The sequence below is a fragment of the Felis catus genome, chromosome F1, assembly GCF_018350175.1.
Source record: "Felis catus isolate Fca126 chromosome F1, F.catus_Fca126_mat1.0, whole genome shotgun sequence".
NCBI lineage: Eukaryota > Metazoa > Chordata > Mammalia > Carnivora > Felidae > Felis > Felis catus.
Window position 1 is genome coordinate 745,992 of NC_058384.1, and position 60,948 is coordinate 806,939.

The 60,948-nt window shown below is 47.2% G+C and overlaps 2 protein-coding genes and 1 long non-coding RNA gene across 5 annotated transcripts; 2 read left to right on the top strand and 1 right to left on the bottom strand.

Annotated features, from left to right (window-relative positions):
- Positions 1 to 8,507: 8,507 nt before the first annotated feature.
- On the top strand, positions 8,508 to 39,275 carry FBXO28 (F-box protein 28). Of its 3 annotated transcripts, none has more exons than XM_023248110.2 (5): positions 8,508 to 8,792; positions 20,592 to 20,701; positions 24,327 to 24,465; positions 32,206 to 32,401; positions 33,182 to 33,686. In XM_023248110.2, the coding sequence occupies exons 1-5, from the start codon at positions 8,526 to 8,528 to the stop codon at positions 33,262 to 33,264; spliced, it is 795 nt and encodes a 264-aa protein (XP_023103878.1). In that variant the 5' UTR covers positions 8,508 to 8,525; the 3' UTR covers positions 33,265 to 33,686. The 3 variants fall into 3 exon arrangements, with proteins under 3 accessions (XP_023103878.1, XP_023103877.1, XP_044904411.1); XM_023248109.2 differs by lacking the exon at positions 33,182 to 33,686 and adding an exon at positions 34,652 to 39,275 and having other exon boundaries at positions 8,511 to 8,792; XM_045048476.1 differs by lacking the exons at positions 8,508 to 8,792; positions 33,182 to 33,686 and adding exons at positions 9,422 to 9,716; positions 34,652 to 39,275.
- Positions 10,717 to 12,734, bottom strand: LOC102899426. Its single transcript, XR_442200.4, has 3 exons — positions 12,392 to 12,734; positions 11,927 to 12,017; positions 10,717 to 11,527 (listed from the first exon to the last, which is right to left on the bottom strand). It is a non-coding gene; the product is annotated as an uncharacterized LOC102899426 (long non-coding RNA).
- Positions 39,276 to 51,678: 12,403 nt separating the features above from the next.
- DEGS1 (delta 4-desaturase, sphingolipid 1) lies at positions 51,679 to 60,651 on the top strand. The gene is made up of 3 exons (XM_023247544.2): positions 51,679 to 51,866; positions 56,615 to 57,357; positions 60,146 to 60,651. Exons 1-3 carry the CDS (start codon positions 51,785 to 51,787, stop codon positions 60,290 to 60,292), a joined length of 972 nt encoding a protein of 323 aa, XP_023103312.1. The 5' UTR covers positions 51,679 to 51,784; the 3' UTR covers positions 60,293 to 60,651.
- Positions 60,652 to 60,948: the final 297 nt, after the last annotated feature.

Genomic DNA, 60,948 nt, shown 5'->3' on the forward strand with positions numbered 1-60,948 from the left:
AGAATGAAAAGGCTGATAAATCCAGCTTGTGAACCTTTATTTATTTTTGAGAGCGAGACAGAGTGCAAGCAGGGGAAGGGCAGAGAGAGAGGGAGACACAGAATCTGAAACAGGCTCCAGGCTCCGAGCTGTCAGCACAGAACCCGATGCGGGACTCGAACCCCCCAACCACGACCTCATGACCTGAGCTGAAGTCGGACGCTTAACCGGCTGAACCACCCAGGCGCCCCTGGAGAAATGGTTTATTAAGGGGACTTAAGTTTTGGGCAGTCACCAGTGAGTAGGTCTCCGTACCCCACCTCCCTCAGGACCTGCTTTTAGAGCTGGAGGCTGGGAGGACACCGGGGGGCCACGGGAAGGGGTCGGGGGAGACGGTCACAGTCAGATCTCCAGGCCTCAAGGGTAGACGTAGGAGTGCGGGTGAACAAAAGGAAAGAGTGGGGGCAGGGGCCGGTGCTCTGGATGGTCGTGGTCACCAGAGGGGATTTGTTCGAGATGGCGTTAGTCGGCTTACACAAACACCACAGCGGCAGATCGGAACAAGAAGAGACTGGCTAGCCAGCAGGAAAGAGAACTCTAAAGAATGCAGGAACACAAATGTCAGGAGCGGGCACAGCCCCTGAGCTAAGACACAGCCTCCGAAGAAGGGGCTCCCTCAGGGCTGCGCCCCAGAGCTTGCTGGAGGGCACAGCTGTGGCTCAGGGGTCGCAGGGCATCGCCGGGGGGCTGTGCTGACAGGTGGACAGGACTTGCTAGAAATCCGCCTCGCTCTCCAGGATGCCAGGGAAGGCTGCTCTTGGGGAGCCCCCCGTCCCCAGCTACTTCCCTACAGACCATTCATGGGAGCAGGGGTGCAGGGGAGGCCGCTGACCGACCGGGCCCTGGAGTTGATATGGCTCCATTGCGCGTTCCAATGGCTCTCCAGAAAGGAAGGATATTTAAAGGGCCGGAATCTGTCTTCACAAAGCAGGCGGAAAAAAAAAAAAAAAAAGTGATTTTGGAGCTCAGAGGCAATACATTGAAAACTGGCACAAGGATTTTAAAAGAATTAAGAACTAAAGCAATCGCCACTGGTCTAGGGAATTAAAGCCCCGAATCCTGGGCACACGTGCAGGTACCTCCCTCATCTTCCAGCCGCTTACACAGTTCATGCCCTCTGCTCCTACTGTCCCTTTCTCTTTGAAATGTCCTCACATCCTCCTTCGCTTTTTCACTGACAAACCCCTGCGAGTTCCCCGACGCCGTCATCCTTCGAGGCCCAGCTCAACCGCTACCGCTTCCGTGAAGCTCTCCCTGATGCTTCGGCTCGGAACTGACGACCGCTACTCACACGTTGTCGTCGGCTTTTGTCTGCACACTTCACTAGTGGCTGGAGGGCGCAGCTAGCTGAATCACTGGGTCTCAAGAACAGAGAACAGTCTGGGAGACTCAACCTATCTTTCCGAACATACAATGTTGGGAAGACGGTGTGTGAGGAGCCCCCCTTCCGGCCTGCCAGGTCAGTGGGGCCTGTTCAGCAGATCCATGGGACGATCACCTCCGCAACCAGGTCACTTCCTCTTGAAGGCGGGAGGGGGGGACACTATCTTGGTGTCTCCCCAGGGCCTTATCCGTTTAGTAACCAATATCCACTTGCTGATTTTAACTCGGGTGGGCTATCTTTCCACAGCAGCAAAGCTTTAAATTAAAAAGAGTGCGTCTAATGACAGAATCCCGAGCATTAGCCACGGCAGGAAACTTCCCACGTCATCACATAGTGGGTCTTAAAAAAGATACTTAAAGAAGAACAAAGTTGGAGGCTTCGCAATTCTTGATTTCAAAATGTATTACAAAACTATACTAACCATGACACTGCAGAGTGTGGTCCTCACGTAAAGACAGACATACAGACCAAAGAAATAGAGACAGCCCAGAAACTAACCCTCACATATATGGTCAAATGATCTCTGCCAAGGGCACCGAGACTCACCACTGGACGGAGGGCAGGGTCTTCAGCAAATGGTTCTGGGAAAACCGGACAAACACAAACACGAGAACGGCGCTGGACCCCCACCTCGCCTTGCTTACAAACATTAACTCAAAACAGATCAAAAACCTAAATGAAAGATCTAAAACTGTAGCTCCTTAGAGGAAATCACGGAGGAAAGCTTCATGACATTGGATGTGGCAATGATCTCTTGCCTACGACACCAAGAGCACAGGCAACAAAAAGAAAACTAGATAAATGGGACAACATCAAACTGTCAAACTTCTGTGCATCTAAGGACAGTCAACAGGGTGACAAGGTAACCCACAGAATGGGAGAAAAGATTCGCAAATCACATACCTGATGAGGGGCTAAGATCCAGAATATATAAAGAAGTCACACAACTCAACAACAACCATGAAATACACAGACCAATTAAAAACTGGACAAAGTTCCAGAGATGATATACAAATGGCCAATAAACATCTGAAAAGACGCTCACCAACACAAACAGTTCAGGAAATGCAAATCAAAACCACAAGGAGGTATTACCTCACGCTGACTGAAATGGCTACTGTCCAGAAAATTACAAGCGTTGGCAAGGATGGAGAGATACTGGAAACTTGTGCACTGCCGGTGGGAAAGTAAAATTAAAATAGTGTATCCGAGGGGTGTCTGGGTGGCTCAGTCGAGCTCTGCGCTGACCGTGCGGAGCCTGCTTGGGATCCTCTCTCTCTGTGCCCCTCCCCCACGCGTGCTCTCCCTGTCTCTCTCAAAATAAATAAATATACTTTAAAAAATTATAAAAAGAGAAATGGTTAAGATGGTAAATTGTGTTATGTGACTTTTTACTATAATTAAAAAGGAGAGGGGCGCCTGGGTGGCTCAGTCCAGTGAGCATCGGGCTTCGGCTCAGGTCATGATCTCGTGGTTGGTGAGTTCGAGCCCCGCGCCGGGTTCTGTGCTGACAGACCGGAGCCTGGGGCCTGCTTCGGGTTCCGTGTCTCCCCATCTCTCTCTTTGCCCCTCCCCCGCTCATGCTCTGTCACTCTCAAAAAATGAATGAACATTAAAAAAACGTTTTTAAAAGGAGAAAAAATAGTTAATTACAATCTACAAACACTCAAACCTCTTTCAAGTTAGTCTATGGGCTCACCCTTCTTTCTCCGCATTATAAACCTGCTCAAACATAGGAAAAACAACATCTGGTTTTAGTTTCCTCTTTTTCACATATAAAGCCCTTCTTCCCGTGGAGGGGCCATCGCTTAGCTCGCCCGTCACCAAGACCCACTGCACCAGACCCAACACACCCTGACCAGGAAGGCGGACGGAAAAGGGAGGCCAAGATAACGCCCGCTGTCTGCGTTACAGTAAATTGACTGGACCGTCTTTAATCTGAGGAATTCGAAACTCCACCCATTTGCTGTATCTGCTCATCCTCATACTTGAGACCACCGGCTTGCAAAGGTCCTCCAGTACTTTGCTGGCATAAAAGCTCATTTAGAACCCCTAACTCCTACAAGTTCAAATATTTGTTGTAGTTACAAGTTATTTGTTTTGATTGGGGAGGATCTTCAAAGCAAGCATTGATTTCAATAATTGAAACAAAAAAAACGTATGTTTTGAAATTTTCTCTATTAAAAAAAATGTGGGTGGCTCAGTCTATCGAGCATCGGACTCTGTTTCCGCTCAGCTCACGATCTCAGGGTTCGTGAGTTTGAGCCCCGAGTCGGACTCCGTGCCGACTGTGTGAAGCCTGCTTGGGATTCTGTCTCTGTCTCTCTCTGCCCCTTCCCCGTTCACGCTCTCTCTCTCTCTCTCTCTAAAAATAAATTAACTTAAAAAAAAATGTATAGGGAATATAAGGCCACCAGATGCAATACACATAAACAGAGGACAGTTTGAATGAGCTTACTGGCAGAAAGTGTTAAATTGTTTGCAAAGTTTTATTCTGTTGTGCTGATCCGTGATCACCTGCCCCAGGTTAACCAGTTGGCCACAGGTGGAAAGGGAATAGCACGCTTTTCGCACACCCCTTTCAAGCAAAACAAAACTGCATGCAACTAGTGAATTTAAAAAACAGACAAATTAAATTAGGAAGTGATAATTCACTTTTTAAAGGATTTTCTATGCGTTTCCTTTATAATGAGAGTTCCCACAATGTATTTAAAGCATAATTCTATTTATAGGGGTCCAATTTCAATCCAATCTATTTTTTTAATGTTTACTTATTTTTTTTCTTTTTTTCTTTAAATTTTTTTTTTAACGTTTATTTATTTTTGAGACAGAGAGAGACAGAGCATGAACGGGGAAGGGTCAGAGAGAGGGAGACACAGAATCCGAAACAGGCTCCAGGCTCTGAGCTGTCAGCACAGAGCCCGATGCGGGGCTCGAACTCACGGACCACGAGATCATGACCTGAACCGCGAGATCATGACCTGAGCCGAAGTCGGCCGCTTAACCAACTGAGCCACCCAGGCACCCCAATGTCTACTTATTTTTGAGAGAGAGAGAGAGAGAGAGAGAGAGAGCACATGCGAGCGAGCAGGGGAGTGGCAGAGAGAGACGGAGACAGAGAATCCCAAGCAGACCCTGGGCTGTCAGTGTAGAGCCCGCCTCGGGGCCAATTCCATGAACTGGGAGATCATGACCTGAGCCAAGTCAGACGCTTAACCAGGTGCCCCCCAAGCCAACATATTAACAAAGTATCAAATTTTACTAAAACAGGGTAGAAAATAAATTTCAGACCAATTTGTAATTGGTTCTATGGAGAGCAATACGCCAGGCAGAAAGTGAAATTATAATCTGTTAGGGGAGATGAAACAAACATCATAAATTTGTAAATGTATCAGAAACATTTTGGCATAAAGCATTCACTGATGCCGCCGTGCCCTGGAGGTGGGGCGGGGTGGGGCAGAAAGAAAGAAAGAACTAGGAAGGATTTCACAATCTGCAACAAGATAGGTGCCCACAATGGGGAAAGTGGGCCGAGTCGGCCAGGCCAACCACCACCCCCTCCCGTTAATCTCCTTGCTTTAGTTGACCCCCTTTTCCAAAGCCTGTTTACTCACTTATCTTTTCCTGCAGTTTCCGCATCTACTACGCAATAGTTAGATTCCAAACCAGAGCTGCAAAACAAAGAACATACTGGAGACTTGTGAGACCCAGAACAAGGATCAGAAAGCTTCAAAAATTAGTCATTTATGCACCCTTATCTTTGTTATAGGATGAGGATACAAAAGTATGGAAATATTAAGTGCTAACCTTAAAAATAGGAGTCAGTTACTTTACCAGTGAAAGTAACTGATTGTTACTACCAGTAAAGTAACTGACTGTTGTTATTTGGGAATAACAGAGAATTGCGGTTGGGGACAGGCCCGCTTTGGCAAAAACCATAGGCAAGTTCAACAAAGAGGAGAGGAACGTTATTTTACGGACAAGAAGGAGGAAGCTGGGAGGGGTTGTTGTTGTTTTTTTTATAATTTTTTTTTAACATTTATTTATTTTTGAGACAGAGAGAGAGCATGAACAGGGGAGGGTCAGAGAAAGAGGGAGCCACAGAATCTGAAACAGTCTCCAGGCTCTGAGCTGTCAGCACAGAGCCCGACGCGGGGCTTGAACCCATGGACCTCGAGATGATGACCTGAGTCGGACGCTTAACTGACTGAGCCACCCAGGCGCCCCTGGCAGGGGTTGTTTTGAACCAGAGTCCACTGGAGAAGCAGCGGGGTTGAGGGTGATGGTGGTTTCTCAGTGGCTGAGCTGTGGGGGGGTTGGGGAGGGGTGTCTCTTCTCGGAGATGCCCGCACATCTTCCCCATGGCGCCTGGAATTCAGGATGCTTTCCTGTTGGGTCTGTAATTGACAGTTCTTCCTGTGATTGACCTTGAGCGGTACAGCTCCCCCTTCCAGCCTCCCCTTCTGCATCCAGAATCCGCTTTAGGGATGTTTCCCTTTATTAATTTCCACACACACACACACAACCTTTAAATTTTTTTTTATTTTGAAATAATTGCAAGATAGTACAAGGAACTCTTGTAAACTCTTCATCCAGATTCGCCACTTAACATTTATGGTATTTGCTTTGTTAATCTCCTCTATCTATTGAACCATTTGAGAGCAAGTTGAGATATGGCCCTCTACCCCTAAAACTTCAATGTGTATTTCCTAAGAAGAACATTTTCTTACGAGATCACAATTATCCAAATCAAAAAATGAAATATGATTACATTATCTAATACATAGCCCATGTTCAAATTTTGCCAACTGTCACAATAATGTTCTTTAGAGCTACTTTTCCTAATCCAGGATCACGCGTTAATTTAGTTATTTTCTCTCCTTAGTCCCTTTTTTTTTTTAATTTTTTTTTCAACGTTTATTTATTTTTGGGACAGAGAGAGATAGAGCATGAATGGGGGAGGGGCAGAGAGAGAGGGAGACACAGAATCAGAAACAGGCTCCAGGCTCTGAGCCATCAGCGCAGAGCCTGACGCGGGGCTCGAACTCACGGACCGCGAGATCGTGACCTGGATGAAGTCGGGCGCTCAACCGACTGCGCCACCCAGGCGCCCCTCTCCTTAGTCCCTTTTAATCTGCCACAAATCCTTAGTCTTTGTCTTTCATGACAATACTGTTTTTACAGAGCACTGATCAATTATCCAGATTTGCCTACCTCAAATAAAGGTTATGCCTTTTTTTCTTTTTTGCAGGAATGTTATGTTGTGTCACATCCTCAGGAGGTACATGATGTCCATTCCTCCCATAACTCCTGATATTAATACTGATGATTTGGATACGGTAGTGGCCACCAAATTTCTCTATTGTAAACTTCTTTTTTATCTTTGCGATGAACATGTAACTTGTGGGCAATTATTTTGAGACTACCTAAATATTAGATTCCACCTCACACCTTTCACTTTCTCAGCTTAGTATTTTTTTGATGATTCCCGCCTAAATCAACTTAAAATGTTTATTTATTTATTTTCAGAGACAGAGAGCAAGAGAATGAGTCCCAAGCAGCCTTCGCCAACCCAGGGCTCCATCCCACCACCCTGAGACCATGACCTGAGTCAGAGGCTTAAGGATTGAGCCACTCAAGCCCCCCTAAATCAAGTTTTTAATTGAGATATAATTCATATATTCTAAAAATCACTTTAACATTTCAGGGTACTCACAAGGTTGTGCTTCCTCTATCTCAGACTCTGAAGCGCCTTCATCCCCGGCCCCACAGGACACATCTTCCTCCCCTCTGCCCCCCAAGTCCGCGCTCCTCCCTCCCCCGCTCCTTCTTCCTCACCCCAGCAGGACCCTGGCCGCAGCAGGAAGCAGCTCCCTCCCCCGCATCCCCCCCAGCCCTGCACACATCTCCCCCAGCCCATTACCCAGCAGGACGGCCCCGCACCCCACCATCACCCAGCAGCACCCCGGCCTTGCACCCCGCCATCACCCAGCAGGACGGCCCCGCACCCCCCATCACCCAGCAGCACCCCGGCCCCGCACCCTTCATCACCCAGCAGTAACCCGGCCCCACACCCCCAATCACCCAACAGGCCGGCCCTGCACCCGTCATCACCTAGCAGCATCCCGGCCCCGCACCCCCCATCACCCAGCAGGACGGCCCCGTACCCGCCATCACCCAGCAGCACCTTGGCCCCGCACCCCCCCATCACCCAGCAGCACCCCGGCCCCGCACCCCGCCATCACCCAACAGCACCCCGGCCCCGCACCCCCCATCACCCAACAGGACGGCCCCGCACCCGCCGTCACCCAGCAGCACCCCGGCCCCGCAACCCCCACATCACCCAGCAGGAGGGCCCCGCACCCGCCGTCACCCAGCAGCACCCCGGCCCCGCAACCCCCACATCACCCAGCAGGAGGGCCCCGCACCCGCCGTCACCCAGCAGCACCCCGGCCCCGCAACCCCCACATCACCCAGCAGGAGGGCCCCGCACCCCCCCACATCACCCAGCAGCACCCCAGCCCCACAGCAGAAGCAGCTCCCTCTCCAGCATCCCCTCCCGCTTCCCCCCTTCCCCGCCCCCTCCGCGCCACGGACTAGGCTGCAGACTTCCAGAAGAGTGTTGTCCCTTGGACCTGGTTTCTGTCATTTAGCTTGATGTCGTCAAGGTTCTTCCACTTGCTGGTTGCAACCAGTACCTCACTCCTGTTACCTGCCTAAACGAATCACTCCTGGGTCCGCGGAAACCACGACTCTGAGCCGCGTCCCACCTGCACTCAGGCGACACTGTGGCCACCGTCCCGCGCGTCAGGGGGCGCGCCAAGAAACGCGCTCCGGCGGACAGCACTTCAACCGGCCGGGCTCCCTCGCGCTCCGGCCCTGGGCGGCTTCGGGTCGCCTTCCCGGGGCGGACACGGCCCGACCCCGCCTCCCCGCCGCGAACACCTGCGACCTCAGCGGCGACCTCCGCGGCTCCCTCCGCGCTTCCCCGCGCAGGCTCCGCCCCTCCGGCGCCCCGCCCCGCCCCGCGCCCAGGCGGAAGTGACGCACAGGAAGCGCCCCTGGGCCCCTTGCAGTGGGGGGAAGGCATCAAACCCCCAAGATGGCGGCGGCGTCGGAGGAGCGGATGGCCGAGGAAGGAGGCGGCGGCCACGGCGACGGCGGCCCCTGTGCGGCCGCCGGCTCTGCCCAGCGCCTGCCGCCCCCGCCCCCGGCCCCGGCCCCGCAGCCGGGCTCCCAGGCGCCCCCGGCCCCGCCGCTGGCTCCCGACCAGCTGCCTCAGAACAACACGCTGGTGGCGCTGCCCATCGTAGCCATCGAGAACATCCTCAGCTTTATGTCCTACGACGAAATTAGTCAGCTCCGCCTGGTGAGGCCCCCGCGGGACCCCCGCCGCCCCCTCCGCCGGCCGCGGTCTGGGGAGGGGGCGGAGAGGCGAGCGCGTCCCCGGGGAGGGAGGCGCAGCCGGCTCCGGGACGCGGAGTCCGGGCGCCGGTCAGCGGGGTCGCCCCCCTTCCTGCCGCGGGGTCGGGACGGCGGGGCCCGGGAAGCGGGGCGGGAGTTGGGCGTCCCGCCGCCGCCGCGCCCGAGCGCCGACCTCGCGGCTCCGGTCGCCGCCTTTTGTGCCCCACCTTCCAGCCCCCCGGCCGGGCCGCTCCAGGTTCGGCTCGTCCGTGGGGATCACGCACTGTGCCCCCCTCCGCCCCCTAGGTTTCCCTGCTGGTCAGGCCTCCCCCACCCCGGTGGGCGCCCGGAGGGGCGGGAACGCGACCCGGCACCCCCCTCCTCCGGCTGGCCGGTGACGAAGCCCGGCTGGGCCTCGCCCCGACCCTCCCCACCCCCGGGCCGCGCCGGGTCTCCCGGCCGTTTCCTAACTAGTGACCCCGGGCCCCCGGCCGCCGGCTCTGGGGGCCGCCGTGCCCCCTCCCCCTCCCCCCCCCCCCCCCCCCCCCGGAGCCGCGGAGGTTCCGCGATCTGTGCCGTCAGGACCCTACCGCGCGCCGAGCTTCGGCCGAGGGCTTGACGAACGGCTCAGTTGAGGGAGAGGTTGTGCTTCCTGTCGGTGGGTTTGTCTCCAAGTGGGAAGGAGGTTGAAGGAGGTGGACATTTTGAAGGGACTGCAGACCGGTTCTGTGTCGACGCGAAATCCGGGCTCGGGGTGGCTTCTGAGAGGACAAAGACGGACTTCTGGATGCGCTGTGCGCGGCAGCTTCCCGTCGACCGGCCGCGTTCACACCTGCAGCTCCGGCTTGGCCATGACCGCGCTGTGGGAGGGAGACCAGACTTCTCAAAGGAAAGTGGACGAATTTTGATTCACACCGACGGCCGGTGTTCTTTCTCGCCAACCCGGGCTGCAGGGCGGAGAATTCTTCCGCTGGAAAGTGCTGTTTCAAAACTGGTTGTCCCCGAGTTCCCAGAGCATGGCACCCTGGAAGTCCCTGTGGAATCTCCAGCATTCCCTCGGGTTGGTAAAGCATGGTGTCCGATCAGGCTTCCTGCCGTCCTGTCTTGTGTCTGCGGGTCGAGCCTCTGAGCCAGACAATGGCTCTGTAGAGCTTGGCGCGGTCACACTTCTGTAGGTGTGGAGGACACTGGGTTCCTTTCTCAGTCGTTCACTTTTTTAGAAATTAAGAGCATTTTTAAAGGGGGGGGGGACTAGCTTCTTACGGGACAGAGTTAAAATGCATCCCAGTTTATTGATAAATGATGTCTTTCCAGTGAAATACTGAGCTGCATTCTTAAGCAGTCAGTCACCTGTCCCAAGCTTTTAAGGATACGATTTGTGGTCTCAAACAAGGATTTTTCATAGGGAGTCCCTTACCATCCCCTGCCCCACCATCACCCCCACCCCCATCCCAAAAGGTCCTGCAGCCAATTTTATGTCTCAAAGAGGGGTGCTTTTTCCCTCTGGTTTAGTAATGAGGAAATTCCTTTGTTTACTTAAGATCAGTAGATGATTCTTAGATTAAGTGGATAATCTTTTGTGGGGATTTGGAAATGTCTTTGGTTTCAGAGTCATTGGTTTGGTGTCCTAAGGCACAATTCAGGTAGCATTATAAAAGAAAGATGTTCTTTCTTGCCACTAGATGTCAGCATTAATTTAGTTGTGGTCTTCATGAAATTGACAGTCTAGAAGCTGTGTGGCGGGTGCAGGGGGTGCCTGACGTGCCCTTTCTAGGCAAGTGGCCGTTTGTACCTAAAGAACTGTTTGCCAGAAACTCCAGGAACTTCAGTGTGGGTGCTGCTATCTGGAGCATCAGTTTCTTAGCTCCTTTCATTTCTAAGTGTGTGGGGTTTGTTGGTTTGTTTGTTTGTTTCATGGAATTAAGGCTGGATATGCTTTGAAGAGAGTGATATTAATTAAGAACAGAATTAGCTTCCGTAAAGCTAAATGTCAACTACCCAGCGGTTGATGTTGGGATATTTGGGGTTTTTCTTCCTTCCCAGGTTACTTGCCTTACTAGGACCTCAGCTGTAACTGTTAGCACCTAAATTAGGGAACAGGCACAAAAGATTTGCTCTCAAAAGGTTGAAATTGCTAAAATAACATTCTCGAATTCTCTGTGCACTTTGGTTGGTGTAGTCTTTGCTTCCTGTGGCCACGAATAATTTAAATTTGACTCCGCAGTCTGGCTACTTCCAAGGGATTGTGCAAATAGCCTGTTGAATTGTTGGGGCTTCCCTGCCATTGACTGTTACTCCAAAAATATGCCCAGAGCCTGGAAATCCTGGTTACACAGAAATAGTTCTTTAAATATTTAACTCTTCCAACATACTTAAAATTATTTGGCCAAATAGAACTTTTGAAATGACAAAACTTGTACTTTGAGTTGTTTTTCCAGTAGATCAGACAGATTTGTGCTGATGCAGCTTTAGACGGTCACCTAGGCCCCCTTGACAAGTTTGAGAGTTTTTGAAACAAGTAGCAAAGGTTAAGAAGTGAGTTCCTGCCCTGTTAGGGCAAGTCTAAGCCAGGCTTGAGCGCAGAGCTCCGACTGGTGAGCACGGTGTTCTCACTCACTGAATCACGAATGTGGCAGGCATTTTCAAAGATGTCTTAGCGAGATCCTAGGAGTTTTTTCCTGTGTGGTTTGAGCGTAGCTCCTGTAAATTTAATGGAATCCTATTAGCGGTTCAGGTCATAAGTACCACTAAAGGTTAAATTCAGAAGGCTTGCTCGTTATCTAGAAGGAAAATTTTCGGTAGGTAACCAAATGCAGACATACTTTATCCCAAGGTATTGCCTTAGACACTCTAGCTACTTAGATCTGTTCCCCGTTTATAGTTCCTTTTCCAGCTTGTGTTCAAATATGCTAGAAAAGTGTAGTCACAGAGAAGGTTGATTGGTAGAAAATACAAAGGAAAATGAGAAACAGTTATTCTTTATTTTTTAATAGCGAAGCTGTTTTCCTCATCTTTGTTGTTCTGTAACATTTTTTTTTTTTTTTTTAAATCCGGGACATCTTTACACTCTTAAAAGTTATTGAGAACCTAAGAGCTTACCTTGGAAAATTCTAGAAGACACAGGAACACAGGAATAGACAGTACATACTTCATCAACTGTCAAAAAATGTTATCACGTGTCCTGTTGCCTCTGGAGAAGTCCACCATATGTTATAAAAGAACGAGAGTAGAAGTGGCAAGTTACATCTTGGTATTAGGAAAATAGTCTGTCCTCGCAGACTCTCAAAAGGATCTTGGGGATCCCAGGGGTCCCTAGAGCGCACTTGGAGAACCGCTGCTCTTTGTTGCGGTGTTACAGAGAGTATATGCTTTGTATTGCTGATTTGTGGCTCCCCCCCCCCCCATCTCATCATTAGGTTATTTTTATTACCAGGTACTTAAGTACAGGTACATGATTATAACGTGTGGGGGACAGTTCACCATTCCTGAAGATTCTAGTCTGAAAGAGGGTTTCAGTCAGTGAGCCTGCCCGCAGGATCATGAAAACAGAAGGAGCATACTTACAAGGCGGCAGATAACAAGTGCAAAGATGATAAATCCAAGAATGTTGAGGTTATTCAGGAGAGGCTTCCTCAAGATGAGTTTTTGTCCAGTTAGTAACGGTGAAAGAACGTTCCTGGCGGAAACAAAAATGACATACAGTGTGACGAAGTGCTTGGAGCAGGGTGACTAATCAGAGCAGCAAGAGGATTGTGTGGCGTGTCATATGACCTACGGCAATGGTCAGGCTCCCCCTCCCTTTGCCCTTTTTCATGTCACAGACCAGCCAGATTTAAGAAGCTGTTTTGAGAAGCTCCAGCGTGGACAACTTTGGGGGGGGGGGCAGGTGAAGACCTCAGGAAACAACCTGCACCCCTTCGTGTCATCATTTCCTGACCGGGGCCAGAGGCACCTGTGCGCCCCGCATGCAGGGTGTGCGGGTTCTGTGGGGTGGGAGAAGGTGCTAGCTTCAAAGGATGGCCTGTGCGTACGATCCAATCTCTTGACACTTGAGACTAGGAGCAAAAGATCACCTTTGCAAGAGGTTTCTCCCGGCACCTCCTTCCAGCGTCTTGCGCGAAGGTTGATTGAAACCAGCATCGGGGCGCCTGGGTGGCTCAGTCGGTCGGGCGTCCGACTTCAGCTCAGGTCACGATCTCACGTCTGTGGGTTCGAGCCCTGTGTCAGGCTCTGGGCTGATGGCTCAGAGCCTTGAGCCTGCTTCCGATTCTGTGTCTCCCTCTCTCTCTGCCCCTCCCCCGTTCATGCTCTGTCTCTCTCTGTCCCAAAAATAAATAAACGTTAAAAAAAATAAAAATAAAAAAATAAATGAAACCAGCATCGTCGAGCTGTTGGGTTTCCCAGATACCCCAGTCCTGCAAGCACGCCTCTTCTGTCCGCAGCCGCTCCTGCCTGTCTTCGGGGTACACCGTCCTGTTAGCACCTCGGGAAAGCCTCTGGGATTCTTGCCTGAACTTGAACCCCTCCTGTTCCTCGGAGTTCCCCCTACAACACTGCTGCTCTTGCGTGTTGTGTTGGAATTGTCTCCGGAAGGGCCGGTCGGGCACTGAATTTAGGCTCCTTATACCCTTTCATCAGGGATCCTTCATAGTCTGTGATTCTGTATCGGTATTCAATATTTGTTGAATAAATGAAATCGTTTTCTCTCTCTCTCTCTTTTTTAAGTTTTTTACTTACTTTGAGAGAGAGGGAGGGAGAGAATCCCAAGCAGGCTCTGCACTGTCAGCAAAGGGCCCAATGCAGGGCTCGGCCTCACAAACCGTGAGATCATGACCTGGGCCAAAACCAAGAGTCAGACGCTTAACCAGCTGAGCCACGCAGGCGCCCCTGAATCGTTCTAAAAAGCACTTCGCTGCCCTATGTGACGAACACAACATAAATGTTGTTGTGAGGGGAATGTATTTTCTGTACAAATTATAGCAGAGCTGAAACGTGAGCTGCTTCGTATTTACCTCCAACAGACAAGATGAGAAAATGTTTTAATTTAAGAGCATTTTAAGAAGCTTGAGTGAGGGGCGCCTGGGTGGCGCAGTCGGTTAAGCGTCCGACTTCAGCCAGGTCACGATCTTGCCGTCCGTGAGTTCGAGCCCCGTGTCAGGCTCTGGGCTGATGGCTCGGAGCCTGGAGCCTGTTTCCGATTCTGTGTCTCCCTCTCTCTCTGCCCCTCCCCCGTTCATGCTCTGTCTCTCTCTGTCCCAAAAAAAATAAATAAACGTTGAAAAAAATAAATAAAAAAATAAAAAAAAAGAAAGAAAAAAAAGAAGCTTGAGTGAAAAATTGTCTTTTTTTTTTTTAACGTTTTTTTATTTTTTAAAGAGAGAGAGTGCGTAAGCAGGGGACGGCAGAGAGGGAGGGAGACGCAGAATCCGAAGCAGGCTCCAGGCTCCGAGCTGTCCGCACAGAGCCCGACGCGGGGCTCGAACCCACGAACTGTGAGATCATGACCTGAACAAAAGCCGGACACTTAACCCGCTGAGCCCCCCAGGCACCCAGAAAAATACTCTTAATGATAACAAACATTGATAAGATGATATGAAGCTAGTGTATAGTTAGTGAGTAGCTGTGTGAGGAGAACAAGAGACAGAGCAAGACAGACAGAGTGAGCGGCAGAAGGGCAGAGAGGGAGGGAGAGACAGAATCCCAAGCAGGCTCTGCGCTGTCAGCACAGAACCCGACTCAGGGCTCGATGCCACGAACCTCGAGGTCATGACCTGAGCCAAAATCAACAATTGATTGCTGAACTGACTGAGCCACCCAGGCGCCCCAGAAAAGCTTTTCTCTTTGGCTTTTAGGAGGCATTATAGAAATCCTGGGAACAGGCTTTTCTTCCTAATTGTTTTGCTCAGTCTATAGTAAGTTTATATTTTCTTTCCAAGTGAACATCTACGGGGGATACCCAAAAAATGTAAAAGTTGTGATTCTAGTACATAATTAACTCTCTGTCTCTTTATATGGTATTGTGTATTAGATAATCCATACCATGGAGGCACAATTTTTAAGTGATTTGTTACCCATCATTAACTTTTTGCCACATTTGCTTTATCTCTTTCAGTTGTCTGATCATTCTCTCCCTCTCTAAGTCTACACACAGATTATTTATTTCACTAAACCATTTGAAAGTAAAATGCAAATAAAATGACATTTTTGTCCTTTTTGTAATCACACTATTATCATTTTCCAGGGATTTAAAATTACATTTTACATTTTAATTTCTCAATCGTCCCCAAAATGTCCCTATAGTGTTTTTTTGGTTTTTGTTTTTTTTTGTGGATGATAAGTGCTTTGAATCTAATAAAACATTTGTCTCTTTAGAACATTCTCCCTACTTTTTTCATTCTTTCACGCAGTTGGCATTTTGAAGAATCGGGACAGATGGCTTATAAAATGTTTTACAGTGCAGATTTGTCTCATTGTTTTCTGGTTTTTGAACTTTGGAAGAATTCTAGAAAGATTTTGGTCTAGCGCCATCTCTAACTTCAGCACTGTGGGGAGAACACCCGCCGATGTCCTTGAGACCTCATGTTGCCTGCTCAAGAAGTCCTACTTGAGGCCGCTGCTGACAGTCCCTGCCGCAGGACAGTGTTAGTGAGACCGCAATCAGTTGAGAGTAATTAGGGTGATTATTTCCATCTCTATGCTGCCGATTGCTAAATTTAAGAAGATACTAATTAGAAGCCTGAATTCTTAATTTTCCTTTTGCCACTGAATGGTGTGGTGACTTTGTGCAAATTACATAATTTCTTAACGTCTCCATGTCCTCACTGAAGGTTCTGGTGTCTTAAGTTCCTTCCAGTTTGAGGGTTATTAATTAGTAAGCAGCCTAATCTTTGGTAATAGCTTCTGGATTCATTGGAGAAAAACATCAAGTATTCAGTTCACTTGAGAATGTAGACCATGAAATAAGTACATGAAAAATGTGGTTCCATTACAATATTTCCTTGATTCTAAGATACAGCTTCAGATTTTAACATTTTTGAAATCAGAATGTGTCTTGATCAACTTATATGCAGATTTGTGTAGCAGTGCTTATGTCCCCCCACCCCCACCAGAAGAGCTTTTGTTAAATTGGTAGCATCTTAAAGTCTCTGTAACATCTTAAACAAAATCAAAGAAGTCCACCATTTTATATTCCAAGGCATTCTAAGACATCTGAAGAAGAAATGCTGCCAGTTATAATTCTAGGACCATTTCCAATGTCAAATGTTAAAATATGCAAATATGTGCATCTTAGAATCAGCCAAGATTTTGATATTAAGATTAGGTTTAACAGGGAAATTGTGGGTCGCACACATTGATGGCGTACGTGTCTTGCATCGTCAAGGACCGTGGTGGCACGACGTGTCAGAAAAGATTTCTAAACAGAGTGAAGAAAAATTTTCATTACTACTTATGTTAGAAAATGATGAAAAAGATAAACGTGGCATTTTAAATCTTGAAGTACTTAACAAGGAAAAACCACATCTGTTCTCTCAAAGCGGGACAGCAAGAGGGACCCAAACCAAATGTCCCCATTAGAGGCTGATATTCCATCAGCTCCCTTCTATATTGATAGTGTAGGTTTTGGCTGATCTATAAATGTCATGGTAGTTTTTGACAGAGTCATCATCTTTGTATATTAGACTTCAGAATTGTATTTTACTGTCTTAGGCAAATGGCTGAATTGCTAGGATTTTGTTTTGTTTTAATAAACCAGGGAAATAAATACTCTTCCCTTTAGCTTTGGGAAATTCTTTTTTTTTTTTCAATATATGAAATTTATTGTCAAATTGGTTTCCATACAACACCCAGTGCTCATCCCAAAAGGTGCCCTCCTCAATACCCATCACCCACCCTCCCCTCCCTCCCACCCCCCATCAACCCTCAGTTTGTTCTCAGTTTTTAACAGTCTCCTATGCTTTGGCTCTCTTAGCTTTGGGAAATTCTTAAACTACCCATATGTATAAAGCTATATTTTAAATGAGATAATTTTGCATTGCAAGCTAGCATACATAATCAGGTATCGCAGGGGAAATTAGCGTACAGTTGACCTTTGAACAACGCAAGGGTTAGGGGCACCAACCACGATGCATTTGAAAATCCACATAGAACTTTTGACCCCCCCAAAAGCTCAACTACTAATAGCTTACTGCTGATCAGGAGCCTCACCGGTGACATAAACAGTCCATTAACACATGTTTCAGGTGTTGCACATATCATATGCCTTATTCTTATGATAAAGTAAGCTAGAGAAAAGAAATTATTTACAGTTAAATCTTTAAAAAAAAAATCATAAGGAAGAGAACATACATTTACAGAGCTGTACTGAATTTATCCACAAAAAGAAAAAAGAAAAATGCATGTATAGGTGGCCCCGTGCACTTCAAATCTGTGTTGTTCGGGGCCCAACTGTTCAGAGGCCACTTTGCTTCTTTCTGAATTCTCCACAAAGATATATGATCCGTTGTATCTTTGTTTTTGTGCTACTGGTCAGTCCATGCTTATCAAACATCCAGGAAAGAAAGAATACCACTTTAAAGGCTGATCTTTTCCTACGGTATTGACTAATGCTTAAAATATTTTTGACTTCAGCTTTTTTGGTGCTGTTCCAATTTGTCTGTCTTTGTGACCTCCTATTTTCTCTTTTTACCAGCTTTTTTTTTTTTCAAGTTTATTTATTTTGATAGGAACACCCTGGAGGGGAAGAGGGAGGAAGGGAGAAAGAGAGAGAAAGAGAGAGAATGAATGAATGAATCCCAAGCAGGCTCCACACTGTCAGCATGGAGCCCAATGCGGGGCTCAAACTCACAAACCATGAGATCATGACCTGAGCCGAAACCAAGAGGCAAGACGCTCAACCGATTGAGCTACCCAGATGCCCCATCTTTTTGCCAGCTTTTAACATTAAATATTACTTGAGGGGCACCTGGGTGGCTCAGTCCGTTAAGCATCTGACTTCTGCCCAGGTCACGATCTCCCGGTTTGTGAGTTCATGCCCTGTGTTGGGATCTCTGCTGTCAGAGCAGAGCCCACTTCGTATCCTCTGTCCTCTTCTCTCTCTCTGCCCCTCCCCTGCTCATGCTCTCTCTCTCAAAAATAAAATAAACACTTTTTTAAAATGTTGAGACTCTGTATATAAGCCTTTATTTCCTTATCTTCCATTTCTTCCTTTGGGGGTTCATCTTCATGGATTTTCTGGACCCACATCTTTGGTCCTAATAGATGTTCTGCTTACAGAAAATGACCATTCTCCATACGAGATCTTTCCCAAAATGGGCAGTCTTTTTAAAGTTCTTTCTCGTTACTGATTTCTCTGCTCCAAGTATTTCCCTCAGCTTTGCCTGCACATCTGCTCTGTCGTCACTATTTGCTCAGTGGCGTATTCACTCCAGACCCTGTGCCTTCGCACGGGCCACACCTCTATCTTAGGCCCTTTGTCCTCTTGAATGGAGCACTGGTCCTTCAGGTTTAGTCCTGGATCCCAAAGCGGTTCCCAAGACCCTTTGAAGGAGTCTGTAAGATCTAAAATATTTTCATTATACTACTAAGCTGTTCTTGCCCATTTTTCACTCGCCTTCTTTCACAAGTGGACAGAGCTTTCCAGTAGCTGTTGCGACATTAGATGATGTCAGCAAACCAAGAGTTCATGAAATGTATCCTTGTATATTATGTTTTCTAGGATTTTCCAAGGTAATATCTCAGTAGATTGAATACAGAAGCAGATATGATATTTTACTTCCTCTAAAGCCACATATCAAAGAGATTTGCAAAAATGGAACTCGCTAGATACTTTTAGAAGAGTTATTTTTCCTTTAAAAGTTATTTATGTTGGGGCACCTGGCTCGCTCAGTCGGGGGAGCACAGGACTCTTGATCTCGGGATCGTGGGTTCAAGCCCCACGTTGGGTGTAGAGATTACAAAAAATAAACGTTAGAAGTTATCTTGATACATATTGTTTCTATTACTGTCATTTTCTTTAATAGACATTGAAGGTATGTTGACAGTTGGTTTATTTTAGTTAGAAACAGATCCCTCCAGGGCAGCTGGGTGGCTCAGTGGGTCAAGCATTAGACTTCAGCTCAGGTCATGATCTTGTGGTTTGTGAGTTCGAGCCCCACATCAGGTGAGCATGAGCCCCGCTTCTCTCTTCCTTCCCTCTATGCCCTTCGCTCACTTGTGCCCTCTTTCTACCAAAAAGGAAGGGGGGGGGGTAGAATCCCACCATATTTTAAAATACCATTTATTAAGAATTACTCAGTACTTAAAATTTGCTGTTCTTGTTTTCAAATTGAAAAGCAGTGTTTCTTAACACATTTCATCTGGCGTGTTGTGAATTAGGAAGCCCATAGTATTTAGTACTAGAGCAGTAAAGCCTTCATTGTCCAGGTTGCCAGAATTTGTGTGTCTGTGTTCTCAGGGGAAAACAAACACCACGGATTTCATCAGCATTTCCGTTTCAACAAGGGTTTGTCCAGCGTTTGTGCTTGGGCACCACGAGAGATGGGAAGAAGCACATGACAAGCCCACCTGCTTGACTTGGCCTTGGTACAGATTTACCTGTGTCGTGCACTCTCAGTGTCCACACTATGCAGTGAGAGCTGGTGTTCAAGTTGATGGCGCCGAGTCACTGCCAAATTCTCAGGGATCAAAGAAGAAATGGATTTTGTGAAGCAGGTTTTGTTAGGATAACAAAGGTGCCGGGATGTCGCAGAAATCTAGCATCTATGGAACAAAGTTTTCAAATTAGTACTAAGTTCAACAAAGTTTATTTAATGTAATCTTTGCATAGTACTTTAGAGTTTACCAAGTGATTTTAGCGTCTATTGTTTCATTTAATCCTAATGATCTCCCTGGGAGTTAGATGCTGCCCACCTTTTACACACGGTAGCTGACTTGCTCAAAAATGTGTAGAAGTCAGGCTCCACTTTAGATGTTCGGACTGTGATTTTGTGCTTTTACTCTATAAAAAGCACAGTATTCCTCAAAGATTCAAAATATTCAGGATTCTGCTACATATGTTAAAATATGTCATGGAGACTATGGTAGTCTAGCAGAGACTAACTCTCTGTAGTTAACCCTGACTGGTAGAAATAAATAAGAATTCTCATTCTGATTATAGGTGATATAAACTCTGTGAGAGGTTGGACTTAAGTTTGAATACACATTTTTCACTAAAGGAGAATTTTCTTTTTTCAAACTTGGAAAAACCTTTTGAGAGGCACCTGGGTGGCTCGGTCAGTTCAGTATCCAGCCTCGGCTCAAGTCATGATCTCACATCTTGTGGGTTCGAGCCCCTCGTCGGGCTCTGTGCTGACAGCTCGGAGCCTGGAGCCTGCTCCCGATTCTGTGTCTCCCTCTCTCTCTACCCCTTGCCCCGCTTGTGTGCGCTCTCTCAAAAACTTAAAAAAAAAAAAGTTTAAAAACCTTTTGAATACGTTGATCTTCATGACTATAGTTCTGACCATAGTGGTGGGGATACATTCAGAACATTCAACAAATAGCTAAAGGTGAAATATTCCTTGTCTACACTAATATTAATTTCTTAACATAATGTTGCAAGAGTTAGAAACTATGAGGCATTCGCCCGTATCTACTGATTCAAAGATTCAGACGGCAAACGAGGGGGCCGCATCAGCACAGAACACTTGCAGCTGACAGGAGTCTAGGTTAATTGTTATTTATTTGGTTTTTACTTTTTAAAATTCTTTCTCCTTCTTCCTTCCTGTAGGTTTGTAAAAGAATGGACTTGGTCTGCCAGAGAATGTTGAATCAGGGATTTCTAAAAGTGGAGAGATACCACAATCTATGTCAGAAACAAGTTAAAGCACAACTTCCAAGGTACGCTGTGGCTAGTGACGGCAGTAACTTACAAGTGGGGGTTTTTGTTCGTTTCTTGGTTGTTTATGTTTTTGGAATTTATGTCATCTCTACACCCAACATGGGGCTCAAACGCATGATACTGTGATCAGGAGTCACAGCTAGGCACTCCTGTTTATTTGGGGTTTTGTTTTTTAATCTGGGTAAGTTGACGTGTTACACGGTTTCCAGATTTTTGTAGGGAAGGGTACCCAGATCACAGTAAGTGATTTTGACCCTCGTTTGTCCACCATTTCTGTTCAACATTTTATTGGGGGTTGTAGCCAGGGCCGTTCGGCCAGAAGATGAAATAAGAGGCGTCCAGGTTGGAAGGGAAGAATTGATATTCTCTTTTCACAGGTGACGTGATCTGACATGTATGTGATCGCGTACATAAGGAGTCCACTAATGGTTAGAGCTAATAAACACGTTCAGCAGGGCCACAAGATGTGAGATCGATACACAAAAAGGAGTTGTGTAATTGTACGTACTAGCAATAGATGATCCAAAAACCAAAGTAAAACCGTTCCAGGGTGCAGGGATGGACAGAGTGGATGAACAGGAGTGGGGGATACAGGCCTCTGGTTACGGAATGAGTAAGTCATGGGGATGAAAAGCACAGCACAGGGACTCAGTCAAGGGTACTGTCACGGCGCTGTGTGGTGCCAGACGGTAGCTCCACTTGCCGCGAGCGTGGCATAAGGTACAGAGACGTTGAATCACCACACTGTGCGCCTGAAGCGAATGTAGCACTGTGTGTCAGCTAGACTCAGAAAGGGGGGTGGCTTCCGGCAGGCTCAGTTGGTAGAACATGTGACTCTTGGTCTTGGGGTTGAGTTCCAGCCCCACATCGGGCGAGAGCTCACTTTAAAGAAAGGACCAATCCCAGGGGCACCTGGGTGACTCAGTCGGTTAAGCATCCAACTCTGGCTCACATCATGATCTCGCGGTTTGTGGGTCTGAGCCCCCCGTTGGGCTCTGTGCTGACAGCTCGGAGCCTGGGTCCTGCTTCGGATTCTGGGTCTCCCTCTCTCTTTCTCTGCCCCTCCCCCTCTCGTGCTCTGTCTCTGTCTCTCTCAAATATATTTTAAAAAAGGCAGTTCCATTTACAGTACCATCAAAAAGCATAAGATGTATGTAATGACTGTAACAAAAGATGACTTGTCCCCTGAAAACCAGAAGACATTGGTAAAGGGGATTTGAAGAGACTTGAAAGAGACATTTCACGGTCACAGATGGGAAGACTTCATACTGTGAAGACAGCAGTTCTCCCCAAGCTGGTCTGCACATTCACTGCAAGTCCCGTCAAAATCCAAGTTGTCTTGTTTTGCAGAAAATGACCGGTTCGTCTTGCAATTCTTACTCCGAATAACCAAAGCAATCTTGAAAAGGAGGAACAGGGGCGCCTGGGTGGCGCCGTCGGTTAAGCGTCCGACTTCAGCCAGGTCACGATCTCGCGGTCCGTGAGTTCGAGCCCCACGTCGGGCTCTGGGCTGATGGCTCGGAGCCTGGAGCCTGTTTCTGATTCTGTGTCTCCCTCTCTCTCTGCCCCTCTCCCGTTCATGCTCTGTCTCTCTCTGTCCCAAAAATAAATAAAAAACGTTGAAAAAAAAAATTTAAAAAAAAAAAGAAAAGGAGGAACAAAGTTAGTAGAGTGCTACCTCTTCCCAGTATCAAAACTGACTGCAAAGCCACAGTAATCGAACCAGTGTGTTGCCGACACAAAGACACACATATGGACCAACGGAGCAGAACTGAGAGTATGGAAAATGGATCCTGATGCATTTAGTCCGTTGATTTTCAACAAGGACACAAGACCACTCAGTGGGGAAAGTGATGTTTTCCACAGATGACGCTGGGACACTTGGGTGTCTGTGCGCCAAGGAATGAACTTGGACCCCTTCCCCACACCGTCTACGAAAATGAAGTCCAAATAGCTTACAGATCTAAGTGTGAGCGTCAGGGCTGGACGATAAACCCTTAGATGGAAACAGAGTCCTGACCTCCATAAACTTAGATTAGGCAGTAGTTTCTTTGCTAGGACACCAAAAGCACAAGTAACAGAAGAAAAAAGTCTGGACTTCATCAGAATTTTAAACTGTGCTGCAAAGGACAACATCAAAAAGTGAAAAAACCACCCACACAAAGGGAGAAAATATTTGCAGCTCATACATCTGATGAGGGACTTGTGTCCAGATTGTGCAAGGAACTCTTAGAGCTCAGCAAGAAACATAATTGAGTTAATCCACTGACAAATAACCCAATTTAAATGTGAGCAAAGGGCTTTAGTAGGTATTTCTCCAGAGACGATAAACTGAAGGCCGGCACACACGTACGGGGGCTCAGCATCATCGGTCAGCAGGGCATTGCCCAGCGGAGTGCTGACATACCACTGAACACCCACTGGGACGGCTGAAACAAAAAAGACAAAACGTCTTGGGAAGGATGTGGACAAACCGGAACCTTCACAGATTGCTGGTGAGATCGTACACTGGTTCTGCCACTTGCGAAAACACTTCGTTCCTCAAAAGGTTAAACATAGAATTACCATGGGACCCAACGATTTCACTCCTAGGTATATAGTTAAAAGAAACGGAAGCATAGCCACACGAAAAAATTGGGACACGAGCATTCAGTGCAGCATCATTCATAGTAGTCAGGAAGTAGAAACAACCCAAAAGTCATCAGCCGATGACCGGATAATCAAAGTGGTGGCGTGTCTATATGATAGAATATTAGTCGGCCACAGAAAGGAACGAAGCCCGGGTACACGCTACAACGCGGCCGAGCCGGGGGAAGCGTGCTGCGTGAAGGAAGACGCACACAAGATGCTGCAGGCGCTACCACTCCAGATATCTGAAGTGCCCAGAATAGGCGGATCCAGAAAGACAGAAAGGAGACCAGCGGTTGCCAAGGGCTGGGGAGTAGGAGTGACTGATGACAGTTATGGGCCCTCTTTCTGTGGTGTGAGAATGTCGAGAAGTTAAATCGTGCTAATGGCACAGCTCTGTGAATATACTAAAAGGCATTAAATTATACACATTAAAAGCGAATTTTACATGTGAATTACTTCCCAGTGAAACTTTAAAAATTTAAGTGAGCTGATTTTATGGGTAAAAACATACAGTTCACTTGTCTCTGTGTCCCTTTGTAATTCTTTCCTTTACTTGATTTTTCTGATTCAAATGGCCATTTGGCTCGATATAGCCAAAACACAAAGAAACTAACATTTTTTTTCAAGTATTTCACCAGTGCGTACTAGTCTTCGGCAGGGATTTCTGGATATAGCGATTCATTGATCGTTAGTTACAGTTAAATGGTGACCCGACTGTAGAGATCTGAAGTAACATGTAAATGTTCAGACTATTTCAGTAAGGCTTTTTTTTTTCTTTTTTTTTTTAATTTGAGTGAGAGAATCCTAAGCAGGCTCCACACTCAGTGCAGAGCCGAGCACAGGGCTCAGTTCCACAACCCTGGGATCAGGACCTGAACCGAAGTCAAGAGTCTGATACTCAACCGACCGAGCCCCCCAGGCGCCCCAAGGCATTTTCATTGCTTAACATTTTGGTCCACAGTACTTCGTTCATGATGCTTTCCTTTATTACAGGAGGGAGTCAGAAAGAAGAAACCACTCGTTAGCTCGCCACGCAGACATTCTTGCCGCCGTCGAAACAAGGCTCTCACTGTTAAATATGACTTTCATGAAGTATGTGGATTCCAATCTCTGTTGCTTCATCCCAGGAAAGGTAAACTAGGATTGCTTACGTAGGACAGCTGGTCACTCTGCTTAAGCTGAAATTACTAGAAAGCGATTGTTGAAGCATCCGAGTTGTTCCTGCCTCTCTGGACTGAGTTTCTGTGAATGGATTTGTTTAGCTTCAGTACCGTAACTGATATAAATACGTCCCGTATGTGATCTTCATGTTCAAGGTTCACGTTAGGAAGCAAACAGCAGAAGCCCTGCTGTGCTCTCGAAGCTTGTTAGGAAGTTTATACTGCACCCCAGTTAATACACTGTTTCCGTAAATATGAAGGAAAAAAAGAGTTCATGCTGAAGAACACATCTGTGAGCTTTGTACTCCTTGTTAAGAACAGCAGCGAACAAGATAGGTGTCTTCCCCGCCTTCAACTGTTATAGTTTGGGGGTCGGGGGAGGGGGAGGGACAGGCTAGTGTGGTCGTGTTTGAGAAGTGTTTCCCGAAGACAACTCAGAAACTTCCAGGTTTGGTAAGAATAGATGGTCACTGGATAGCGGCACACACAGGGCTGAGGAAGAGAGTTGTTTAACAGGTGTAAGTCTCCTCTGGCATATTTACTGTCCCCAAGGTAGCTGAGACTCCAGCCCTCCATGTGCCACTCCTGCTGCTGCGGACAAGTACTGCGGCGTATATAACTCCGGCATGGCCTCTCGCTGCTGGAGTGGAGAGTAAATTCAGGCGTGGTCTGTATCTGTCGTGTGTGGAAGGCGTGGAGAGTGAATGATAGTAGCAAAAGATGCCCTTACTGTGGTTGGAACCTAGTAAAATTTAAAAAAAAAAATTTTTTTTCTGTCATTTCCATGGATCATGAACACTGGTAATATTTTCTGTATACTTTCTTCAGTTTCAATTTTCTGTGAGTTTATGGGAGGGATTCCATTTCTTATTTTATTTGAAATAGTCTTTTTTTTAATGTTTATTTATTTTGAGAGAGAGACTGAGTAAGTGGGGGGACGGGGGGGCAGCAGAGAGAGAGAATCCCAGGCAGGTTCCACGCCACCTGCACAGAGCCTGACGTGGGGCTCGATCTCACGAACCATGAGATGACCTGAGCCAAACTCGAGAGTCGGATGCTTCACCGACTGAACCATCCAGGCACCCCTGGAGTATTCTTCAGTATATCTCACTTCCCACGTACTAGCTACAGATTCTTTTGTGGGGTACTTAACTGTAGAAGGTGACCAGTCGGAAACATCAGATTCTGATTCTTACGCCAGATTTTGTCCAGATCTGTTTTATAGGCCTTAACACTGAAGTGTTCTGGGAAGTCCATTGAACCAGCATAGGTTGTCCCCTACAGTCTCCTGGGTTTTTTTTTGCATGTCTCAATGTTAAGAATATGGATATTTAAGAAACATCTTACAGTTTTCATAACCTCAAAACCGATTCAGCCGATCGTCACCAAGCAGAGTGGAGTAGTTTGTGCTAAGTGCACGTGGCCTGCAGAGCCGAAGCTGGTCGGTGTCTGGCCTTTACCGATGTCTCCGGTCTTGGTTCTGAATGACCAGGATCACAGAATTGGAATGCTGGTCTTCGCTATCTGAATGAATAAGGTCAGATCCAGATGAGTCCTGCTGGTTTTTGCAAGTTTTTGTTGACTTTTCGCTCCGTTTCTATAGCAGAACAGCAGCCGAGGCAGCCACGGCCGAGAAAGCTTGCGGTTTTCAGGTGCAGTAGGCCCTGGGCACCTTTCTGCGCCCCCCGCGGGAGAGCAGGTGCGAAGGAGCCCGGTGCCCGGCTTCCCCTGGGGTACAGCTGTCCGCCCGGCCCTGTCCCCAGCCGTTGCCCTCCTCTTACATTCGCGAACCACTTGGGATTCGCAGAGCGCTCGTCTGTGCACGGACTCATGTTCCGGTGGGAAGAGAACCACGGCCTGGCGAGCGTGCAGGGAGTGTGCAGGTGTGGCAAAAGCTACACTCGAGCCTTCTGATTTCCCGGTTGTGTTCTTTACCATTTTCTCCCATTTTTTCTTAGTAGTGCCCGTGCCCTCACAGAAACGCACCCTGACTACTCCTCCTCCTGTAAACCTGACAGACAACCCCACCAGAAAACACAAACGAGTTTTGTTCTTCTTATCGCGCTTAACTCATCTCGGGTTATTTTGTTTCTTAAAAGTGCCATCTTGGGGCGCCTGGGGGGCGCAGTCGGTTAAGCGTCCGACTTCAGCCAGGTCACGATCTCGCGGTCCGTGAGTTCGAGCCCCGCGTCGGGCTCTGGGCTGATGGCTCGGAGCCTGGAGCCTGCTTCCGATTCTGTGTCTCCCTCTCTCTCTGCCCCTCCCCCGTTCATGCTCTGTCTCTCTCTGTCCCAAAAATAAATAAACGTTGAAAAAAAAAAAATTAAAAAAAAAAAAAGTGCCATCTTGGGGCGCCTGGGTGACTGTTGGTTCAGCGTCCGACTCTTGACTTCAGCTCAGGTCATGATCTCACAGTTTGTGGGTTTGATCCCCCCTGCTTGGGATTCTCTCCCTCTCCGCCCTTTCCCCACTTGCACTTTCTCTCTCAAAAATTAAAAATTAAAAAGAAAAGTTCAGGAGTTTTCATACTTTATAAGGGAACTCATTTCTCTGGTTTGTATAGAACATATGCACTTCGTTAGAATTCAGGTCTATAGTAAGCAGTTCATTCGCAAATTACTCTTTCATGAGCTACTTAAGTGAATCTGGGTCATATCAACATTGCAGTTTAAATGAGAACACTTGATTTATATCAGAGTTTTGGGATTTTACACTAACGGCTGAAAAAAAGCTTTGTTAAAATTATTCTCGAAAGAGCAGATTTACTCTTTACATCAAATGGTAGGTCCAGGATGGCAGACTGAATACATGTTTACCTCTGACCCGTCCCAAAGCTTGCTCAGATAGCGAAGGAGCTAATTTTAAAGAGGAAGAAAAGACCGAGACCCGTGAGAGCGAGGTCAGGAGAGCGGAGCACCAGCAGTCTGGGAGCTGGAAAGTACACGAACCGGTGGCAGCAGGCCTGGCAGAGCGGAGGAGTTTAAACCCTAGCTGGGCAGTGGGGAGCCGGGAGGCAGCGCTGTCTGCACAGCCAGCCTCTGGAAAGCTCCAGGCATCGGCGACAGTGGGGCTGACACGGGAGGCTGGGTTGCCAGTCTATATATTTTTTTTTTTTTAATTTTTTTTTCCAACGTTTATTTATTTTTGGGACAGAGAGAGACAGAGCATGAATGGGGGAGGGGCAGAGAGAGAGGGAGACACAGAATCGGAAACAGGCTCCAGGCTCTGAGCCGTCAGCCCAGAGCCCGACGCGGGGCTCGAACTCACGGACCGCGAGATCGTGACCTGGCTGAAGTCGGACGCTTAACCGACTGCGCCACCCAGGCGCCCAAGTCTATATTTAAAAATGATTTAGGGGCTGCTGGGGGCCTCAGTTAAGTGTCTGACTCTTGGTCTCAGCTCAGGTCACGAGCTCAAATTAAGCCCCAGTCGGTCTCTGAGCTGACAGCGTGGAACCAGCTTGGGATTCTCTCTCTCCCTCTCTGCCCCTCCCCCGCTCGCACACTCTTGCTCTCTCTTTCTAAAAAATATAAGATAAAAATAAAAGTGATTTCAGCCTACAGGTCCCTTCTCCAACTCCTCACAGCTAGGTCATTGCCTTTCTACTGAGCGAAAAACCAGGTCTGACGGAAGGGGGTTAAGATGGCGTCTCTGGACGGGGACGATACTGGTAACGGCGTTAGGAGAAAATCTCTAAAGAGTTCAGAGCAGTTGGGAGTTTGCCACTGTCCTCCCTGGGGAGAGATCCGCAAAGTTTTCCTGTAAAAGGCCAGGCGGTACGTGTTTCTGGCTTTGCGGGCCACATGGTCTGTCACAGCTCCTCCTGTCTGGGGAACAGCCGTGTATGACACTCGGCGAGGACACGTGTGTGCTTGTGTTCCCGTGAGACCGCTGCGGGTCCACCAGGGCCGCAGCTGCCCACCCCAACCGCTCTGTTGGTCCCCCGTTCATCTTCTCTCAGAACTGAGAGCTGGCAGATACCGGGCTTACCCCCGTGTACGGTTTTCAAGCCTTCTGACCTGGAAGTCCCACTTCGTACAGTAAGTTCATGGTCCGTGTTGGCAGTTGACACATGCTGAGGCACACAAGTGAGCGGAGGCCAGCTAACCGTTCTGGGACATGGAAGGAGAAAGACAGGGACAAGTCCCTGTTCTTAAGCATTACTAGGGGCCCCGGAAACACTTCTGATGAAACATGCTGGTTCCCCAAAGTCAGGATTTTCAGTGTAAGTGACCATGCGAGGTCATGAGTCTAGATTTCCCCCGAACAAACTTCAAATCTATGTACTAGGTTTTGTTGGTTTGTTTTTAGTGTTTTGGCCGGAGAGGCGGCGGGGGACTGGTGAGGTAGCATTTTTTAATCTCTTCTCATTTTGGTAACTTCTTGTCTCGATGCAGTTTCACATTCACACAGAAATTGCAGGAATCGCACACTGAGCTCCTGTGTGTCTCTTTTCCACATCCAGCAATTGTTTACTGTTTGTCCGTCCCGTTTGTTTCACTCTCTCTCTGAATCTGGCTTTTTTTTCTGAAAATAGTGGAGATACTGTGATCCTTTATTCTGAAATATTTCCATGTATTTCCTGAGAAAGCACATCTCTCTTACTGAGCAGCACAGTCATCAAAATCAGGAAATGTAACCTTGATAAGGTAACACTTCCCCGACAGCCCACATTCAGATTTCATCCCTGATCCAGCGATAACCCTCCCTGCTGCTTTTTCTCCATCCAGAACCCAGCCTGGGGTCACGCGTAGACTTTACCTCCTTAATGTCCCCCCTGGGACAGTAGTGTCCGCCCCCCCCCCCCCATGGGAGTAGTCCCCTGTGCTGCTTCTGTGTTGTCTCGATCTTCACCTTTTTGAAGAACACGGGTCCCTTGTTTTGAGAAATAGCCTTTAATTTGAGTTTATCGAATGTTTCCAGAATGTTGTTTTTTTTTGTTTCTTTTATAATTGATTTTAACATGAAGACACTCTTAAAAATCAGTGTTATTTAGGAGCATTTCTTCCCTTTACTGTACGTGTCCCAAAATAAATATAAACAGTCCCCGAGCCTTTACATTGAAAAAAGAAGAGGGGGTGCCTGGTGGGCTCAGTCGGTTAAGGTCTGACTCTTGATTTTGGCTCAGGTCACGATCTCCCGGTTCGTGAGTTCAAGCCCTGTGTCACGCTTTACGCTGTCAGTGCGGAGCCTATTTGGGATTCTGTCTCTCCCTGTCTCTCTGCCCCTCCCCTGCTCATGCTCTCTCAAAATAAATAAACTTTAAAAAAGAAAGAAAGAAAAAAAGAAGAATCAGTCTGTTCTCACGTTGACTTTTGTGGCCACCCCACCCGCTGTCTTCGCTGACCAAGGGGTTCCTATGAGCCGTCTGTGTGCTCCGGTCTTAAATGGGAACAGAGAGTAAAGAATCACCAAACTGATACAAAACACAATAAAACAGGGAAAACACCTTTGAGAAAACCATACAAGAATATAAAACTTAAAAAAGAAATTGTGACTAATATTTTTTTTTAATGTTTATTTTTGAGAGAGAGGGACAGAGCACAAGTGAGGAACAGGCAGAGAGAGAGAGGGAGACACAGAATCCGAAGCAGGCTCCAGGCTCTGAGCTGCCACCACAGAGCCTGATGCGGGGCTCAAACCCACGACCTGAGCCAAAGTCGGACGCTTAACCGACTGAGCCCCCCCAGGTGCCTCTGAAACTGACTAGTATTCTAAGAGAAATTTTAAAAGGATACGGTCAAACACATGCCACGTACAAATCTTCAGAGAATTTTAAATGCACTTCAGATTTTAAACTATGAACAAAAATGTTTGATTAAAGGGGTAGAAGGGAAAAAGATCTCAAGTACAAAAAGATGGAAAGTGAGAAAAAATGACACATGAGGTTCAGTTTTCTGATAGGAACTTTGCTGAACAGTGGATTAAACAAGATAGAAATTCTCCCTCACTCACAAGAGTCTGAAGACTTAAATCGTGTCCATAATATGTCATTTACTGCTGTGCCAGTGGAAACATGAGCATGACTGGATTCTCCCAAAACCAGTATTATGCTATATGTTAACTAGAATTTAAATAAAAATTTGAAAACAAATGAAGTAAACATGAGCACGACACAGTGAGCTGCGTGTTCTAAAAATATGGTGGTCCCTCACCATATCTGGTATGTATCCTACTTTTAAAATATTTTCATTATTTTTATCATCTCACGCTCAGGTAGGACTCAGCATGTGGCACATTTGAAAGCTGTAGAAACAGCCAGTAAGAGTTTAAGCGACCGGGGGCGCCTGGCTGGCTCGGTCAGTGGAGCACATGACTCTTAACTTCAGGGTCGTGAATTTGAGCCCCACGTTGGGTGTAGAGATTACTAGAAAAAGAAAAAGAAGATTGAAGGAATGATCTGCTGAGAAGTAGAAAATCAAAAGTTACTAAAATAAGAGAGTTTAAGTGACCAACCTGTGGCCTGTGATCTCTCCAGGAGACCTCAAGACTCATTCCGCCATTACATTCTTGCTGCTAAAGTAATTAAACCCAATTAGAAAGTGAAATATTGTGAAAATTGGGTAAATACCGTGTTTTCTTAATAAGTGCCATTGCAGCCACTGGTAACCGAATGGGAGAAGCGTTGTGGGGCCGGCGTGCCATGGTCATTCCTCCTTCATCTTGTCCTTTGCATATAATTTTTGGAAAGAGAATATTCTTAATTTTACTGAAAACATGAATTATCCCACTCGACTAAAATAATCTGTATGTAGTAAAAGTTAGAAATGTTACCTTTTTTAATGGATCTTTATTCACTTATTTTTTTAAATTTTTTAATATTTATTTTTGAGAGAGAACGAGTGGGGGAGGGGCAGGGAGAAAGAAAGAGAATCCGAAGCAGGCTCCACACTGTCAGCACAGAGCCTGATGTAGGGCTCGAACTCACTTGTGAGATCATAACCTGAGCCGAAGTCAGATGCTTAACCGACTGAGCCCCTCAGGCACCCCCAGAGTTTACTTTCCCTAATGGAAGACTTGAGCAAATGGAAAGAGATAGCTCGTGTTCACGATATATTTAAAAGCCCACGTACACTAAAGAGAATATGGTACGAATGAGTTGACAGGTGTGATTTATCAGTTCGTTCTAGGGATGAAAGCTGAGGGTGGAAATGCAGGTTCAGCTACGGTTCCAGTAAGAGAATTGGGACCAGGGTGGTCGGAACGGTTTCTCCTCCGTGTTTGCCAGGCCTGTGTGTCCCCCACTGGCAATTCCCCGCGAAGGGAGGAGTCTCTTGCTACCCTTTGGGATCGAGGGAAAGTGGGGTCTGGGGACACCTCATTCCGGTCCACAGCCGGTCTTGCAGAAACAGAACCCAGAGGATCGAGCCCCTGCCGACAGCGAGAGGAAAGGACCATGGGAGGCACTGGGGCCGGGGTGGGAGGTGGTCTGGGGCCCGAGCGAAGCGGCCCGTGCCCCACCCCCACGTGTCGCCCGGTTTCACTGCGGTCTCCTTCAGAACAGGAGCTGTATTTTATTCATGCTCGCTCGGCCCCAGCGCCTGATACGGAGGATCTGTAGAAACGTGCGAATGAAATGCGGGGAGTGTTAGAGCCAGCCCAGCCCTCTGGTCTCTGTGGGGACCGGAGGAGGGGCCGGCCCTTCTCTCCTTACTCGGCCATTGCCTTTTAAAAGCAAACTTGAAAGTGCTAACGAGAACTCTTTACTTTAGGTGATCGACGAGATTTATCGTGTGTTGAGATACGTCAATTCTACCAGAGCCCCTCAGCGAGCTCACGAAGTACTTCAAGAGTTAAGGGATATTTCCTCCATGGCAATGGAGTACTTCGATGAAAAGATCGTCCCAATTCTAAAGAGGAAATTACCAGGATCAGACGTCTCTGGAAGACTCATGGGCTCTCCTCCAGGTATCCTTGTTTATTATATGTTCGGTTTAAAGTAACACGCAGAGTTTTGTAACTCACTTTTCCCCCCCATTTAATCATACATCTTGACCTTTTCTGTGTGTAAATGTGTATCTGTAACATGATCATTAATGATAGATTGATTAGAGACCGTAACTTGTATAACTGATCCACTACTGTTAAGCACATTTGTCTCTAGTTTTTCGGTATTTAAACTACACTTTGAAGAACGATCTCGTGGCTAAATCTTTGTACATATCCATAGCTACTGACTCATAATACATTTGTTAGAATTTCTGGGTGAAGAGCTATAGATATAGGGAGTTTTTTGTTTTTTTGTTTGTTTGTTTCTGACTAGTTAATATCCATTATGCTAAAACAGAATTAAACACACAAGGAAAAAAAACCCAAATTCTTCATGGAATATTCAGGTAATTATTTCAGTCCCCAGGCTGTCTGGCTGCTACTTTAAAAGACAAGGTGCATAAAGGTATTTTAAACACTGTCACTTCTGTGGTAGCTATTTTGCAAAAGTACATCATAGCCTAGAGATTTGTGCCTTTATCTACTGAAAGACCAAATTGTTCAGAATATCTTCAACCCTTGCAAATACTTTAAATCAAGAAAACACTTTCAGTAAGACATTTTGTTTTGTTTGGATTAGTTAGCTCCCTGGAGTACTCAGTGGGGTAATCGAGTGGCTCTCTGTAATTTAATAATAAAGCCTACAGCATCTCAGCGTTAATACGTCAGTTATTTATCGAGTACCTGTTATGCGCACAGCACTGTACTGTGTCCTGTGGAGACTAAAAGGAAGTGTAATACGTGGTGTCTGCTCTCGAGGATCTTACTATGTCCCCAGGTAAGATATATGCAGACTCAAAATGAAATTATCACCGGCAAGAGAGATATTTTAAAGAAGTGTCCATTTAAATGCCAGACAATTAGGACAGACAGAATCTTAAGGAAGATAGAGTCATTGTTGACTGGTCTGATTGAGAGTTCACAAGAGGTAAGGATCGATCGAAGCCTCGATGTGGTTCGTGGAAATCAGATAAAGGTAAGCAGAGAGAGGAGGAGGAGGGATGTGTCAGTCGAGGAAAATATCCTGCTTGTGTGTGTGTGCAGGAGAAAGAGAGATGAATGCAGGGTATGAATAGATCCACCATTCTTGTAGAAAACAAGAGGTAACATTTTTTTAAAGGTAGATTATAATAGTGGGTTTTTTTTTTTTTTAAGTTTATTTGTTTATTTTGAGAGAGAGGGACAGAGAGTGTGAGCAGGGATGGGGCCAAGAGAGAGGGAGAAAGAGACAGAAGGAGGGGCAGAGGGAGGGGAGAGAATCCTAGGCAGGCTCCTGTCAGTGTAGAACCCTATCCATGCTGGGCTCAAACTACTGAACTGAGATCATGACCTGAGCAGAAACCAAGAGTCACATGGTTAACAACTGAGCCATCCAGGTGCCCCTAGGATAGTGCTTTTTATGCCGATGTTACATTCTATTCCTAAAACAGAGTGATTCCAGATCCTTCCTGCATGATCATCACGTGTGATGTAGCCCCCCTTTTTTTTAATGGCATCTCTGTTTGGCTGAAGTTGAAGCTTTTACATCTATGTGCACAGAGGACTTACGAACATGATAGGCCTTGGGGCGGACGCCTGGGTGGTTCAGTCGGTTACGTGTCCGACTTCCGCTCAGGTCACGGTCTCATGGCTCATGAGTTCGACCCCCATGTCAGGCTCTGTGCTGACAGCTCAGAGCCTGGAGCTTGCATCAGATTCTGTGTCTCCCTCTCTCTCTGTTCCTCCCCTGCTCACATTCTCTCTCTCTCTCTCAAAAATAAAGATTCTTAAAAAATGTTTTTAAAGAACACGATAGGCCTGTACTTCGAAGTCTAACGTTTGTATTTGCACGTGAGAAATAAGACAGAAAATAATCGTATTCTAATTTTACTACTTTTGTTTTCTTAGTAGGTCTTAAAAACGTTTTATAATACTTAGGACAGGTTTATGTCAGTAAGTGCCCTTCTCCACGTGCTGGCGGTGCGCATCGTGTGGCAGGAACAGGAGGATCAGAAGTCAGATTCCGGTATTGTTAAGTTAACGCAGTAAACCGAGTGGGCTTTCAAGAGGCGATAGCGGGAGTCCTGCTACGATGATACCCCGCTTCAAAATAAGCCTCGTTACTGAAGTGTTGCCAGGAGTGAGACGTTTGAAGTGATTGACTGACCGCTTGAAACTCTCCCTCCACAGTTCCGGGACCTTCTGCGGCCCTCACGACCATGCAGCTCTTCTCCAAGCAAAACCCGTCGCGACAGGAGGTCACCAAGCTCCAGCAGCAGGTGAAGACCAACGGCGCGGGGGTGACTGTGCTCAGGCGGGAGGTGTCGGAGCTGCGCACTAAAGTGCAGGAGCAGCAGAAGCAGCTTCAGGACCAGGACCAGAAGCTGCTGGAACAGACGCAGATCATCGGCGAGCAGAGCGCGCGGCTGGCCGAGCTGGAGCACAAGCTGCGGGAGGTCATGGAGAGCGCCGTCGGGGACGCTGCGGCGTCGGGGCACGGCGAGGAGGCCCCCCGGAAGCGGAAAAAGGCGGCGGAGGCCACGGACTCTCTTAGGAAATCTAAGCGGCTCCGGAACCGGAAGTGAGGCGGGGCGTGCCTGGAGCTGCAGAGGGGGACCAGGCCCGGCAGCGTTGGCGGTGACGACGGTGGCGGGACCGGTGACGCGGACCCGGACGCCCGGTCGGCTTCTCGGGCTTTCGGGACACACCTTCCGCTGGAACCCCCCGGGCCGGGACGCCGCGTCCCCGCCTCCTGGTGGGACCGACGCACAGATTCTTTTTACTTTGCAATAGATTTGTACTAACCAGACCTGCTCTATCATGTCGAGGAGTTCACTTTTTTCTGTGCGGATGGTGTTTAAAGTCGGTTTATTTGTCCTGCGTATATGCACATTACAGAAGGACCTGAAACAAAGTCTGGACAGACTAGAAGTTAAGTCAAATACAGAAAACGTCCTGTTTCACTTGAAAGAAGAGACCTACTTTTTAAATGGACAGTATCTTGTTTAAAAAAAAAAAAAAAGCTGACCTTTTGTTATAAGTGACCTTTGTCTGGAATGTCTGAAAAGTAGTAAATGCTTTTTGGTATTGAAGTAATGGGTAACTAAGACGGACTTCCATAGCGTTGACTGTAGAAGGGGCCTCTACAGTATTGACTATCTATTTTTATAAACTACTGGCAAGGGACTTCTCCAGTTGTTAGATACATGTTTTCAGTTCTCTTTGGGGGCCATGTCCTACATTTGCATGGATGGATGCATGCATCGCCTAGTCAGCTCACTTAAACAGCTCTTGCACTGGTATTGATCTGGAACCTCTGTACTTCTCCACTTTTTAGAGCAGCAGCGGTTTCTTTCAGCGCTTCACGCCCTCCACCCCGGCAGCTCGCCTCTAGGGAGGAATCTGTTAGTCCATTCGCCCTCCGGTCTTACAGGAACGAGAGGGCTCTGAAGCCCATCGCTTTGTCTGTTCTCTGTAGGGTTCAGGTACACTGGCCAAGGCAGAAGCCCAAACTCCAAGACTCTATTGATGTCGGACTCTGGTGACTACAGGTATCCCTTACTCACCACCGTGTGTGCTCACGGAGCCGTGTGGCGATCACCACGGCGGTGAGTAGGGGACCTAGCTGTGGGATGCAGTTTTGCCACTGAAAGGAAGCTCACTGAAGAAAATCGTACAGCGAGAAAGCATTTTGATCATTTCGTTTCTGGGGGATGACCCGAGGGAAGCTTCTAAATATTAATTTCAGGCTTTCCTTATCCTACAACTTTAAACAAAAGCTTTAATTTTCGTTTGCACTCCTGTTTTGAGCGTGTAACTGGAAAAGCATGTCTTGCACTGTTCACCCTTCTAAGCGGTCACTTTAACAACCTCCAAATTGTGTGCGGTGGTTATTTCCCCCAGTTGTATATTTTTGAGACGTTTCACCTCTTCCTGTCCTAGATTTATTTTAATGTACTAAATTATGTAGTTATTATTTGACTGGTGAGTTCTTTTAAACAACTGTTGCCGTGGGCTTCAGTTATTTAAAATAAGTTTAGGTGTAATATAGAAAACTGTCCCTTTCCAGGTGGGAGTCTGACACCTGCATAAAACCTAAGGATTTGGTAAGTCCCTTAGTTGAATAAAAGCACAAGGTTACCACCCTTTTTATCCGTCCAACACGACATGGTTATGCATCCTTTAACCTCACCAAGTGGAACTTTTTCTTATCCATTTTTAATATTGTCCTTACAGAATACTGTCCTTAGATTTTGGTCCATTCTATGTCTGACTTGGAAACTCCATTGACAATGTTGTGTGTTTGCAATGAAACACCATAACATCCAAGTGTTACATGGTTTGTTGGGAAGGTAATTTTAAAATAAAACAATTTCCAAAAAACATTTGTCAGCCAAGGTCATCCATAAAAGTCCCCGTCTGGAACTCATTTTCTCAGCAGGTCTCGTTTTTGTAATCCTAGGATTTAGCCATATTGTCCTAACTTTGGAGCAGGCCCACCGGATACTCCATGGCCTTTACTAGTCTGCTTTCCTGGTAATAGGAAGACTCTTTAAAGTAACATGTTTACAGGTTTACAAAGTCGGATCCTGATGCATCAAAGGATAGAACCTCAGATGATCAACAGTTGTTGTTTCAACTTTTCCAGGTTCCTTTGTAAACCACATCTAGATACCCTAAATGTATGTGTAGTCTTCCATTAGTTAACATGAGTGTGTGGCTTCCATAACAGGCATTCACACTATCAGAAGGTAGATTTTTCTGTTTCAAAATCCACATTTCCAGAGGACACGCTTGTAACCACGTGTCACGAGGTCAGTGCCCGTAGCGGTCGGGGATGAAGCACAGCACATTCATCAGCGGTTTGTTTAAGGCTTAAATCTGGCCGAAGATCTCTCGCTGAAAAGCACGTTAGGATAGCGCCTTGACCGGTTTGATGGCTGTTGTACTTGCTTTTGGGTAGCAGTATTCAAGGTTCGGCAGATGACAAATTATTGGCATCAGCTAAAACTGCCACGTGGCGGCAGGAAAGGTGTAGATGATCCTCCCGCGCTGGAGCGGCCTCGCCCCGTGTCAGACGGCAGGCGCTTCGGCGCTGCGTGTGAGTTGTGTTGTCCTGGGACCGCACTTCACGAATCACCCTCGGCTGCTTTTCAGGGGAGGCTTCTCGATCGTAATGGGTCGCGCCCGCTTGTAAACTGGGCAAGGTGAGCGCCATAGACACAGACACGTGTGGGAAGGCGGAAGAAGGCAGTGACGGGGACTTGCCCCTGCCTCACCCTAACGGAGCCATAATCTGAAAGATGGATTATTTCAGAACCCAAGGTCACAGAACCTGCTGCTTTTCAGTTCCTCTTTTATGTTCAGAGCCTGGAAATAATGAGGCAAACGCAGATGTGGTCAGAGTAATTAATCACACTGTTTTAAAAACTGTTGGGTGCCATCTGGTCTAAAGCCACTGGTTTTGGAAGCAGCTTTTTTTTTTTCTTTTTTTTTTTTTTGGGTAAAACGTGTTTTTTGGAGTACTGAACTTTACAGGGGCTTGCCTTAATCTCTAGTAGTTTCAAGATGTATGCGCTGTTATTCTACTTGTTAAAATGTTAAAATGTTCTATGTAGCCCCGAAGGTGGGTAAAACAGTATAAGTAATGCCTAAATAAATAAGCTAAAGGTGTCACTACAGCTGAATTTTTTTTAGAAGAAATGGACACATGAACATAGGTTATGTGTAATAAACAAAAATTATGGCACCTGAAGATTGCACTATTTTACGCATTATTTTATATGCCACGTCATAGCCCGCACTTTAATCTCCAAAGAAACGATGTATGATGTCCCAGTTGTTCCTTATTACTAATAACCTTTTTCCTAAGACAGGGCACTTAACTCTATTTTCCTGAAATAGTTTCTTGGAGGTGGATTCTTTTCTTGAGTTCTCTATTTCCTTAGCCATAATATTTTCTAGGATCTAGGAACTCCCTATCTTGTCTATTTCCAACAGTATATAATTTTAATTTAATGTGATGTAAAATCTCATACTTGGTGATCAGCACACTCTTACGTCCTGCCCTAGCAGTGAGTACCCATTTGTTAGTATTTACCAAACCCTCTAAAAATACCACGCAAGTACGATTTGAAGCCAAGAATAAAGGCATTCTGAAAGGAGCGTCCTCTGTGATGCAGTCTCTTGGAAATGACTATTTCTAATCTATAATATAAAGTCCCAATTCGATAATGCCATCCAAGTTCTTGAGATCAGAGTCCCTTTAGCCCGTGAAAGGTTAATTAGTAGGTTAAGACGCCTCTGAGATAACAAACATCTGTAGCCTGCCGTCTGAGGTCGAATCTTTTCAAAAAATACTAACATAAAAAATGAAGCTAGCAATTAGTTGACTGCTGCTTACCGTTTTATTTTTAATAGCAGTCCATTGTATTCGTGGTAAGTACGATAGGCTTAAGTAATGTCGGCCTTTTCCAGCTTCCCAAGAATCTGTTAAGTTCCTAAAATTCAAAAGTTAAATCCAAATTTTTCCTCTTGTGTCTGAAGAGAATGATGAGATTTACACGCTTACTGGTGATTTATTAGGTCCACTGCCAAAGTGTGTGGTCCATATTCAAAGCTATTACCAAAAGTTGAGAAGTGTTTAAAATTCCTTTATGTGGTACCGTGTCTGTTTACTTATGCTCATGAGCAACAATAAATTACTAGTTTACCTTCTGGAATTTTAATTGTTATAACCGAATTCAATTATTGGAAGTGAAAAGCACCTCCCGGTCACACAACAGGGTACGTAAATAAATGTGTTGTAACCAGTGCTACTTGTTTTCTTTGTATTTCATGCACAAAAGGTTGTGGAGCTCTGCTTCCAACAAGCTATATTCCTAGCTATCGCGTCCAGAAGGACTGCTGTGTGTATGTTTTCCGTATGTTCCTACAGGCTTCACAACTACCTTTGAAAGCAGGGTTTACTCTAGCTGCAGAAGCTAAACACAGGGTAGGCAGCATATCTCCGGGATCATACGAGCAAGTGCCTGAGTGGGATTTGAACACAGACCTGCCTGCCTCCAAAGCTCAGATACTTCCTGCTACACTCTACTACATTCTGAAGCAGCTGGGAGCTTTGAGACTCTAGATTACGTTAACTCTTAAGTTTAATAATAAGTATATATAGATGAACATTCTATACGGCTACTAGAAGCAGCCAGTGGGGGCGCCTGGGTGGCTCAGTCGGTAAAGCGTCCGACTTCAGCTCAGGTCACCATCTCGCGGTCCGTGGGTTCGAGCCCCGCATCAGGCTCTGGGCTGATGGCTCGGAGCCTGGAGCCTGTTTCCAATTCTGTGTCTCCCTCTCTCTCTGCCCCTCCCCCGTTCATGCTCTGTCTCTCTCTGTCCCAAAAAATAAATAAAAAACGTTGAAAAAAAAAAATTTAGAAGCAGCCAGTGGCAAAATCACTAATGGTAAGAGTAACCTACGGAACTTACTATCTCAAAACAGCTGGGCTTGGAGAAGACAACTTTTGTCCTAAAGTTTTTTGGTAATGGGTTCACCCTAGATATACAGGCGAAACATTTTTAAGGCTTCTAGAACCTCTAGTCCTAAGAGGCAGTCCTAACAGTAGATGGGGTCTGAGGCCACTAACACAAGTCCGTAGCTGCCTTACTGTATGTTGCCAAACAATTCAAAAGAGTGATCACCACCAGTTCATTTGCCCTGCCAGGGAAGAATATTCGTCCTCTTTACAAAACTTCCCTCCAGCTCTAAAACTACTCAGAATTTCAATGAAATGAACATATACAAATCACTTTCACAAATTGGATTTCATGAAAATTTAAAAGTTTTGTGCATCAAAAGACCCTACCGACAGAATTAAAAGACAATCCACAAAACGGGACAAAATACTTGCAAGTCATAAGTGGTTAATATCCACAACATATAAAGAACTCCTAAACCCCAGTGATAAAAAACAAAATTAAAACCATGTAAGGACTTGAATAGGCATGTCTCCAAAGAATATGTACAAATGGCCAAGAAGCACATGGAAAGATGCTTATCGCCACCCATTAGGGAAATGCAAATCAAAACAATGAGATACCACCTCACATCCACTATGATGGTTACTATATTTAAAAAACAAAAATCTGGGGCACCTGGGGGCTCAGTCGGTTGAGCATCCGACTTGGCTCAGGTCATGATCTCAGGGTTCATGGGTTCGAGCCCTGTGTTGGGCTCTGTGCTGACAGCTTGGAGCCTGGAGCCTGCTTGGGATTCTGTGTCTTCCTCCATCTCTGCCCCTCCCCCACTCATTCTCTCTGGCTCTCTCTCTCTCAAAAATAAACATAAAAAAAAATAAATGAAGGATGTCTGGGTGGCTCAGTCAGTTAAGTGTCTGACTTCAGCTCAGGACATGATCTCACTGCTGGTGGGTTCGAGCCCCACATCGGGCTCTGTGCTGGCAGCTCGGAGCCTGGAGCCGGCTTCGGATTCTTTGTTTCCCTCTTTCTCTGCCCCTTCCCCCCCATTTCTCTCAAATACAAACATTTAAAAAAATTAAAAACAAAGTATTGGCAAGGATGTAGAGAACTTGGAACTATCCTGTTTTGTTGGCAGTAATGTGAAATGATACAGCTGCTGTGGAAAACAGTGTGGTGAACCTGCAAAAAAATAAAAAATAGGAACTTCTGGATTGGTGAACACGTGGAGATGTGGAGAGGGTCATGTGCCTGGAGGGGGCACAGAATTCCAAGCCCCTTACCCATACCTCACCCTGTGCATCAATTCCATCTGGCTCTTGGTTCATATCCTTTGTCACATCCTTTAATAAGTTGGCAAACATTAAAAAATTAAAAATAGAATTACCACGTGATCCAGCAATTCCGATTCTGGGCATATAAAAGAATCGGAAAGCAGGGGCTTGGAAAGATATTAGCACACCATGTTCATGGAAGCAATTCACAATAGCAAAAATGTGGAAGCAACCCAAGTGCCCACTGACGGATGCATAAGCAAAACATGGTGTATGCACACAATGGAATACTATTCAGCCTTCAAAAGGAAGGAGACTCTGACACCTGCTGTAACATGGATGAACCTCGAGGGCATCGTGCTGAGTGAAATAGCCAGTGACATAGGACAAATACTGTGATTCCACTTACATAAGGTACTTGGATGAGTCAAAATCAGACACAGAAAATAGAATGATGGCTGCCAGAAGCTGGGGAGGGAGTTTCAGTTTTGCAAGATGGAAAGAAACAGTCCTGAAGTTTGGCAGGTGGTGATGGTTGCACAACACGAATGGACTTAATATCACTGAACTGTACACATAAACCATGGTTAAGGTAGTAAATTTATGTTGTGTGTATTTTACCACAGTAAAAAAAATAAGATGTTGGGAATAAAAAAAGCATTGACAGCTATAGATCTCCCTCTAAGTACTGAGTTGCTGCGCCTCATCATGTTTGGTGTTCTGTGTCTTAATTTTCATTCAAAGTTTTTTTCTAATTCTCCTTGCGACTGTGTCTTTGACCCATGGGTTATTTAGGACTGTGTTGTTTAATTCCCACATATATGTGAATTTCCCAAATTTCTTTCTATTTTGACTTTCATTCCATTGCTCAGAAACATTGTATCATTGCAATCCTTTTTACTTTTCAAAGCTTTGTTTATGACCTAAGATGTGGTGTATCCAAGAGGATGTTCCATGTGCATCTGAAAAGAATACATATTCTGCTATTTTTGTATAGAGTGCTCTACAGATACTTTTTAGGTCTAGTGGGTTCATGGAGTTTTCAAGTCTTCTATTCCCGTGTGGATCATGTCTAGTTGTTCTCTCCATTATTCAAGTCTCCAGCTATTACTATTGAACTACTTGTCCCCTCACTTCTATCAGTTTTGCTAGCATTATAAAATGTCCTTTATGTTTCAAGTCTGTTACGTCTGATATTTGCAAAACCACTCCAGCTTTCTTATGGTTGCTGTTTGCATGATATGTCTTTTCCCATTATTTTATTTTCAAGTTATTTGTATCTCTGAATCAGAAGTGTGTCTCTTGTAGTCACTACATACAGATAGTCCCCAACTTAAGATGGTTCGGCTAACGATTTTTCAATGTTATGATGGTGTGAAAGCAATATGCATTCAGTAGTACTTTGAATTTTGAATTTTTATTTTTTTATTTATTTTTTAAGTTTATTTTGAGAGATACAGAGACAGAGTGAGTGGGGGAGGGGTAGAAAGAGAGGGAGAGAGAGAATCCCATGCAGGCTCCACACTGTCAGCACAATAGCTATCAGCACAACCGGACGTGGTACTCAAATCCATGAAACTGTGAGATCGTGACCTGAGCCAAAACCGAGAGTCAGACGTTCAACCAACTCAGCCACCCAGGCGCCCCTTGAATTTTTATTTTTTCCTGTGTGAGGCAACACTGTTTGGTGATGCTTGGAGGCAGCAGTGAGCCACAGCATCCAGGCAGCCATGTGATCATGAGGGTAAACGACTGATACACTTAAGCATCCTGCTTTTCACTTTCAGTACAGTATATTCGATAAGTTATGTGAGATATTCAACACTTTATTATAAAATAGGTTTTGTGTTAGGTGGTTTTGCCCAACTGTAGGCCAGTGTAAGTGTTCTGAGCACATTTAAAGTATGCAGAGCTAAGCTATGATGTTCTGTAGGTTAGGTGTAACCTACAAAAATGTATTTTGACTTAGAGTTCATATTTTTAACTTACTGTGGGTTTATCAGGACACAACCCTATTGAAAGTCAAGGAAGATCTGTAGTTGGAGCTTATTTTTTTATCTAGTCTGTCAATCTCTGCCTTTTGATTTGTTTCTTTAATACATTCACACTTAATGTTATTACTGAGATAGCCAGATTTATCTTTGCTATTTTTACTTTTTGTTTCTTATATGTCTCATGTCTTTCCCCCCCTCTATTCCTCCTCACCACTTTCTTTTGTATGTAGTGAATATTTTCTTGTGTAAAATTTTAATTCCTTTAATGATTTTTTTTCACTACATGTTTTGGTTATGTTCATGGTGGTTGTTCTGGGGCTTACCATATACAACTTACTTATCAGAATATTTCAGGGGCGCCTGGGTGGCACAGTCGGTTAAGCGTCCGACTTCAGCCAGGTCACGATCTCACGGTCCGGGAGTTCGAGCCCCGCGTCGGGCTCTGGGCTGATGGCTCAGAGCCTGGAGCCTGTTTCCGATTCTGTGTCTCCCTCTCTCCCTGCCCCTCCCCCGTTCATGCTCTGTCTCTCTCTGTCCCAAAATAAATAAATAAACGTTGAAAAAAAAAAGAAACACAAGCATTCTTAAAAAAAAAAAAGAATATTTCAAGTTTACTGTAACCTAATTCCAGTGACATGTAAATGTTACTCCTATATAGTTCCATTTCTTTTTCCTCCACTTTGTGCTGTTACCGTTAAACATATTACATCTGTGTATGTTACAGGTCCCAAATACACCATTATAGTTGTTAATTTATATGATTTTATGCCTCAGAAGGAAACTGAGAGGAGAGAAACTGTATATAGAGTTTGTTATACTAGCCTTCTTACTTACCATTTTCATTTCTCTTCATTGGTTTCTGTGGATTTGAGTTACCATCTGGTGTCATTTCCTTGATCCCAGGGAGCTTTGCTGCCATCACATCTTTTGTGCTGTTGTTGTTAAATATTTTATATTTCTATATGCTATAGGGCCAACAATACAATTATATACATATTGCTTTATATGATTGCTTTTTAAAAAACATTTTTATTTTACTTTTTTAAAGTTTATTTATTTATTTTGAGAGAGAGAGAGAAAGAGAGAGCAAGCATGCAAGCGGGGGAGGAGCAAAGAGAAGGAGAGAGAATCCCAAGCACACACTGTTAGTGTGGATCCTGATGTGGGGCTAGAACTCATGGACCGTGAGATCAAGACCTGAGCCAAAACCAAGGGCCAGACGCTTAACCAACTGAGCCGCCCAGGTGCTCCTACACAACTGCTTTTTAAGTCAGGTAAGAGAAGAAAGTAGAAGAAAAAAAGTGTTTATGCCGTCTTTTATACTACTTAGCTTTTCTGATGCTCTTTATGTTTTCACGTGGACTCAAGTTACATTCTGGGGTCACTTACTCTCAGCCTGAAGAACTTCCTTTAGTATTTCTTATCAAATGACTCTTTGAGCAACAAATTCTCTCAGTTTGTGTTTATCTGGAAATGTATTTTACCTTCATATTGGAAAGATAGTTTCGCCAGATGTAAGATTCTTAGTTGCCAGGGTGTTTTCCCCAGTACTTTGAATATGCCATCCCACTGCCTTCTGGTCTCCACTGTTTCTGATGAAGAGTCAGCTGTTAATGCTGTGGAGTCTCCTCGAATGTATTGAGCCACTTCTCTCTTGCTCTTTCCAGATTTTCTCCTTGTCCTTCGGCATTTACCATGATGTGTCTGGGTGTTGATCTCCTGTTTTGTCCATTGAGCTCGTGAGCTTGGAGTCCATTGTACTTCTCGGATGTAATAATGTTTTTCATCAAAATTCTGTAGTTTTCAACTATTCTTTATTTGAAAAATTTTCCTACATTCCCATTACATGTGTATAGATTATCTTGATGTTGTTGTCTCACACTTCTCTTAAGTCTCTATTCTTTATGTATATGTGTGTGTTAAAATGTACATAATTTACCATTTAACCATCTTTAAGTGTATAATTAAGTGGCATTGAGTATATTCACAATGTGGTACAACCATCGCCACTATCCATTTCCAGAACTTTTTTTTTCTTAATTTTTTTTTTCCAACGTTTATTTATTTTTGGACAGAGAGAGACAGAGCATGAACGGGGGACGGGCAGAGAGAGAGGGAGACACAGAATCGGAAACAGGCTCCAGGCTCTGAGCCATCAGCCCGGAGCCTGACGCGGGGCTCGAACTCACGGACCACGAGATCGTGACCTGGCTGAAGTCGGACGCTTAACCGACTGCGCCACCCAGGCGCCCCCCAGGACTTTTTTTTTTGTCACCCCAAGCAGAAACTCTGAATCCATTAAATGATAGCTCCTCTTTCCCTTCTCCCTCCAGCCTTTGTTAATGTCTATTATTTTTTCTTTGTCTATGTCTGGCCAACTTTTATACTTTAACCACAGCAGCTCCCTTTTTATCAGGCTTTCAAGAAGTTGTGGGGGGGGGGGGTGGGGTTGGGAGCAACTATTTAGCTTAAATATATCATTTGAAGAAAATTACTGCCTGGGGAAAAAATAGAAAAATATAAGCCAGGTGGGGATGAGAATGGTGATGAATTTCATTCAAAAGGATTTTTTGAGTAACTCTGTGGTGGGAAATTGTCCAAATTGAAATTTGATATTCAGAACCTGATAGGACAAAGAAGACATACATTCATGCCGATAGGCATATGAAAAGATGTTCAACAGGGGCGCCTGGGTGCCTCAGTAGGTTAAGCGTCCAACTCTTGGTTTCAGCTCAGGTCACGGTTTGTGGGTTTGAGCCCCACATCGGGCTCTGTGCTGACAGTGTGGAGCCTGCCTGGGATTCTCTCTCTCCCTCTCTCCCTGCCCCACCCACACTGTCTCTGTGTCTCTCAAAATAAATAAATAAATAAATAAATAAATAAATAAATAAATAAAACCAAACACACACACACACACACACACACACACAAAGATGCTCAACATCACTCACCATCAGCAAAATGCAAATCAAATCTACCATGGAATCACACCTTACACCTGTCAGAATGGCTATTATTAAAAAAGCTGTTTTCTTGTTTTATTTTGATACTTTTGCAAAAGCATTCCTGCAAAATGCTTCATCTTCAAAGAGATTCATGGAAAGGACTCTGAAAAGTACAAGTTTCTGATAACTTTAAAATCATAAAACTGGGGCGCCTGTGTGGCTTGGTCGGTTAAGCGTCCGACTTTGGCTCAGGTCATGATCTCACGGTCCGTGGGCTCGAGCCCCGCATCGGACTCTGTGCTGACAGCTCAGAGCCTGGAGCCTGCTTCAAATTCTGTGTCTTCTTCTCTCTCTGCCCCTCCCCTGCTCATGCTGTGTCTCTGTCTCAAAAATAAATAAAACATTAAAAAAAAAAAAATCCTCTGAGGCCAGGAAGCCAAGCCGAGGATTTTCATCACATGTTACCTGCAATACTTACAGTTTGGGTGAATTCCTGTCTTCTTGAGACCCCCCCCCCAAAATGCCGAGGTTCCTGGTTCTACCAGGAAGTGACATTCCTAACTTACCTGGTAAGGCTGCCAAGAACCCTATGAACAAGGCTCCAGACCGACTTATCCAAGCAGTTCCCGAAAGCTGTGTGGTCATATCTGAGTTTATGCACCTCTCGCTCAAATATGACATTCCAGTCAAACCCTTGGTAAATAGCCAGTGTTTCCAGTTGTTTCCTGTTACGAAGAGAACAGATTCTTACTGAGCTTATGCAAATAATGAACTATATGGCATATGAAATGAATACTCAAGGGTTTCTGAATTCTGGAGGCATCAGGTATGGAGAAAAGGTAAATATTTCATCTTTATTTACAAAGGTATACTTTACCAAATTGCTGTTAATTCACAAATAGTTTAAGAGAATACATTTCTGGGGCACCTGGGTGGCGCAGTTGGTTAAGTGTCCGACTTCAGCCAGGTCACGATCTCGCGGTCCGTGAGTTCGAGCCCCGCGTTGGGCTCTGGGCTGATGGCTCGGAGCCTGGAGCCTGTTTCCGGTTCTGTGTCTCCCTCTCTCTCTGCCCCTCCCCCGTTCATGCTCTGTCTCTCTCTGTCCCAAAAATAAATAAACATTGAAAAAAAAATTAAAAAAAAAAAGAGAATACATTTCCCTTAAGTCTAGAAAAACAAAACATTAAGGAAGCAGCAGTGTTTAAAACAAAAAGTCACAGAAAAATTACAATTATCTCCATGAGTTTATTCAATCCAATATAATTAGTTCTTGTTCTGCTTGAATCTAGTTTTTCTCTTCTGGAAATTTGTACCCAGTTTAGTTTTATGATTTTATTTAAAAAAAAATTTTTTTTTTAACGTTTATTTATTTTTGAGACAGAGAGAGACAGAGCATGAACGGGGGAGGGTCACAGAGAGAAGGAGACACAGAATCTGAAACAGGCTCCAGGCTCTGAGCCGTCAGCACAGAGTCCGACGCGGGGCTCGAACCCACGGACTGTGAGATCATGACCTGAGCCGAAGTCGGACGCTTAACCGATTGAGCCACCCAGGCGCCCCCTCAGAGGCTTTTAAAAGTTCAGTCTGAGATCCCTTATGAGAAGTTCAAGCCTTAAAAAGAGTTTATATGGCTCAGCCTTAGCGCCATCTTGGAAAACTCTGCGCCATGAAGGCTAAGTGGAGGAAGAAGCAAATGGAAAACTCTGCGTCATGAAGGCTAAGTGGAGGAAGAAGCAAATGCGCAGGCTGAAGCGTAAGAGAAGAAGGATGAGGCAGAGGTCCACGTAGACCAGTAGTGTGTGCACTCGGAAAGAAGGAAAGCCAGAGGCCAGAGACACTGCTACCAGTGGTTGGACTGCAAGCCTCCTTTCCAGAGCTTGATTCAATGGATCTAGAACATCCATCACCATCTGATCGCAACCACCACCTTTGAGAGACTCCCTGGGCCTGTGACTTAAAGTACTAATTCTGTTTTCGTTTGTGGCTGAACGTAACACGTGTATGATAAACCATCTCTTCTGCTGCCTTAGCTGAAGAAGAATAAATAAAAGAGTTTATATGGTCAATTGCTATTCTTGATGCACTACGTAGATAATCAGACCAAATTTCACACAAAAAAAAACCATTTGTTTACTGCGGTTATCTTGGTAGGAAAAAAAAAGCGGGGGGGGGGTGATTCTAGACAGGAAAACTATGTTTGCACCTGTGTAGACATTAGATTCTAGTCTTGCTGTCGTAGAGGATGTGTTATGTGCCCGTAAACTGGACCGGTTCCTAAATGTTTCCAGCTCAAATATCTGGCTGTGACTGTCCGAATTAATGTTTCCAATTCTCTCCCACCCTTCTGATTTGCGATCACTAGGGACAAAGACTGCGCTTGAACCTCCTCGTAAGGGACTAAACCGGTCCTCAGCCACACTGCAGGGACCTGAACCTTGGGTACACATCCCACCGCAAAAGAAGGCTCCACCTGCCTTCTGGTCCTGTGCAGACACTGGAGACCTCTGAAACAAACCGGCAAGGAAGGGAAGCCGCTGACGTCATCGATGGAGACTGCTTCCTCCCCAGATGCCAGATCAAGACGTCATACTTAAACATAAAACCCTCTCTCGTCTCTCTTGTCCTTTATCCTGGCATGGCCCGGAAAGGTAACACCTACGTCTGTGTCTCCCAGGCCATTGCGCAGTGGGGCGACCTTTCAGACTGCTGGCTTTGCCATCAAAAACTCCAGTCTGTCCACGATGCTAGAGATGGGTGGTCCTCCCCGTGACCAATTTCTCTTCTATTTCCAACGCATCCCCCCTCCCTCTTAGAACTCACTCGTAGAGTCTGATCTTCATGGCCACAGCACCCGGCGCCTTGCTTTTACCTTTCCCCAATGATAACGGCACTCGCCCGGTTAGACACAAACACCTACGCAAGTCACAGCACATTCGCACCCCCACGTTCTCATGATTATCTAAACCAGATCTTACCAGTGGCAGGCATCTCTGCAAGGACAGAGTTGTTTCCGATGGCAGGACAGGCCTTGATCGTATCTTGGTCGCACAAGGGGGCGTCCGTGCTGCGGCCGCCACCCCAGTATTAACGTTTCTGCCGAAGCTGAAACTCAGCCTCCTGAGATCACCGAACGAGCCACTTCACGTAGAAATTCGGTCACTCCCTCAGCACGGTCTTTCTCCGGCTCGATTGCGGTTGGTTCGGGTCTCGGGGGCCGTGGCTCTGAAGCGCACTCCAGACGCCGGGGCCACCCTGAGCAGGACCACCGCGGTCTTGCCGGCCGGCCGGACGCTCTCAGAAGCTGCGGAGGCCCGTTCGCAGCGCCGACCACCGGGCGCATCGGCCCCTGCGACTGGAACGCCAGGAGAGGAGCGGAGACGAGGAGCCACTTAAAAGGCGTGGGCCTCAAGTCGCGACCGCGGGGCGTCAGCACACGCCGCCGGGCCTGCAGAGCGCGAGCGGGGAGTGGCGCCCCTGCCTCACATTCCTGGCGTCCTGAGGCAGGCCGAGGGGCGGGTCAGAAGAGGGGGCGGTTGTTCGGAAGGAGACAAGGCCCCAAACGGACTCACTCGGGCCGAGTCCCAGTCGGCAAACCAAGACGGAACACCCAACCCAACTGCGGTCTCGGCCTCTCCCAAAAGGTGAACTTCAGCCCGTCGACCTGGGGGACCCCCATCCCCACCAGCCAGGGGACCTCCTGACACGGGAGGGGACCTCCTGGCACAGGGAGGGGACCATGTGACACGGGGAGGGCACCGTCAGCCGTCGGCTTGGAACCCTCGGTCCCCACCAGCCAGGGGACCACCTGGCATGGGGAGGGGACCACCTGATATGGGGACGGGACCGTCAGCGGTCGGCTTGGAACCCCGGTCCCCACCAGCCAGGGGACCTCCTGACACGGGGAGGGGACCTCCTGGCACAGGGAGGGGACCATCTGACACCAGGAGGGGACCGTCAGCCGTCAGCTTGGAACCCCCCATCCCCACCAGCCAGGGGACCTCCTGGCACAGGGAGGGGACCATCTGACACGGGGAGGGCACCGTCAGCCGTCGGCTTGGAACCCCCCATCCCCACCAGCCAGGGGACCACCTGACATGGGGAGGGGACCGTCAGCCGTCGGCTTGGAACCCCCCATCCCCACCAGCCAGGGGACCTCCTGACATGGGGAGGGACCGTCAGCCGTCGGCTTGGAACCCCCCATCCCCACCAGCCAGGGAACCTCCTGACACGGGGAGGGGACCTCCTGGCACAGGGAGGGGACCATCTGACACGGGGAGGGCACCGTCAGCCGTCGGCTTGGAACCCCCGGTTCCCACCAGCCAGGGGACCTCCTGACACGGGAGGGGACCTCCTGGCACAGGGAGGGGACCATCTGACACGGGGAGGGCACCGTCAGCCGTCGGCTTGGAACCCCCCATCCCCACCAGCCAGGGGACCACCTGACATGGGGAGGGGACCTCCTGGCACGGGGAGGGGACCATCTGACACGGGGAGGGCACCGTCAGCCATCGACTTGGAACCCCGGTCCCCACCAGCCAGGGGACCTCCTGACATGGGGAGGGGACCACCTGACACAGGGAGGGCACCGTCAGCCGTCGGCTTGGAACCCCCCATCTCCACCAGCCAGGGGACCACCTGACATGGGGAGGGCACCGTCAGCCGTCGGCTTGGAACCCTCGGTCCCCACCAGCCAGGGGACCTCCTGACACGGGAGGGGACCTCCTGGCACAGGGAGGGGACCATCTGACACGGGGAGGGCACCGTCAGCCATCAGCTTGGAACCCCCCGTCCCCACCAGCCAGGGGACCTCCTGACACGGGGAGGGGACCTCCTGGCACGGGGAGGGCACCGTCAGCCGTCGGATTGGAACCCCCCATCCCCACCAGCCAGGGGACCTCCTGGCACGGGGAGGCGACCACCTGACAAGGGAGGGGACCCTCACCCCAAGCCCGCCCACTCCTCGCCCCGAGGCTGCAGGCCGCGCAGCTCTGAGCTCCTCTCTGACAGACGGGACGCGGGGTTAAATCGTGCTTTTTTTTGAACGTCATCTTCCTTTCTGTAGTTTCAGCCCAAGTTTCTTCTCGACACGAGAGGTGGGAACGGGCTGTGTGACCGCCGTCCCTCCCAGGAGAGGCCGTGGCCGCGACCGGCCCCGACGAGGCTGGACGGCGGGGGCAGGCAGGTCCTCGTCCCTTCCCTCTCCTTGCCGGCAGCGGCTTCTCGTCTCGGTCGGCCCCCAGCGGCCGCGCACCCGCGTTCTCCTGCGGGCCCCGCTTCCCGCAGGGGCCGACAGGCGCCGCCGAGCGCCCGCGCGGCACGGCTCACCCGAGGTCTCGCGCCGTGGCGCCACCGGGCGGCGGGAGAGCCCGCCTTCCGCGTCGGCAGCCCGGAGGCGGCGGGGCGGGGCCAACGGAGCAGGCGGGGCCCTTGGGGGCGGAGCCAAAAGGGCGGGACCAATGGAGCCGACGGGGCGAGGCCGGCGGGGCGGGGCCAGAGGGAGGACCGCGGGGCCCCGCCCCGGCCTCTGTCTCCGCCGCTCCGCCCGCCGCCGGCTGACAAGAGCCGGGAGCCGCCGCCGCAGCCGCCTCACAGGAGCCGGGCCGGAAGCGAGAGCCGGAGCGGGGCCCGCCAGCCGCCGCCATGGGGAACCGCGTCGCGCGAGAGGATTTCGAGTGGGTCTACACTGACCAGCCCCACGCCAGCCGGCGCCAGGAGATCCTGGGTGAGGCCCGGCCCGCGCCCCGTTATGTGCGCGCGGCCTCCCGCCGCCGGGGCGCGCTCTGCGCTCGGCCTGCGCTCCCCGGCGCCCGTGGCCCGTTAAGGGCCCGGAGGGAGGGGTCCCTGCGGGGGAGGGGGTTCCGATGTGGAGCGGCCCCGGCGGCGGGGGACGGGGAGGGAGGGGTCCCGGCGGTCGGCGCGGGGAGGCCGGGCTGCGGCCCCGGTGGCGGCACGGGCGTGGAGCGGCCCCGGCGGGCGGTTCGGCGGCTCGGAGACCCTCCCCCCACGGCCCCCGGGGCGCTGCCGCGGGCGTGCGCGGAGCAGGGCGTAGTCCGGGGCGGGGGCGCGGGGAGGACGGGCGCTCGGAGGAGCGCCGGCTGGTCCTCGCCGCAGACTCGGGGCCCTTCCCCGCCGGCGAGCTAGGCCCCGCTCGGCCCTGCGGGCGGAGGGCGCGCGCAGCGGATGGAGGCTTCTCGCGGTCTGCAGGGCCCCCCTCCCCGGAGGCCCCAGATGCTGGGCCCGGGCAGCGTGCTGCGTGGGCCACAGACGTGCCCCGGGGTAGGGCCTCGCAGTAACGAGGTGGCTGTTACCCCATGTTAAAGATGAGGAGTAGGTAAAGGGCGAGTGAGCCGTTCCAGGGGGAGTTCTGATCGCGGTCACGTTGCCTCCAAGGCAGGTGCTTTTAACTTCTTGGAAAAAATCAGAAAACTGATGGGTGCTGAGTGGAATAGGAGTAGTACTTAACTGGTTTTTATTTTTTGTCTCAGCACCAATTTGCCCAGTGAAAAGGGAGAGCAAGCTTTTTTTTTTTGCTGGGGTGTCTAAAGTTAGAAGTTTCACGCTTGTTTGCAAATAGGAGTTAGTAGGTCCACTTAAAATGCATTAAAAAAAAATCGAATCAGTAAAGTGGTAGCTTGAACCTATACAGTTGCGTGTTTTCTTTTTTTTTTTTTAAGTTTATTTATTATGAAAGAGCGAGCACGAGTGGGGGAGGGGCAGAGAGGGAAGGAGAGACTCCCAAGTAGGATTCAGGCTGTCCAGGCAGAGCCCCACTGGGGACTGGACTTGGGACTCCAGCTTAACGAACTGAGATCATGACCTGAGCGGAAACCAAGAGTCTGATGCTTAGCCGACTGAGCCACTGGGTGCCCTTGGATGTGTGCTTTTTAATTTTTAATTAAGTTTTTAATTTTTAATTAAAGCAAATATGATGCAAATCACTTAGACGAAGAGATAGCATAATGGTACTTTTTACTTATGACTTATCAACGTGCTACACAAGAATAAGCTGGTATCCACCTTGTAAAAACCCAACGCCTCAATACTGGAAGTTAGCCATCTATTTAATATTCAGAAAATCAAGGAAGTGGAAAGGTGCTTATTGATGCTTATCTCGGCAATGAGCCTTTTCCCACATACTTAACATCACTGAACCATTTCACTTGGAGAGTGACAAATGTCATTGATAAATGTCTCCGTGAAAATGTAATCTTCAGCGTAGGTGCAAATACTGCTCAATGTCCCATTTCAGGAGCGGAGATGGGAATAACCTCAGGAAAGTAACACTTAAACGACAAGACGTGTGTGAAAGTGTTGTGTTTTGGGGGCAGAAAAGCAGTGCCTGTGTTCATCGGTCTCTCTCACTCGTCAGCTCTGGGCAACCCCTAATCTACTTTCTGTCTCTCCAGATGTACCTATTCTGGACATTTCTTAAAAGCGAATTCATACAGTCCTTGGTCTCTTGTGGCTGGCCTCTTTCCCTTAGCCTAACGCTCATCCATATTGTAGCATGTCAGCATTTTATTCCTTTTAGCGGCCAAGTAGTACTCCATTGTACGGATGGATGGTCCACATTTCGCTTGTGCGTTCGCCAGCTGGTAGACTGTGGGGCTGTTTTCACCTTTGACACCGACAAATAATGCTGCGGTGAACACTCACAGGCAAGTTATCAGGTGGATGTGTTTTCATTCCTCTTGAGTAGCTAGCCAGGAGTGGAGTTGCCGGGTCATTGGTAGCTCTGTGTGTAGCATTTCGAGGGAAGGGCCAGACCCTTCCAAACCAGCTGTACTATTTGACGTGGTCCCCAGCAACGCGCGTGGGTTCCAGTTTCTTCACATCGTTGCCATTGCCTGACTTGCGACATAGCCCTTCTAGCATGTGTGAAATGGTAGCTCATTTTGGCTTCATAGTGACTAATAATGTTGAGCACCTTTTGTGTGCTTATTGGCCATTTGTATATCTGCTTTGGGGAAAACTCTGTTCGGACTCTCTGCCCATTTTAAATTGGGTAACGAATGGTAAGAGCTTTAAGAGTTCATCCTGTATTCTAGGTTCAAGTCACTTAATGAGATAGGTGATTTGCAAACATTTCCTCCCATTCTGTGGGTTCACTTTCTTGATGGTATCCTTTGCAACACCAACGTTTTGGGATGCTAGTGCAGTTTATCAGTTTTTTACTTTTGTTGCTTATGTTTTCGGTTATAGTATCTAAGCCAGCTAAGGTTATGAAGATTTCCTTCTGTGTCCTTGTAAGAATTTTATAGTTTTCCTATATTGAGGTCTGTGATCTGTTTTGAGGTAATTTTTGTGTATGGTGTGAGGAAGGGGTCCAACTCCATCCTTTTGCATGTGGATAATCAGCTGTCGCAGCACCATTTGTTGAGAAACCTCTTTCCCTGTTTACTCATATTGGTACCATCGTGGCACAGACTTTACAGACTAAAATAAGCTTTTCAAGAATTTGGTACAGAATCACTTGGGACAACTTGATTTGTCCTAGAGAACAATGCATAGGAGTTTCATCATTTTATTTTTTATTTTAAATGTTCGCTTAGAGAGCGTGAGCAGGGGAGGGGCAGGAAGAGAGGGAGAATTCCAAGCAGGCTCTGCCCTGTCAGCGCAGAGCAGGGACATGGGACTGGGGACGTGGGGTGGGGTGGGGTGTTGTCAGGAGATCATGACCTGAGCTGAAATCAAGAGTCAGAGGCCTAAATGACTGAGCCCCCCACATGCCCCTCCTGATTTTAGAATACCTATAAAATGCGTATCACCTTCTATGCTGTGGCAGATGTGTCCATTGAATCCTTATATAAGGTGAAAATACTGGAGCTCTGTCTAAACAGAAGTACATATTTTAGTACCAGTGAGTTACTGCTTATCCACCAATTAACTGAACAGTTGTTCTCCTGTGGTGGAAATTGCTCCCCAAATGCTCCTATTTTAACGAATGACTGAACAACTTTTCATTCATATGAGGAAAATTGGTTTTAAACTAGTTCACGTCTAGGCCTGTAGGGTTACTTTTTTTGGTCTCTTGCCTACAACCTGATTAACATTTGATGAAATGAACTAAATCAACAAAGATTAGAGGGAGTGGAGAGAGAGAAGTGGGAGTTACTCACCGGGGGTTAGCGCCACCCCCATGTCTCATATATAAAACTGGATGAAATTGCTTCCTGCCTTGTAGTTTAAGCTTTGGTTGAGTTCGTCATGTCACATGTAGGGAAAAGAGGGTGAAGCTGCACTCTTCCCTTCCGTATCTTTTCAAAAATATTCTGAATGACCCGTCTCCAGAGAAAGGGCCTTTGGGGCGCCTGGGGGGCTCCGTCGATTAAGCGTCCCGACTTCGGCTCAGGTCACAATCTCATGGTTCGTGGGTTCGGGCCCCGCGTCGGGCTCTGTGCTGACAGCTCGGAGCCTGGAGCCTGCTTCGGATTCTGTGTCTCCCTCCCTCTCTCTCTGCGCCTCCCCCGCTCATGCTCCGTTTCTCTCTCTCTCTCTCTCTCTCTCTCTCTCTCTCTCTCTCTCTCTCAAAAATAAATATTGAGAAAAAAAAAGTAAAAAGTCCTTTGTCCTTATGCCATCCTAGGTCAAACCTACTCAGCAGCACATAAAACCAAAGGTTCATCATGCCTGGGCTTCCCTCCACAGGCAGGCCTTGAGACCAGAGAAGAGTCAGCATTTGCCCTTGGGGGACACGTGCTGAGATGCAGAGTTTTTGCTGTTGGCCTTTTTCCTCCTGCTTGGATATTTGCTCATGTGCTCAACAGAGAGAATAAGAACCCAACAAATTAGCAGTTATCACACAGAAACGAGCCCTTAGGAAAGTGGCATTGTAAATCAGCAGAATCCTTTCTGTATTATCCTGATGACTGTAAGAAGCCTACGCTGGCAAAAATATTAGAAATCTAAATGTCTACAAATAGGGAAGTGGGTAGAAGTTAAAACTGGCAACCAGAAGTGATTTAGTCACTGTAAAGGAAATTATGAAATCTCAGTACATACTGTCTGTAATATAGTATTTATATGTGCAAATAGATTGCATATGCATTATATATAAGTATATACATGTATTGTCATAAGTGTAGAATACATTCTGTCAGACACTAGGATAGATTTCTCAGACTATGATCACAACTTTGTAAAACTTATAAATTTTATATACAAAGAATTACTAGGGGTGAAAAGGGAATCGGATACCATGAAATCTTTACTCATGTGTGACTTTCTTTCTGTTAGTATGGAGACTCTAGATTTTGAGGCTAATTTTTACTGCATAAATTCTCAATTTGTGGTGACATGGTACTTAGTACCTTTACTATGAGAACATACCCCTCCCTCTAATAGAGGGCATTTAATGATTTGGAGAAAAAAAATTAATTCATGGGTTCATTTAACGGCGTTGGCTTAATTAGAATTACAGAACTATTATGTACTCTATTCAGTTCCTGATTGTTTGTTTTTTCTTCACAGCAAAGTATCCAGAGATAAAGTCCTTGATGAAACCCGATCCCAACTTGATCTGGATTATAGTGCTGATGGTTCTCACTCAGCTGGTTGCGTTTTACTTGGTGAAGGACCTGGATTGGAAGTGGGTCCTGTTCTGGGCGTACGCCTTCGGCAGCTGCATTAACCATTCCATGACCCTGGCTATCCACGAGGTCTCCCACAACAGTGCCTTCGGCAACAACCGAGCTCTGTGGAATCGTTGGTTCGGAATATTTGCTAATCTTCCCATTGGTGTTCCATACTCCGTTTCCTTTAAGAGGTATCACATGGACCATCATCGCTACCTTGGGGGTGATGGCATCGATGTGGACATTCCCACCGATTTTGAAGGCTGGTTTTTCTGTACCACTTTCAGAAAGTTCGTGTGGGTTATCCTTCAGCCTCTCTTTTATGCTTTTCGACCTCTGTTCATCAACCCCAAACCGATTTCTTACCTGGAAGTGATTAATACTGTGATCCAGATCACTTTCGACATTATAGTTTACTACGTTTTTGGAATTAGATCTTTAGTCTACATGTTGGCAGCATCCTTACTCGGTCTAGGTTTGCATCCGATTTCTGGACATTTTATAGCTGAACATTACATGTTCTTAAAGGGACATGAAACTTACTCGTATTATGGGCCTCTGAATCTACTCACCTTCAACGTGGGTTACCACAACGAACACCATGACTTCCCCAACGTTCCCGGGAAAAACCTCCCACTGGTAAGTAAAGGATTTGAAACATTCTAATTTCTGATGGTCATATGACCAAAATCAGTTGTAACTTGCCCATTTTATTTTTTTATTTTGTTTTTTTTTTTTTAATGTTTATAAGAAAGAGAGAATGAGCAGGGGAGGGGCAGAGAGAGAGGGAGACACGGAACCCCAAGCAGGCTCCAGGCTCTGAACTGTCAGCACAGAGCCCAACGCAGGGCTCGAACTCAAACGGTGAGATTGTGACTTGAGGCGAAATCAGACACTTAACTGACTGAGCCACCCAGGTGCCCGTAACTTGCCCGTTTTAAAAGGAATCTAATGTATTTTGTCCACCTGAGTTGCTCATCAAAGCAGACAACAAGTAGAGATCCCGAGTCCGCCCCCCACAGTGTTACAGGGTTTACTCTCCGAATCCCTACGTCTGGGGGTGGCCCTTGGGGGTTAGGAGCTAAGGGTCTGCCAGCTTGCAGAGTATATCCGAGATGGAGCAGTGCCTATGCAAAGGGAGCTGAAGTTGACGTCGCTTTATCACTGTTAGATCGATGGGCTCAGCTAAGATTTATGTGCTGGCTTGTTGGGAAATACACACGTCCTATGGAATTGGCCTGCACGGTCTGTGAACGATCCATTCCAGAGCTGCAAACGTCCCGCGGGCAGGGACTGTCTGTCTCCCTGCCCGTCAGACTTGTATGTGTTGTTTGTGGAGCACATGAAGGAACACGCTTGGATTTCCCTGTAGGTTTTTAAATGCTGACTGATGACAGACACACATCACATGAACACTAAATGGGGACAAATCATTGTGGACTGGATTTGTGCTTGAGGAAGGAAAAATCCAGGGAGAGGACTTTGGGTCCGTGGGGAGGCTTTCAACCTATACCGTGTAATAGCTAATACCGTGCGGATACTCACTTTCTTGAGTGTGAACATGGTATCCTGGCTTTGTGGGAGAAGGTCTTTGTTCTTGGGGAATACTGAGGTGGAACGTGAGGGTAGGTTGTCACAGAATGTCTGCAACTTACTCTCAAAAGGCCCAGCAAAGAAAGCAGATTACGTGGTGTGAATCTGTGCAGAGAGAGAGACTCACGGTTTCCGTTGGGGGGCCTGGGGAAAGGGCATGTGTCTGTTTTACTCTTCTCTCAACTTTTCTCTAAGCTTCACGTTTTTCAAAATAAAATGGAAACCACACAGCTGAAGACAACTTTGAAAGCATCTTAATGTGACACTGGCACAGCTCCTTTGTGTGTTTCTGGCCGAGTACGGGCCCGAAGACAGCGTGCGGCCTGTGTTCACTTCTGCCCTGAGGAAGTGGACTTTTTACTTACTTGAAAAAAATTTTTTTAATGTGTATTTATTTTTGAGAGAGAAAGAGAGCATGAGCAGTGGTGAAACAGAGAGAGAGAGAGACACAGAATCCGAAGCAGGCTCCAGGCTCTGAGCTGTCAGCACAGAGCCCGAGGTGGGGCTCCAACTCAGGAACTGTGAGATCATGACCTGAGCCGAAGTCGGACGCTTAACCGACTGAGCCACCCAGGCGCCCCTTTACTTACTTTTTAAAGAGGCTATAAAGGTGGTTGCCCTTTGGACAAAGTCATTTTTTCAACATTAACCATACAGTTGATCCTTGAACAACACCGGGGTTGGGGTGCCAAGTCCCCGCATGGCTGAAAATCCACATGTGACTTTTGACTCCTCCCAAATGTAACTGTGAATAGCCCTCCTGTTGACCGGAAGCCTTAACGATGACGTAAACAGTCGTAAACAGTCGGTCAACACATGTTTTGTATGTTACAGTGTTGCGTACTGTGTCCTTGCAGTAAGGTAAGCTGGAGAAAGGAAAATGTTAAGAAAATCATAAGGAAGAGAAGACACATTTACAGGACTGCACCGTGTATCTGGAAAACATGTCTGTGTGTTAAGTGGACCTGCGCGGTTCACACCGTGTTGTTCGAGGGTCAGCGGTACTTGAACTCACAAGTTTCCTGAATAGCCCCCAGCACACTTGGCTCGGTTCCGGTTCACTTGACGTAAGGCCCAGGGCTCTGTAGTGTCCTCTTGGTTCCCGCTCAGTGCGTGCGGTCTTAGGCCTTAGCTCCTTACACGTGTCCGCGTCCTCAGTGCTGTGGTCGCCTTCCCTCTCCTGCCCTTCCTGTCCAGTGCGTATCAGGGAGCATTCTGCTTCCTCCGCGAATAGCTGGTATTTACCAAGTAGTGACAATGCATGTAACTAGCACGTTGTTAACTGGTGTGCATGACGAGGTTTCTTTTGAACACTTTATTGAACTGTAACTCACGTACACAGCTCACCTATTGAAAATACACAGTTCAGAGCGTGATGGGAAAGAGTCCATAATCCTCGAGGGTCAAGTATATTTTGGTGTTGAAATGCAAACTGCCTTGTGTTAGAATTCCCGAAGCTGCTGGGGCGCCTGGGTGGCGCAGTCGGTTAAGCGTCCGACTTCAGCCAGGTCACGATCTCGCGGTCTGTGAGTTCGAGCCCCGCGTCGGGCTCTGGGTTGATGGCTCAGAGCCTGGAGCCTGTTTCCGATTCTGTGTCTCCCTCTCTCTCTGCCCCTCCCCAGTTCATGCTCTGTCTCTCTCTGTCCCAAAAATAAATGTTGAAAAAAAAAAAATTTAAGAATTCCCAAAGCTGCTGCCTTTCCCGAAGTGTTGGCTTTCCGGAGGGCGGAAGGTCTGGTGGTTTCTCTGTGTCTGTGTCGGGCATCCGTCTGTCCCATTCGATCGCACTCGGTTAGCGCTCACTACCCGCGTTGCTGTGTGTTTGCTCTCGTAGGTGAGGAAGATAGCAGCTGAGTACTATGACAGCCTCCCTCACTACACCTCCTGGGTCAAAGTCCTGTACGACTTTGTGATGGATGATACAGTGAGTCCCTACTCGAGAATGAAGAGGCACCAGAAAGGCAAGGCAGCACTGGAGTAAGTGTCACTACGGCCGAAGGAAGGTCCTCTGTGAAACTTCACCACAGCTGAAAAGTGGCGTTTCTGCATTATTCATCCAGGACCGTGATGTTGAGAAGCCCCTCTTACGGTGTCTGCACGTGACCCCCACGCCACCAGGAGCTTACCTGGCTGTCAACAGCCGGCCCGCCTGGCCGCCTTCAGCTGCGCTCACAGGAGACGTGTGTGCTGCGTCATTGTGGGGGAAGTTTTCCCTGGTGTCTGAGGTTTTGTAAGCATATCATAAAAAAGCTTTAAAAAAAGCTCTTTCTAGTATGTTATTTTCACTATAAAGTTGTACTTTATTAAAACAGCTAATAAACTGAGCTATTAATCACGGTAGCGTTTGTGACATTTTCATACTTGACTGTCCTCATCTAATACGGTACTGGGGTGAGTCTACTTCAAAATGTCACTGCCCTCCAAAAAGAACGATCCGGACACCTCTTCCCTGTAAGCCGAATTTTTAATTTCTCCTATTGTACACGGAACTTACATCACACTGCTGAAACTCGTAGCCTGTTCCCAAAGAAGGTGCCGCGTTTAATCACATCCAACATTTCACTTCCTTTTTCAGACGCACAGACTCAAATTAGGAGCAGCTGAGCTGAGGTTTCGTGTCATCTCACTGCAGCGGAA

Coding starts and splice junctions, on each gene's coding strand:
- FBXO28 (XM_023248109.2), top strand. CDS start 8,526: ATGGCGGCGGCGTCGGAGGAGCGGATGGCCGAGGAAGGAGGCGGCGGC. Junction 8,793..20,591: donor AAATTAGTCAGCTCCGCCTG/GTGAGGCCCCCG, acceptor TCCTTCCTGTAG/GTTTGTAAAAGAATGGACTT. Junction 20,702..24,326: donor GTTAAAGCACAACTTCCAAG/GTACGCTGTGGC, acceptor CCTTTATTACAG/GAGGGAGTCAGAAAGAAGAA.
- DEGS1 (XM_023247544.2), top strand. CDS start 51,785: ATGGGGAACCGCGTCGCGCGAGAGGATTTCGAGTGGGTCTACACTGAC. Junction 51,867..56,614: donor CCGGCGCCAGGAGATCCTGG/GTGAGGCCCGGC, acceptor TTTTCTTCACAG/CAAAGTATCCAGAGATAAAG. Junction 57,358..60,145: donor CCGGGAAAAACCTCCCACTG/GTAAGTAAAGGA, acceptor TTGCTCTCGTAG/GTGAGGAAGATAGCAGCTGA.